General features: G+C 44.8%; 1 long non-coding RNA gene across 1 annotated transcript; it reads left to right on the top strand.

The window, feature by feature from the left end:
- Positions 1-18,233: 18,233 nt before the first annotated feature.
- Positions 18,234-30,136, top strand: LOC123365822. The gene is made up of 3 exons (XR_006577773.1): positions 18,234-18,353; positions 25,755-25,879; positions 30,019-30,136. It is a non-coding gene; the product is annotated as an uncharacterized LOC123365822 (long non-coding RNA).
- The last annotated feature ends 41,953 nt before the right edge of the window (positions 30,137-72,089 follow it).

Genomic DNA, 72,089 nt, shown 5'->3' on the forward strand with positions numbered 1-72,089 from the left:
TTCTGGATTGTCCTGGGGCTGGATTGGCCCTTGTGTATATTAGAGCAACCTTATTGACCTCTCTTGCTTAGAGCTGCCTTACTCAAGCTACCAATGGCCAGCCCCCAGCTTGGAGAATCCATAGTGCTCGGTGCTATAGAGCTGGCCCCTCTGAGGCCTTATAACACTCAGTATCATCTCCAGCACCACCCTTAGGACAGTGCTTGCAAAGGGGGCAGCATACAGCCAATTAAGTCAGCACTAAACTCTCTCACAGCAGCTATATTTTCCAGAGTATCATAATACGGGTAGGGGCTGAGGCCAGACTCACCCCTGTGTTCTACATTGTTGTTTCATTTTAGAGTAGAGAAAAGAACATGGAAGAACAAAAATTAAGTGTCCAGGAGAGAGAGTGGAGGATGTGTCCTCTTTTTACCAGTCTGCAGTAACTCTACAACCAAAATGGCTGCTCTCCACAGACAGGCCGCATCCTTAGAACTTTAAAGCTTAATTGACAAAAAAGAAATGCCTACAAGTTTCCGGCTATTTTACACTCTGCCTCTGTGTGGGTGGGTGTGTGTGGGTGGGTGTCCAACTAGAATAACTAACCACATGTAGGCTTCTGATCAAGGCTTATACTTCTAAATGTTTCAGGATTTATGTGTGTCCGTTCCCAGCTCTCTGATGGAAAGATCCCATTTTCAATCATTAGCTCAGGACAAATTCAGCCACAGCATTTTCTTGGTAGTGTTCATAATAAAAGACAGCTGCCAATCTGTTTCCATAATAACTCCATCTTCTTACATCTTTGTCCATCTTTGGAAATGTATAATGTTGGCCATACTTACCTGGGGGCGGAGCTCTGTCTCGGGAAGCAATGATGATGAAAAAAATGTGGGTGAATGGTAGATAATCAGCTGAGCATGAGCTCCCAGTGCAACTCTATGACCAAAAGGGTTGATATGATCCTTGGATGCATAAACAGGGGAATCTCTAAATTTGTTGCTGGTGCAACCGCTGCTGGAATATTGTTTCCACTCCTGGTTCCCACAACTCAAGAAGGATGTTGGTAAATTTGGAAGAGTTCAGAAAATAAGCCATGAGAATGTTTAAACAATTAGAAAGCATGCCTTATAATAACTCAAAGAACTCAATGTAGTTAGCTAAATAAAGAGAAAGCTAAAGGGTAACTTGATTAAATTTACAAGTACTGTACCTAAATGGGGAAATTGATAATGGGCTCTTCAATCTAGCAGACAAAAGTACAGTATATTCCATTGGTTGCAAGTTGAAACCAGGGTGTAAATCAGATGTAAATTTTTAATGGAAATAGAAAAGGAGTCTGAGGGCAGAAAAAGGCTATGTAGATTATTGGGTTGAGGTTGGCGCCTGGGCTCTGTGACCTTCCCCCCTTGAGGGGGCTCAGAGCTCAGAGCCCAAATGTCTAAACAGCTATTTTAAAGCCCTACTACCCCGACCACGATCATAAGTCAGCTGACCTGGGTCACCCATGGGTGTTTCATTGCTGTATAGAATTACCTGGGGGACAGCTTGAGGATAGCGAATGTAAAGCTGGGAGCTACATGCTGGCAACTGCAGTGCTTCTATCTTGAATGATTAAATGAGCATGTATAGAGATCTCTGTTAGCATCAGGCAGGGCTGTAGCATGGAACTGCCACCAGGAAGTGTCAGGCTTTAGGCTTATGTGAGCTAGGAAGGCAGAATTGGAATTTCCAGGCATTCTTTAAGAATAACTTATTAATCATGTAATTAAGTATTTGTTGTTTTTACTGTTTTAGTTTTAGCTACGGACAAAGGTGTGTCGGATAGAAAAACTGTACATGGATATGAATCACAGTGTTCTACATTTTATGGGGGGGGGTTGTTTTGTTTTTCTATATGTCAAAGACTTAGTCAACATTTTTAACATTCACAATTTTCATAAAATTCCTCAGTGGAATTTGAAATTTCAACATTAAAAAAAAATTGATGAACATTTAAATTTAAATTTTGTATCATATTTCCAGCACTTCTTATATTTAATTGTCTGTATGTTTTTTAATGTCACAGAATAATTTATTGTTTGTGATTGTTGGTTTAATTTTCTCTCATGTTTATAGGAAGGAATTTAAAACAAACAAACAAATAAAAAAACAATCTGCCTTCTTTCATAGAAAGACAGATGTTAAAGGAGAGGAAATCCATACTCAGAAGTCTGGTATATTTACCCATTAGGCCTTGTAGGCAGCTAGTTCATAATCATCAAATCAAAGAAACGTAGGGCTGCACTGAGTCAGGATGAAGTAAAATTGGACCATCCCTGGCAGGTATTTGTCCAACCTGCTCTTAAAAATCTCTAATATGGGGATAGAATCATAGAATCATAGAACTGGAAGGCACCTCAAGAGATCATCTAGTCTAGTCCCCTGCACTCAACGCAGGATTAAGTATTATCTAGACCATCCCTGACAGGTGTTTGTCCAACCTGCTCTTAAAAATCCCCGGTGATGGAGGCTCCACAACCTCCCTAGGTAATTTATTCCATTGCTTAACCACCCTGACTGTTAGGGGATTCCACAGTCTTCCTTGGAAGACTATTCCAGAGTTGAATTACCTTTTAGTTAGAAATACCTTTTCCTAGTATTTATCCTAAATATCTCTTGCTGCAGAATAAGCCCATTACTCTTGTCCTACCTTCAGTGATCATGGAGAACAATTGATCATAGTCATCTTTATAACGGTCCTGAATAAATTTAAAGGCTGTTCTCAAGTCCCCCTTCAGTCTTTAAAACTTTGTTTCTCAGGACAAAACATTCCCAGTTTTTTAACCTTTCGTCATAGGTCAGGTTTTCTAAATCTTTCTTCATTTTTGTTCCTCTCCTCTGGCCTCCCTCCTTTTTGTCCATGTCTCTCCTAAAGTGTGGATCCCAGAAGTTGACAAAATACTTCAACTGAGGCCATACCTGTGCAAACTACAGTGGGACAGGTATCAGAGGGGTAGCCGTGTTAGTCTGGATCTGTAAAAGCAACAAAGAATCCAAGTCAGACTTGCATCTGAAGAAGTGGGTATTCACCCACGAAAGCTCATGCTGCAAAACGTCTGTTAGTCTATAAGGTGCCACAGGATTCTTTGTTGCTTTTACAGTGGGACAATTACCACCCGTGCCTGACCAGCAACACTCCTGCTAACACACCCCAGAATATTAGCCTTTTTTGCAGCTGCATTACATTGTTGCCTCATCTTCACTTTGTGATCCGCTCTAACCCTATAGCACTACAAGCTAGCCAATTTTTCCACAGTTTGTAGCTTTGCATTTGATTTTCTCCTTTTCTATATGTAGCACTTCTCACTTAATTTTGTTGAGATTCATCCTGTTGAATTCAGACCAGTTCTTCAGTTTGCCTTTTGCAGTCTAATCCTATCCTCCAAAGTGCTTGCAACCCCTCCCAGCCTGGTTGCATCTGCACATTTTATAAGCATGCTCTAACTATATTATCCAACTTATTAATGAACATATGAAATCATACTGGACCCAGGATGGACCACTGTGCAGCCCCACCATATACACTCTCCCAGTTTGAAAGTAAACCATGGATAACTACTCTTTGAATATGGTCTTTCAACCAGTTGTGCCTCCACCTTATAGGAATATAACCTAGACTACCTTTCCCTAGTTTGCTTGTGAAAATGTCATTTGGAACTTGTCAAATACCTTACTGAGATGTGTCATGTCTCTGTCTTCCCCCATCCACTAGGCCAGTCATCCTGTTAAAGAAGGACAATCAGCTGGTTTGACATGATTTATTCTAGACAAGTCTATGCTGGCTATTATCCTATAGGTGCCTACATGTTGATTGTTTCATAATTTGTTTCAGTATATTTCCAAGTATTGAAGTTAGGCTGACTGGTTTATAATTCCTTGGGAACTCTTTGTTCCCCTTTTTAAAGACATGTACTGTCCTTGCCCTTCCCCAGTTCTCTGTGACCTTACTTGTCCTCCATGAGCTCTTGCACATATATGACCATTTTTATTAAAACTCTGTGGCGCAATGTTTCATAGGGACCATGAATCCTCTGCTCTGGAGCTAACCAGGAATATCTTCACTTACTATTCAGCGAGGGGGAAATTCCTGCTCTGCCTTTGATTTGTAATGTAATATCATATTATTCTTGTTTTAATGGATATAAACACAGTTCCTGGAAGAGTGACAGCATCAGAGATCATCAATGCAGAATTTCTGGAAATCTGGGAGATGATGTCTTGCTTCGAAAATCCTTGGAGAAAATCCACAAGGGAGCCATTCTATCACCAATGCAGCATTTATGGGAACATGGGAGATGACATATTGCTTCGAAAATCATTGGATAAAATCCACAAGGGAACCTTTCTATCATCCATAATGTCTTCTTACTCTTCTTTTAATAAAAGCAACTGGTTGAGATGGTGTAATTCAAACACATGTGTGAGCGTTTTGATTGGCACACAGTGGTGGTTTTCATATTTCTTTTCCATCAAACTCCCTTTCTTCTTTCTCCTGTGCATTTTGATATAGCACAGTGGGGATGATGGCCATGCTTTGAAATGTTTGCAATGCGGAGTTGCTAAAAGGGCCTGTGACAGAAATCTCATCCATATTCTGTGTCCTTGACATGGTTCTTACATGGCTGTCACAGTAACTTTAAGCATGTGAGAGAAGACTGGTGTGCCTCTCTCCTACTCTCCCACCCGCCCCATCATTCCCCATAACATATAGACCCCTTAGCACTCCAATCTCCCCTTCCCTTCCCATCAGTTAAGCAATTAGTTGGGAGTGTAGAATCCATTTACATGTAAGAAGTTGCTCTCTTCTGTCTGTCTTCTCCTGCTGAGTTCACATATCACAGGCAGAAGCTTACACACTATGCTAGCCAAAGATGAACACTGATCTCGGCCCCTCAATCCCACCACCCACCTCCAGCTGGGACTCCTGCCTCTGCTTCAGATTGGTTTCCCCAGCCATGTCATCCCAATCCACCCCTCATCCAAAGCAGAATCCTGCCCCACACACAGCCTACACCACCCCCCAGGTGTGATATGCATCTTAACTATCCATTTTCTGGATTTCAGATGTTTAAATTTAAATTACTTACAATCCCACCACCCCATCCCACAGCCCAGCTCACATGGAGAGACAGGGAGAGGGGCTCCGACAGCCCACAAGAGGCAGGACTCCTGCAGACCCAAGGACACACAGCAGGCAGGGAGAATGGCTTGGAGCCCTGCAGAGAGGTTGTGTTCCCGTAGATCCCAGCATGCCCACAGGAGGAGAGAATTCAAGGCTGACATTCCCCCACCCATCCTAAACCCTCAACTTCCTCTGCTACCCCTGCAATTCTCCAACCCCTAACCCCTTCTCCCCTCTCCTGTACCCAAGCCCCCCAACTCCTCTTCCCCCCTCATTCCCACTCATCCCTCTCCTCATAATACCCCCATTCCTCTGTGCAGACCCAACCCCCTATTCCCATCTGCTCTTGCTCCCTTAGTCAATCACCTTGCCTGAATTCTCAAGTGGACTGTTTTTTTCAAAAATAGTTTCAGTGCTTTCTGAATAGTCTGCTGAGCTCGGATTCCATTTCTTAATAACATAATTGATAATAATAATCAATAATTACATCAGTGACTGAAGTATTTTTCCCAAAATGTTTAAAGTTCATTCTCAGATTTCTGCCCAAGGTGAGTTTCACACTCCAAAGTTCCAGGCTCAGAGGGGTGATAAGAGGTCCATTAATCGCAGTGAGATGGTCTCAGTGGAATGAGAACATCATGCCCTGGAGATGATGACAGCCTGGACCAACAGCTCTGTGACCTGTGAACTGCTCCATTCATGTCCCTGGGTGTTTCCTTCCCCCTTCTCCAGTGCTGCAGAGTTTCTGACGTGTGTCAAACACACCCTTCCGCAGCTCTTCACATCACACTCAGGGGTGTGTTCTTAGTGCAGGCTCCAAACATGCCTGTTCTAAGTTCCAAACCCAGACAGGCAGGGACCCTCAGATCCCAGCTCACGTGGAGGGATTACAGGGAGAGAATTCAGATGCCCGAGATCCTGGCTCACACAAAGAAAGGAATTTTCCCCCTGCCTCTGACCCATATGTCTCTCCCTCTCCCCATTACCTGAGTCCCCATTACATCTCATTTCCCCTACCACCCACAGGGCTGGTGCAACCATTTAGGCGACCTAGGCAGTCACCTAGGGCTCTGGGATTTAGGGGGCACCATTTTCTTCAGCAGTGACCCCAGCGGCCGGATCTTTGGCCACCCCGGTCGCCGCCGGCATTTAGGTGGAGGGAGCTGGGGCAGGGGAGCACAGGGAGGGCTGCCTGCAGCAAGTAAGGGGGGGGCAGCACTCCGGTGAACTCCCCACCCCAGCTCACCCCTGCCCTGCTCCCTCCCTGAGCACGCCGAGGCTGCTTCACTTCTCCCGCCTTTCAGGCTTGTGGCGCCAATCAGCTTAGAAGCCGCAAGCCTGGGAGGCGGGAGAAGTGAAGCAGTGACGGCGTGCTCGGGGTGCTCGTGTACGGAGCAGTGGTGAGCTGGGGCGGGGAGGGTGCCTCAGGGCAGAAAGAGGGAGCTGCCGCGAGGGGGGCTCAGGGTGGGGGCACCGGGGGGCACAAGGTGGAAGTTTCTCCTAGGGCACGAAACATCCTTGCACCAGCCCAGACCACCCGTCCCTATTTGCCTCCCTCCCAGCTATGAAGCCCCAGGCCCTCTCACCTCATTTCCCCTCCATTTCTCCACTCCCTAAAGGTCTCCTCCCCTGCCCGCAAGTATTGGCATATTTAATTTGTTATTGACCTTCCTTAAATTCTCCCCAAATAAAAATAGCCTCTGACAGATTTTAGCAATATACCATCCAGACTTTTCCAAATCACTGTCCCAGGTGGGACATATACCAAGCTCAGACAAGTTATTTCCAGAGCACTTTAAATTACACCTCCATCCGAAACAAGAGGTGTCAGGGTTTCCCACCCTGTGTATGGACAGGGAAGAACAGAACCAATACATCAATGATTTCTATAAGAAGGAAGACACTCTTTTATGCAGAGATGAGATTACTGTGAACCTGGCTAAAATGTAAATTGCTAAATTGGTTCTGATCTCCTAACACCAGTCTTGTGAGAACTTGACAAATATGTTGTGTGTCTTTTCCCCCATTTTATGAGGTTTCTTCCAATGAATTTATCAACAATGAAACAACTTGTGTGTGCTGGAGATATGTAAAAAAGCATTGTACATCCTCTGCAGATGCCAGCATTTCCATTGCTGCTTTCAGATCTGCTTGCACAGACCTACAGCTCTACAAGCTGTTAGTCAAGTTACAGAAGCACTGCCTGTACCTTGACACAGACTGTGAGCTTTGTGAGTCACAAGAAGCAGGGGAAACCTTCTCTGGGTGATTACTTAAGGTTGCTGACAAGAAAGAATCTGACTGATCAGCACAGGGTTTTTTGTAAGCAGGACCAAAAACGTATGGGTACAAACTCTCCAGGGGAAGCTCTTCATGAAAATTAAAGGGATTAGACAAACGTGGAGAACAGTGAAGAGATCAGCTTTGAGAGTTTAGACCCCACACCGGAAGTTAAGAACAATGAGAAGGAGTTTTTAAAGTATATTAAGACCAAAAAGAATCCTGCCAATGGTATTGGTCCATTGCTTGATGGAAATGGTAGAATTATCAGTAAAATGCAGAAAAGGCAGAAATGTTCAATAAATATTTCTGTTCTATATTTTGGGGGAGAATATGATGTAGTCATCTCATATTATAACACTCTTTACATTCCATTAGTATCTAATGGAACTGATGCTATTAGCTACCAAATTGATATGATTCATATCCCAGTTCTTGATTGCATGAGCCTGCAGTGAAAACACTTGGTGGAGTGATGTGGGACAGTGGGCTCTTATCCCTTCTGATATCTTCAGGTAAACAAGTATCAGAGGGGTAGCCATGTTAGTCTGGATCTATAAAAGCAGCAGAGTCCTGTGGTACCTTATAGACTAACAGATGCATCTGACAAAGTGGGTATTTACCCACGAAAGCTCATGCTCCAATACGTCTGTTAGTCTATAATGTGCCACAGGACTCTTTGCTGCTTTTTCAGGTAAACAGACATTCTTCTGCAATGGGACCAGAGAGGGAGACCTTATAAGGCCAGGACATGAGAGATATTAAGGAATATTTAAAATTCTTTGTTTATTGATTTTATTTTTAACAAGTATGTCATTCAAATGCTTTTTAAGCCATACAGAGAAAAAATGTTCCTTGTTAAAGGTTCAAGAATTGCATACCTTCAATTCTGGGTTGATGAACCTCACAAACATTTCTCTGGGGCTCCACAGAGATCTGCAGGAAATGAGAGAAAACTAAACTTGTCTTTCCCGATATTTCTAAGATAAATAACAAACAGGGGAAAAACATTTAAAGAACAAACAAACCAAAAAACCCACCAAACACATCAGGTGTCTTAAAACCTTATAGAGAGGCAAAAAAGAGCACAGGCCCAGAGGTATTTTCTTCTTTGCAACTACCCAGCAATAATGTGGGTTAAATATTGACAGTGAATTAGAGCGTTAGGACATATTTGACCTTGTATATGAAGAATTGACATGTCCCGCTACTAAAGGATGAAGACGCCTGTTCCTCAGAAGATATCAGTAGCTTCAGTCTGTGAGGGGGGCTGGACACGACATTTACCCAGAACCACCCGCGACAATGATTTTTGCCCCATCAGGCACTGGGATCTGAACCCGGAAATTCCAAGGGGCGGGGGAGGCTGCAGGAACTATGGGATAGCTACGGAATAGCTACCCACAGTGCAACGCTCCAGAAATCGACGCTAGCCTCGGTCCGTGGACGCACACCACCGATGTAATGTGTTTAGTGTGGCCGGGCACACTCGATTTTATACAATCTGTTTTGCTAAACCGGTTTATGTAAATTCGGAATAATCCCGTAGTGTAGATGTACCCTGAGTTTGTCTTTTTTTCTTCCATATTACAAGCTCTGTGCCCAGAAGTTCATAAAAGAGATACAGCACATCAAACTCTTACTTGATATGACAGTATAATTTATCATTTTATTAAAGGGGAAAAGAGATGTAAATGTCATCAAATAAAATTTAAGAAACTTTATAGGCATTTATAAATATGCTGAGGGTTCTGTAAAAAAGGCCTGCAATCTGAGGAAGCCTGAGATTTACCAAAGTGGCCAGACGTCCCAGAGTATTGCAAACACTGAGGACAGTTCTGTCTCTTTAAAATACAATTGTGATTAATTAAAAATATATATGTCTGGTTGATAATTAATAAAAGTAGAAAAAGGCCTTTGTTTTATATTGGGGACGGCGATACACTCAGCTGGTATGTTGAGAAGCCAATGAGAAATGATAATCTGTACGATGAATCCAACTGAAATGTTAGGAGGTCTAAAGGACCACAAGGCCTGATCATTGCCAATTGCACAGAGACAGCTAAACATATGAGTTGAACCTACTAATTTACAATGAAAGTGTAGAGAATTACCAGGTACTAGTAGAGAAGAACATACAGTTGTTTTGCTTTCGTACTCCATTAATTGTTACCCACATTACTGAAGGTGAACCAAGTCAATGAATCAAATGACTTTATGTTGCTGCCTGATGAGTTGTGGAAAAACATGACACAATCATCAAGGAATGTGAAAAGACTTCACCTAAAGTTTCCCTCCTGCCTTCAGAATGGATGTTTTTCAAACACAGCTCAAAATGCTGACAGAGAAACTCCCCACTCGGGGAAGGACAAGGGTGCAGGTCTCTAAAGCTACGGGTCTCGCTTTCATTTTGGTTTATGTTCCTAAAAGCTCATGCTTCAGAGTTTCACCCAGCCATGGGCAGGGGTCAGGAAGGGGTTTCCCCCCAGTGTACAGTGTGGGGGGGGAGGTTGGTCTCTTTCCTCTGAAGCATCAGGGTTGGCCACAGCTGGAGATGGGACATTGGGTGGGTGGGCCAGAGCTCCGAGGTGGCACTGCTCATTCTCTTGCTCAGATGCTTAGCAGGCTGGTTCTTGCTCACATGCTCAGGGTCTAATTGTTTGCCATAATTTGGGTCAGGAAGGAATTTTCACACAGGTCAGATTGGCAGTGACATTGGGGGGGTTTCACATTCCTCTGCAGTGTGGGTGCGGGTCACTTGCCAAGATTAAATGGATATTCCTCACTTAACCATTTCCCTGCCATTGCGTGGACCTCAGGCATTGGTGCACTTGTGTCCCACCTATACTCTCCCAGTGGCACATAATAGTCTAATCTGCTGTGGGTTGCAATACTTTGATCTGATTTCAGTTGTTAGGGTTAGCTTGCAGGTGCTGGGTTGTGCTGGTGGCCTGTGATATACAGCAGATCAGACTAGATGATGTAGTGGTCCCTTCTAGCCTTAAACTCTGTGAAGCTTTGATTATTATGCTAGTCCAGGGTTTGTTTGTTTGTTTTATAATCAAACCCTATTTTCACCTATTATTATTATGAGAGATTCAATGCGGCGGTGACATAATATCTTTTTCTGGACTAACTTCTGTTGGAAGGGACAAGCCTTTGAGCATCATACAGCTCTTCCTCAGGTCTAGAGATAAACTCACACCCCACCACCACCACTGTACAATGCTTCTGGGCCCAGCCCCCGCAAGGAGAAATAGCCTGGATTTTCCCTAAATCTTTGTTCTCCCAGACGCTAACTATTCCTCAAGACCATCTTCTGCTCACTCAGTAGGTTGTTTTGATTATTCCAGACACATGGAACTGGGTGACAACCTCTCATGCTGCCGTAGAGAGCCAATCTCCCATTGCACCATGCCAGGGGGTGGAAGAACTCCATGGCTAGTAGGGTTGGAGGTCTGGGTCTTGCCAGAAGGTGGGGAGTCTGCATCACTTACCCCTACTGATCCTGGTGCTCTGTGCATTGGGGGCCCCAGAGACTGCAGAGGGGGGGTCATCCAGGGGCTAAGTGGGAGAGGGAGGCTACTGAGGCCTCTGCTAAAAAATTAAGGTAAGAGGGGAATGAAGCCTAAGAGTTTGGTGTCCAGGGATGGGAGGAAGTGTCCCAGCGACATGGAGGGATGGAGACAGGTGGGTAAGCTGAGGACAGAGTCACATGTAAGGGACAAGGGATTGGGATCCCCTGGCAGCCGTCATCTTGGGGGATTGAGGATGCTACGGGCCCCGACCTCAGGCAATAAACAGGGTCCTCCTGGAGGTTGGAACAGGGAGCTGCTGCCTGAGGGAGCTAGGAATGTGGGAGGAGGGTGCTAGAGATCTGGAGGAACTAGGCTGAGCTGACCCCTTAGTGTGGGGATAAAGTGGGGAGCTGGGGCTTTGAAGGCGGAGGCATGTGATTGTCTGACAAGGGAAATAGGAGTGAGGTGTTAGAACTGGGCAGGTCTGTTGCCGACAGGCCTGTTGCCGACAGCAATTCTGGGCCCCAGGGCCAAACAGTGAATGGCTCCCCTAGAAAGAAAGGGATGTCTGAGGTTTACCACACTACTTTTTAGCCTCTTGATAACATATTACAAACGACTGTGCATAAGTTGTGGCATTGCTTGATCTAGTTATCGTAGATACTCGTTCATAAGCCAAATATTTTTGGTAAAAAAGTGACGCATCAAAGAGTGGGAGTCGGCTTATAAACGGGTCTACACCAAAATTTGATGATTTTAAACTCTATGTATTCATTGAGTTGAATATCTAATACACTGTCGTTTTGTTTACCTGGAGCGTCTGCAGGCACAGAGCCCCTCAGCTCCCAATGTCCGCAGTTTGCCATTCCCAGCCAATGGGAGCTGTGGAAAGTGGTGCACTGGGAGTTGAGGGGCTCCGTGCCTGTAAACACTCCAGGTAAACAAAACGTCCCAACCCGCCAGCGGCTTACCCTCATGGGCTGGGAGCCAAAGTTTGCCAAGCCCTGAAATATAGGGTCGGCTTATGAAAGGGTCATACAGCTTTTGCTCTTTTTACCTAACCATCTTGGGGAGTCAGCTTATAAACAAACAGGCTAATGAACGAGTATATACGGGTAACTTTTTTTTACTGGAAAAAAACGATATTAAACAAATTGTGAGCCTCAATATAAGATGTTGCATTTGTTACTTTGAATTATATTTAAATTAAATAAATACATTATGGAATGAAATGAAATAATATATAAAACATTTAAAGAAGCACAAAGTAAGAAAACAATTAAAGTATCAAGAAGGCTAATTAAACACCTAATCATGATTCATGTGTAATCTAAAATCAAGGAAAAAAAATGATATACAAGATGTAACTGAATATGATCAACCAAGTTAAAATATACAATACTTGTGCTGCTGGTGCTGTGGGACATTAACACGCAGAGCAATGAGGAGACAGTAGGCATGTGCACCACATCTACCAGGAGATCTCCGAGGAGGTGGTCAGTTGCAAAGGGAGAGGGAAAACTCATGCCTCATTCTCTGGCTGAGCAGTGGAGGTGCTAGTGGCACTTGTCAGCCAGTGCTAGTGGCAGCAAAGCAGGGCGGCTAGCCCCGGCTGCCTCTCTGCAAACTTAAAGAGGCTCGATTCTTGCTGGCTTGTGTTTGATGAGGAGCTGCAGCACTGGAGGGAGGAAATCTGGTAGTGCAGAGGGAGCTTGTTCCTCTTTATAGTCTCTCTGTCCTCAGCCCCGCAGCCAGGGAGCCAGCACCACAGGCACAGTGGCTCCGGAGCAGCCAGAGAAGGAAGCAAGATCCACGGTTCCCAGGCTGCTGTTGCTTATGCTCTGCCACACCAGCAGGGTCCAGCTGCACGCTGGCAAACTGTTACTGACACAATGAGGGACGGCGCTGTGTACAGAGCAGCAGGAGGAAACCGAATTTCTTTTTTTAAAAAAATCTTAATTTTTATTGAAAAAAATGTGTATCTAGCCCATCCGCCTGGCCCTTTTACATTGCCGGGCCCCTGGGAAATTGCCCCCTTTACGCCCACCCTACATCGATAAGCCTCGAACTGGGAGACCAGACCCTGAAGAGAGTCTGTTTCATAACGACCTGCGCTGTTCCAAAGAAACCAAAGACAGAGATAAGGGTGGAGGGGGATGGGCCAGGGATGTTTCACTAGGAGAGATGGGCCTTCCACTGAACACATAAAAAACCCATCCTTCTTTAGGCTTGGCTATAAATGCTAAAGACCATGACTGTTCTCTTCCTGCCCTTATATAGGTTGGATGCTCCTGGCGGGGATGGCATGGGTTCTCAGAACGAGTGGGCATGACATGTAGAAGGGTTAAATGTGCAAAATGATTGTGTAAAGTAAGCTGGTGGGTATGGAGAGGGAGGATGGTTGTGCACAAGCGTGTATCTATATTCATGTGGGGCATATGTAGAAAGAGTGGATAGGAAAGTGTGGGATTCATAGGGGTAGGTGATGCAGTAAGTTGTCTCTTGAGGAGTAGGGTGTAACGCCTGTGGGTGGAAAGAAAGATTGAAGTGAGAGTGGGTGCGGAAAGATAATGGAGATGTATGAAATATTTGCGCTGAAGTTGGGTTAGGTTCCATACAGTAATGTTGTGTCTGCACCCAGCCAATAACACAAGCCAAATAGGTAAGGAATATATCAGTATGAGCTCACTGATGCATAAACAGATGTACAGAGGTTGGTGACCTAAAAACCGATGTGCAGATTAACATTCCCTTGGGATTTAGTATGTTATTTACTTCCCATTTTAAAAAGGAAAAAGTGGAATTTGGTGGAGAAAACTGATAGAAACAGACCCTTTACCCACCAGAACACACACACACCTTTCAGTGCTGTGATTTCACAACTTGCTTTATTAAAAGGGAAGATAGTCTTTTAACAATGATAGCTGCTCTTCTTTTTTGGATTTCTCCAGCACACGTGGTTGCATACAGCCCAAAGGAACAATGCTTCAGGCTTTCCTTGAAGCAGGATCCAATGATTTTAGAAGCAAGGGGACATCTCCCAGATTCCTAGACTATCAGCAGAACCATGAGGGCTGCCTTCTGCATAAAGAAAAGAGACTTTCGGATTGCTTGATGATATCCATAAAAATAGGAAGATGTGACGTTTGATTTCAGATGCAAAAGCACAGGAGGAATTTCCCTCTCACTGGATGGTGATTGTGACATCTAGGATAAGTCACTTAGGGTACTTCTACACAGTACGCAGGATCTCACAGCAGGGAGTCTCAGAATTCAGGTCTCCAGACTTGGCCTTGCGAGTCTCATGTATGGCATTAAAAATAGCTGTGTAGATATTTGGGCTCGGGGTGTTCCTCTGAAGCTTACCCTTCCACCTCCTGCCCAAGTCTTCAGAGCCCGAGCTCCAGCCTAAGCCTGAATGCCTCCACAGTCTCAGATACTCTCTGCTGCAGGATCCTGCTTGCTGTGTAGACATACCAGGAGTTTCTTTTGGCCTTAGTTTCCCTTCTGTAAAATGATGATAATAGCACTGCTCTGCTCCACAGGGGTTTTGAGTCATTCAATACTTAAAGATTTTGAAGCGCTAAGATGCTTCAATAATGAGGAGTACAAAAGTACAATAGACACATAGATATTGGTGATTAAATGCAGAAATGGGAATTCTTTTTGCCCATTGCAATACTCCGCTAGAGTGTTTTAATGAGGATGGTCATAAATATTTGAACTGGATGCCTACCTGGCTTAACCGGTAAATACCAAACTTCTTAACATTGATCTCACCTGTTATTCTCTAGTATGGAAGGCAAGTTCTCTCTCTTTGATTTTGATGTCCTTCCTATTATCATTTTGCAAAGTTAAAATGACAATGACAAAAAATAAGTCCAGATGTGCCACAACACAAAACAGAACCACAGCAAATAAAATATCAGAGCAGCCTGAGAACAAAAGGGGTAGGGAATTGTGAACATGTTAATGAAATTTGCATCAATTTTTAATTATTGACATTAGAAACATATAATTTTTCATCAGAGTCTGAAGTGTTGGTGAAAAGTTTCAACAGCTTTTAATTACAAGAAATTTCAGACCAGATTTAGAGTGCGTCAAAACAGCAAGAAAACATTTACATCAGAATGGCATCCTTTTCTTTTGTTGAAATCTTTCAGCTTCAGTAATTCAACATGCATTTCTCTGTACAGAACCGAGTGCCTTGGCTACTGATGTCAATATTTTGAACAAGCCTCTTCAGACCAGTATTTATTATCTTCTGAAAATACGTGTATGGGGGGGGGGGATTTCTTTTTCACCTTTTTAAACAAATTGTCTAATAGTATAAATATGCTGAATTTCCCCTCACTTTCCCAGCCTCCTCCCTGCATTGGTCCCCATTGGGAAAAAGATAGCTATTTGTAAAAAGGGAGAGGAAAGACAACAAAATCTGAAAAATGAAAATGCAAAACAAATTTTTCTGTTTCCAAAACTCAAAATGAAATGAAATTTCATCACATTGAAATGCTGATTTGAAACAGAACTAGTTCATTTAATGACAGGTTTCAGAGTGATAGCTGTGTTAGTCTGTACCAGCAAAAACAACAAGGAGTCAATTAAGTGAATTGGTCTCATTAGCACTGACCCCCCACTTGGTAAGGCAATTCCCATATTTTCATGTGCCGTAATATATATTCTGCTTACTCCATTTTTCACTCCATGCATCTGACAAAGTGGGTTTTAACTGACAAAAGCTTATGCCCAAATAAATGTGTTAGTCCCTAAGGTGCCACAAGGACTCCTCATTGTTTTAGTTCATTTAGAAATTTCTCACTGAAAGCCAAACATTTCTAATTAGAATTTTTCCCAGGGAAAAAAATCAGTTTCCTGACCAGCTCCATGTGGGGATATTTGTACCAGTTTAGGTCCCCCAGTGCTACAGTTGTTCAAACCTCCTGAGTTACAAAACTGCACTAGTGGAGCTTCATCCCTATAGAAACACTGAGAAAAGAAAGATCAATGCAAACATGCTCTTAGGCTATGTCTATATTCAAATGCTACAGCAGCACAGCTGCAGCTGCACCTCTGTAGCACATCAGTGTAGACATGTCAGTATAGCAATAGGAGGAGTTCTCCTGTTGGTGTAGTATGTCCTCCCTCCACAGAGGCAGTAGCAAGGGTGATAGAAAAATACTTCCAATGACCTAGCATTATCTATACAGTGACCTAGGTTGGCGTAACCACGTTACTCGGGAGTGGGGACTTTTCACATACCCAAGCGATGTAACTGGGTCGATCTAATTTTCTAGTGTAGACCGGCCATTAGTCTTGTCTCCTCGAAACACTTCTCTCTGAAGACATCCAGGTTACGTCTATGCTACATCTGGCAGCAAGAGTCCCAGCCAGGGTAGACAAACCCACACTCACTGGGCTCAAGCTAGAGTGCTACAAATAACAGTGTGGATGTTGCCTCTAAGGTAGCAGCTCAGGGCAGGTCTACATGTAAAACGCTGCGTCGGCACAGCTGCTCCAATGCAGCCGCACCGCTGTAGCGGTTTAATGAAGATGCTCTACACCGATGAGAGAGAGATCGAGATCTCCCACTCGCATAGTTAATCTATCTCCCCAAACAAAAATAAGGTCTCTAATCTCTAAATTCAGTCTGATCAGTTGGTCAAATGGTATCTAGGACTCTTTAAACAGGCTCCCCAACATCAGGGAGAAACATATGTCCCCACTCCCTCTGACTTTCCCTTGGATTTGGCATCACTATCCCCACTTAGCGAGTGAGGTTCCATTTGGTGACAGCCCCCGCCCCACTTAGAGTGTATTAATTAACAATTCTTCTACTCTTTAGTTATATTATAATGATAACTACATTATATTACCCCTGGGTTTAAGAGCTAAGTGAATTTTAACCCCAAACAAGCAGAATCCTTTAGTCTCCTGTACCCAAGGTCTATCCCATTTCTTCTGTGCCTCCAAGAGGCACAGCACAGACACTCTCCCTGAGAGCACATATGTTGCTTTTCTGACTATGGAAACAGGCAATGGCTTCTCTAAACCGTACTCATTCACAGGTTCACCTTCTTCCACCCCCACACTACATCAGTATTTTCTTACTAAACAAATAGGATTAAAAAGACATTGGTATATCAAATGGAGAGCAATTAATATTTCTGGCCATGATGCCATGTCTGACTTGTGCAATTTTGCCTTGTGGTTTACAGCAACTGGCCCAACTACGGCAGGTCCCAGTGTTTTCAGAGAAGTCAGATGATCTCTCAGGTTAGCAGGAACCCCTGTTGTGTCTACATTTCAAGACATTGTTCTGAAATGCTGCACGAAGAAAAAAGTCTTAATTTTTGTTCTCAGAGCAGGGTACATAAGAACTGTGATTCCAGCACGACAGGCATTTCCCTTTGACTGAATTTTCCATTCATTGAGACCCAGCCAAGTCAGTCCAATTATCTTCCAGTGCACAACTTAATCATAGCTTTAATACTACAGAAGTCACTGAACTTCTGTTCAATGCCATATTCAATGGCAGGCTCTATGAAGAGAACAGAGCGAGTTAATTAAACAGAAGCGCTGGCTCCCTGGTTGCAGAGTTCAAGGACCATATTTCTGTGCATGGGTGTCCTTCATAGACTCACAGACCTAAGGTCAGAAAGGATCATTATGGTCATCTAGTCTGGCCTCCTGCACAACGCAGGCTACACTCACTCCCTCACATTTAAGGGATGGCGAGCTGGTAATTCCCTGCCTCACCAACTTCCTTTAGTGGCTGCTGCTGTGGTTGTGACTTTTTACATCTCCTGTAACAGGAACCATCATAAATGCTGACTGGCTGAGTAGAGTTGAAGGAGATCAGAACTTGTTGAATGACTGCAAATTTTAGATTTAGAAAGAGATAAGTTAAGTTCCTTCCACTTGGAAGGTCTGATTTTTTGTGGGACTCTGTGCACGTGTCCTTATGAAAACTCAATGCTTAGGAATAGTTTCCTTATGACCTATAGCCAGCTTTAGGTTATACTAAAAAGGCAGGCTCTTTGGAAATGCAGCCCAAATGTCCACAGCCTTCTCCTGTAGGAGACTTAAGGTTGAATATTTTTAACTGTAGATAGTTTGTGCTTTGGCAAAACTGTTCACTGCGCTCAGATCTGACCCCAAGACATAAACTGATATATCCTCATTTCTGCCACATACTGCCTCACCCCAGGTCATGTCATTTCTATGAACAAAGCCAAGCACAGTGTGTGGCAGATTCTTTCTGAGAAGCAGTGTTGCTAAGATAGTGAAACAAGAGTCTTCTATTTAGAGAGCTGGGTTCTAATCTTCTCTTGAGAAGCTTTCGGTGCCGGAGGCCTGGCCCTATTATAGGGGGTGTGAAGGCACAGAATTACAAACGCTATTCAGCAGAAGTAAGTCTTTAATTCGTGATCTCCTGGTTCCCATCTTAATAAAAATATATATATATTCTGAAGGAGCAAGACGAGAGAGGGCGTATTCATTTTGTTTGTCTCAGCCAGATGCTCAGACCTGTGCACAATGAGGAGGCAAAAGCAAGCTTCATGTAGACAGAATATAGGAGGGCTTAGTAGCAAACCACTAGAAAGCTCTACCAAGGAAAACCTAGAGGGGAAATGGGGATTTTTGGACAAGTCATAATTCAGCCATATCAGAATTGATTTTCAAGGGGCCTCAAAAGCATATCTCTAGATCTAGGAGTGCTTTTGATCCTCTAGGGGAGTCTGAGCCCTCTCCCTTCCCCCCCTTATATGAGTTTGGATTTGGGGGTGCTTGCTCAGGCCCTTGCTTTGACCCCTCTCTTTTTCTCCCATGTGTTTGCTAGCATCGGGGGGGCTCCTCCCTGTTTTTCAGAAGTTTTAGTTTTGCTCAACTCAGTCTCCTGCAAGGGGATTACATAAAACCAAGCAACCTAAATTCTGCTTTAACATAGGTTTTTGATATACTGAATTGCAGGTGTTTTGTTTGATGTAAGTGATATTTATCAGATGTGAGCTGCAATCTGTTAATTATCATGCTCAGTCATTGAACAGCACCATCAAAATTCCTGGCACAGTTCAGAGCAATACAATTAACTAGTCCCTGCAATGAAGAAGTTGCACCCAATAAACATCTACTGCCTGCCTGGTGCAAAGCCAATTCAAATTAGTGATGAGACTTCCACCGAGTTCATTAGCGTTGGGACGATTGCCCTATTGCAGAGAGGAATGCAGGAAACAACAGGTCTATCTGGGAAGAGGTGTGGTAGCAAGGTGTATTTGTTTTGAACAAATTGAATCAATATTTTCTATGCATTTAAGGCATTTTCCTGTTTGTATTCATCCAAACCCAGAGGAGAAAGGCAGAAGCTCACAGCACCTAGGGATGGGGGACGGCACAGGGAGAGCAGGGGAAACCAGTGATAGTTGGTGTGGAGAAGAAAGGAGTTTCTTGTTTTGTTGTAACAGCCTTAGCAATAAGAGGGGAAAGTGCAGACTCAGAATGGTGCTGCATCATACATGTGAGAGCCAATGGCCCCTGCAGATACTAAGGATTTGTCTCATTCACACACTGTGAGGGGAGAGAATGACGTGACTGGGCTATGGTTGTAGCTAGGAAAACTGACGAAAACTTCCGGTGCTTCTGTTTGAGTTTGGCCCCTCAGTGCTCAGTGGGATGGAATCAATGAGCTAGAGCAGCTGTGCCCTGATAACAGTTCATTTTTCACCTAGTGAAGGAGACCTGCTAGCTTTGAAATGCTGGAATCTGTCACTCTGACATCATGTCGTGCTAACTTCACCTACCGCCCTATTGATTTCAGCGTCAACGTTCACAGAGTAAGAAGTACTCACTGTGAGGCAAGGTGGAAGAATCTGGCCCTGTAACTTGTCCTTGTGGATTGTGCATTTCTTGTGCTACTCTTGGAGCTCTGGGAGCAACCCTAGCAAATCCCAGCTTCCCCTGCGCAGAACTGATGCCATTAGCTACCAAACTGATATGATTCATATCCGAGTTCTTGATTGAATGAGCCTGCAGTGACAACACTTGGTGTAGTGATTTGGGCCAGTGGTCTCTTATCCCTTCTGATATCTTCAGGTAAACAAGTATCAGAGGGGTAGCCATGGATCTACAAAAGCAGCAGAGTCCTGTGGTACCTTATAGACTAACAGATGCATCTGACAAAGTGGGTATTCACCCATGAAGGCTCATGCTCCAATATGTCTGTTAATCTATAAGGTGCCACAGGACTCTTTGCTGCTTTTTCAGGTAAACAGACATTCTTCTGCAATGGGACCAGAGAGGGAGACCTGATAAGGCCAGGACATGAGACATATTAAGGAATATTTAAAATACTTTGTTTATTGATTTTATTTTTAACAAGTATGTCATTCAAATGCTTTTTAAGCCATACAGAGAAAAAAAGGTTCAAGAATTGTATACCTTCAATTCTGGGTTGATGAACCTCACAAACATTTCTCTGGGGCTCCACAGAGATCTGCAGGAAATGAGAGAAGACTAAACCTGACTTTCCTGATATTTCTAAGATAAATAACAAGCAGGGGAAAAAACATTTAAAGAACAAACAAACCAAAAAAACCACCAAACACATCAGGTCTCTTAATACCTTATAGAGAGGCAAAAAAGAGCACAGGCCCAGATGTATTTTCTTCTTTGCAACTACCCAGCAATAATGTGGGTTAAATATTGACAGTGAATTAGAGCGTTAGAACATATTTGACCTTGTGTATGAAGAATTGCCATGTCCCGCTACTAAAGAATGAAGATGCCTGTTCCTCAGAAGATATCAGTAGCTTCAGTCTGTGATGGGGGCTGGACAAACCTCTAAGATAGTGAGAGCAGAGATTGGGCCACCAACCACCTTCTGGAAAGTCAAAAGTGTGATAGGTCATCTCCTCATAATGGTGGTGGGGAGGACTAAGAAGTGGATGGGGTCTCCCTGAGGAACAGAGTACAAAGCAAAGTGGGAGCAGAGTGTTGTTGGGCAGGTTCCATCATGAGGGATCCATAAGACATGAGTTTTGAGGGGACAAAAGGAAAATATTTAAACACCTCTCACCCCTGCCCTGTCTCCCAGAGAGCTGGAGATTTGAATGCAGAGCAGGAAGGTTTCACTGGGTAACTGAATCTTCCTTAAATTTCAGCCATAGAATCATGGAAGATTAGGGTTGGAAGAGACCTCAGGAGGTCATTTAGTTCAACCACCTGCTCAATTTGCCCCCCTGTAGTTGAGGCCCCAAAACTGGATGCAATACTCCAGATGTGGCCTCACCAGTGCCGAATAGAGTGCAATAATCACTTCCCTCAATCTGATGGCAGTGCTCCTACTAATGCAGCCCAATAGTGGTTAACCTTCTTGGCAAGAAGGGCACACTGTTGACTCATATCCAGTTTCTCGTCTACTGTAATCCCCATGTCATTTTCTGCAGAGCTTCCACTTTGCCAGTCAGGCCCCAGCCTGTAGCAGTACATGGCATTCTTTCTTCCTAAGTTCAGAACTCTGCACTTGTCCTTGTTGAATCTCATCAGATTTCTTTTGGCCCAATCCTCCAATTTGTCAAGGTCACTCTGAACCCTATCCCTACCCTCCAGCATATCTACCTCTCCTCCCAGATTCATGTCATATGTGAACTTGCTGAGGTTGCAATCCATCACATCATCTAGATCATAAATGAAGATGTTGAACAAAACTGGCCCCAGGACAGACTCCTGGGGCATTCTGCTTGATATGGCTGCCAACTAGACATCGAACCATTGATCACTGCCCGTTGAGCCTGATGATCTAGCCAGCTTTCTATCCACCTTATAGTCCATTCATCCAATCCCTATTTTTTAAACTTGATGGCAAGAATACCATGGGAGACCATATCAAAAGCTTTGCCAAAGTCAAGGTATATCACATCCACCACTTTCCCAATATCCGCAGCATCCGTTATCTCATCATAGAAGGCAATCAAGGTGGTCAGGCATGACTTGCCTTTGGTGAATCCATGTTGACTGCTCCTGATCATCTTCCTCTCCTCCTTAAGTTCTTTAGAATTGATTCCCCCTTGAGGACCTGCTCCATGATTTTGCCGGGGACTGAGCTAAGGCTGACCAGTCTGTAGTTCCCCAGATTCACCTTCTTCCCTTTTTTTAAAGATGAGCACTATATTTGCCTTTTTCTAATCATCCAGAATCTTCCCCAGATGCCACGAGTTTTCAAAGATAATGGCCAATGGCTCTGCAGTCACATCTGCCAACTCCCTCAACATCCTTGGATGCATTGCATCCGGCCCCAGGGACTTGTGCATGTCCAGCTTTTCTAAATAGTCCTTAACCTGTTCTTTCACCACAGTGGGCTGCTCACCTCCTCCCCATACTGTGCTGCCCAATGCAGCAGTCTGTGTGCTAACCTTGTCTGTGAAGACTGAAGCAAAAACAGCATTGAGTACTTCAGATTTTTCCACATCATCTGTCACTAGGTTGCCTCACTCATTCAGTAAAGGTCCCACACTTTCCCTGATCTTCTTCTTGTTGTTAACATACCTTTAGAAAGCCTTCTTGTTACCCTTCAAATCCCTTGCTAGCTGCAATTCCAATTGTGCTTTGACCTTCCTGATTACACCCCTGCATCCTCCAGCAATATTTTTATACTCCTCCCTAGTCATCTGTCCAAGTTTCCACTTCTTGTAAGCTTCCTTTTTGTGTTTAAGTTCACCAAAGATTTCTATGTTAAGCTAAGCTGGTCGCCTGCCATATTTACTATTCTTTCTGCACATCAGGATGGTTTGTTCCTGCGCCCTCAATAAGGCTTCTTTAAAATACAGCCAGCTTTCCTGGACTCCTTTCCCCCTCATATTAGCCTCCCAGGGGACCCTGCCCATCCATTCCCTGAAGGTGTCAAAGTCTGCTTTTCTGAAGTCCAGGGTCTGTATTCTGCTACTCTCCTTTCTTCCTTTTGTCAGAATCCTGAACTCGACCATCTCATGGTCACTGCTGCCCAGGTTGCCACCCACTTCTATTTCCCCTACCAATACTTTCCTGTTTGTGAGCAGCAGGTCAAGAGAAGCATGGTCCCTAGTTCATTTCTCCAGCACTTGCACCAGGAAGTTGCATCATGTTTCGCTCCAGCTTCCAGTTGGAAGTGAAAAGAGGCCAAGGTGGGAATTCCTGGCAGCAGAAGAAGAGGAGGCATTTTTTAATTTTTGTATGGAGGATGGTGTTTATCTGGAGCAATGTGCCCATCCACACCTCTGACACCCACATTCTCCTGCCTCTCCCATACCCAGGTGTGGTCATAAATGCAACAGGCAGGTACCAATTAAGGGCAGATCCTTGGGTTCCAGTCAGCAGTTGGAGGGGACCCAGTTGGAGCAGAGCCAACAGGGGGAAAGTGGTGTGAATTGAACAGGGCTGCCCAGAGGATTCAGGGGGTCTGGGGTCTTCGGCGGCAGGACTCCTTCCGCTCCGAGTCTTCAGGGCAATTTGGCGGAGGGTCCCGGAGCCAGTGAAGGACCCGCCGCCAAATTGCCACTGAAAAATCTCATGGGGTCTCCTGTGGGGCCCGGGACCTGGGGCAAATTGTCCCACTTGCCCCTCCCCCTCTGTCCCCCCAGGCAGCCCTGGAATCGAAAACTATGTTAAAATTGTAAGCTAAAACTAAGCAGCATTTAGTCCAGGTCCTGCTTGCAGGCTTTGTGGCTCTGAAGGGAATTGTGTGTTCTGGGCTTAGCAGTCAGTCACCAGGCAGATAATCTAGTATACGGTGAGATGAGTTGTAGCTCTCTGATTTACAGAGCAGCCTGCTTTCTCTCTCTCTGTTTTTGTGTTTGTGTGTGTTATCAATCTGAATGCCAAGAAATAAAGGAGTTTAATAATTTAACCTGCCTAGTTTTTATGTAAAATGTTTCTGTGTTTACAGCATGAACATAACAGGGAAAGAAGAGTCAGGTGGCCAGCGAGGCTGACGTGCCACCTCCTGGTATCCCAAATGGATAGGGAAGCATAAAGTGCCCCCTGTCCTATCTCTGTGAAGAATGTGATAGGTGAAGAAACCAGCACCTTCCATCCGCAGAGAGATGGTTCAAATAGAGGGCAATAACTGGGAGCTGAGAAGGAAAGGTCCCTTCCAAATCCTGTTGATGTCCCTCTCTGTGCAGCTGCAAGAATCATGGATTCTCATTCTTGAACCCCTCCCTCAACATTTTGTATTTGGCACCTCCAGATGGGTAGAAATGTAGGGAAGACGGAAAGTGATGACTAGAAGGAGATTCTGAATGGCGTTATGATGCATTATGGGCGCTCATATTTTGTCAGCACTGAATCCTGGTTAAAATGAATCCCCCAAGGAATGCTGAGCTGTCAAACTTCTCTATAACACCTTAGACATTTTCCAAACTTTTCCTGGCTTCAGTATAAGCCCAGTCACATCTTGTTCTCTCTGCTTCCTGAGAAAATGAGACTAAGCAAGAGAGGAGCTTACCACCTGTGTGTGCCATTGGTGTTCACATGTTTGATGCATCAATATTTTATGTCTGTGCTTCAGACTGTTATAATGGAAGCTGATGTTTGCTATTGGGGAAAGGGGGGATCATGATTTTCTCCAATCACTAACTGTAAAACTCTTCAGTTTATCTTTACAGAAAACAAAACAAAACAAAACAAAAAAACTTATACATTCTTGTCACTGAGTATTTTCAATGCAATTCAGTTTATATCTCATGTCAAAAACAATTAAAAACACTTTGTAATGGGTATTTGTACATGAAATTAGGAAAATGCCCTATATACACAACAAATATTAATTAAAAATTGTTAAAAGCAAACACAAATGCACACATCCTCCTACAAAACATTTCCCTGGCAAAGTTGTGTTCTGGAATTCCTCTCTGCACTACAGCCCTCTTCCAAAGTCAATGGGACTATTCTGGACAGGCAGTAGATGTTTGCCAGATTTAAATATTCATATTGTAACTTTCTCAAGGCAGGGACTTGTCGATTGTATTTCCCAGATAATTGTCCAGGAATTTGTATGGTGCTGTATAACTAACAATCCCTGTAATTGACTGATTACCACACCCTTTATGAATATCACTTGCATCAAAACAAGATTTCAACAGATCAGGCCATATTCTAATCCTCAACACCCTATAAATAGACAGACTCTCAGTCTCCTGTCTATCTCGGCATCTCTTCTCTACAGTGACATTGAGTTCCCAGCCAAACTTCAGCTATGAAGATCCTTTACCTTCTATTTGCTGTCCTCTTCTTGGTGGTGCAAGTCAGTGCGCAAGGTAGGGAGACTATAGAAGGATGTTCGTGATCATATACTAAGATTGCTTAATATTTTGTGTCAATTTTCTTCCCTAATCTTGTTCTAAAGAGCTCTAGTGTTTACAGGGTTAGCAGCAGATACTCAAAATTTGGCTGTGACATCATCCTGGGATCAGGAAGGTGGTTCTGATGTGCCTATGAAAATCCATTCAGAGTTGGCTGAACTATGACCTGTGAAAATATCCCCAGCATTCAATCAGTGGAGTCCCTCAAGGACTGATTCTCGGCCCTGCACTATTCTACATTTTTATCAATGACCTGGTGATGAAATCATCACTGATAAAGTTTGCTATTGAATGTGCACAGAATTACAGCCATTTAAGTACTGTATTATTAAATATCAAATAAAACGGTGTACAGGAAGATAATTGGGCTGACTTGGCTGGGTCTCGGTGAATGGGAAATGCCTGTCATCCTGCAATCACAGCTCTTGTTTACCCTGCTGTGTAAATTAAATTCCAGACTCTTTTTCCTTTGTGCAGGACCTCACTGTCCTCCTTTACAGCGATGTATACGGAGGGGGGGTAGGTGCGTCCGTCGTGGACGGTGTCCCCCCAAAAGAATCATTGGACGCTGCACTCCCCGGTGTGTTTGCTGTAGACGAAACGTAAGTTCAGTATTCCACAAGGGAGAAATTATTGTATGAACAGAAATATTTGTTTTCCTACTTTCTATATCCCAGCTGTTGTTTAATTGCCTTGGAGGCGTCTCACTCAAAGCACTGCCCAGGCTTCTGTGTTGCCCTGATTCTGGATTGTCTTGGGGCTGGATTGGCCCTTGTGTATATTAGAGCAACCTTATTGACCTCACTTACTTAAAGTCTGCCTTACTCAAGCTACCAATGGCCAGCCCCCAGCTTGGAGAATCCATAGTGCTCGGTGCTATAGAGCTGGCCCCTCTGAGGCCTTATAACACTCAGTATCATCTCCAGCACCACCCTTAGGACAGTGCTTGCAAAGGGGGCAGCATACAGCCAATTAAGTCAGCACTAAACTCTCTCACAGCACCTATATTTTGCCAGAGCATCATAATACGGGTAGGGGCTGAGGCCAGACTCACCCCTGTGTTCTACATTGTTGTTTCATTTCAGAGTAGGGAAAAGAACATGGAAGAACAAAAATTAAGTCTCCAGGAGAGACCGTGGAGGATGTGTACTCTTTTTACCAGTCTGCAGTAACTCTACAACCAAAATGGCTGCTCTCCAAAGACAGGCAGCTTCCTTAGAACTTTAAAGCTTAATTGACAAAAACGAAATGCCTACAAGTTTCCGGCTATTTTACACTCTGTCTGTGTGGGTGTGTGGGTGTCTGTGTGTCCAACTAGAATAACTAACCACATACAGGCTTCTGATCAAGGCTTATACTTCTAAATGTTTCAGGATTTAGGTGTGTCCCTTCCCAGGTCTCTGACGGAAAGATCCCATTTTCAATCATTAGCTCAGGACAAATTCAGCCATAGCATTTTCTTGGTAGTGTTCATAATAAAAGACAGCTGCCAATCTGTTTCCATAATAACTCCATCTTCTTACATCTTTGTCCATCTTTGGAAATGTATAATGTTGGCCATACTTACCTAGGGGGTGGAGCTCTGTCTCGGGAAGCAATGACTATGAAAAAAATGTGGGTGAATGGTAGATAATCAGCTGAGCATGAGCTCCCAGTGCAACTCTATGACCAAAAGGGTTGATGTGATCCTTGGATGCATAAACAGGGGAATCTCTAAATTTGTTGCTGGTGCAACCGCTGCTCGAATATTGTTTCCACTCCTGGTTCCCACAACTCAAGAAGGATGTTGATAAATTTGGAAGAGTTCAGAAAATAAGCCATGAGAATGTTTAAACAATTAGAAAGCATGCCTTATAATAACTCAAAGAACTTAATGTAGTTAGCTAAATAAAGAGAAAGCTAAAGGGTAACTTGATTAAATGTATAAGTACTGTACCTAAATGGGGAAATTGATATGGGCTCTTCAATCTAGCAGACAAAAGTACAGTATATTCCATTGGTTGCAAGTTGAAACCGGGGTGTAAATCAGATGTAAATTTTTAATGGAAATAGAAAAGGAGTCTAAGGGCAGAAAAAGGCTGTGTAGATTATTGGGTTGAGGTTGGCGCCTGGGCTCTGTGACCTTCCCCCCTTGAGGGGGCCCAGAGCTCAGAGCCCAAATGTCTAAACAGCTATTTTAAAGCCCTACTATCCCGACCACGATCATAAGTCAGCTCACCTGGGTCACCCATGGATGTTTCATTGCTGTATAGAATTACCTGGGAAGACAGCTTGAGGATAGCGAATGTAAAGCTGGGAGCTACATGCTGGCAACTGCAGTGCTTCTATCTTGAATGGTTAAATGAGCATGTATAGAGATCTCTGTTAGCATCAGGCAGGGCTGTAGCATGGAACTGCCACCAGGAAGTGTCAGTCTTTAGGCTTATGTGAGCTAGGAAGGCAGAATTGGAATTTCCAGGCATTCTTTAAGAATAACTTATTAATCATGTAATTAAATATTTGTTGTTTTTACTGTTTTAGTTTTAGCTACGGACAAAGGTGTGTTGGATAGAAAAACTGTACATGAATATGAATCACAGTGTTCTACATTTTATGGGGGGGGGGTTGTTTTGTTTTCTATATGTCAAAGAGTTAGTCAACATTTTTAATGTCCACAATTTTCATAAAATTCCTCAGTGGAATTTCAAATTTCAACATTAAAAAAAATTGATGAACATTTCAATTTAAATTTTGTATCATATTTCCAGCAATTCTTATATTTAATTGTCTGTATGTTTTTTAATGTCACAGAATAATTTATTGTTTGTGAATGTTGGTTTAATTTTCTCTCATGTTTATTGGAAGGAATTTAAAACAAACAAACAAATAAAAAAACTATCTGCCTTCTTTCATAGAAAGACAGATGTAAAAGGAGAGGAAATCCATACTCAGAAGTCTGGTATATTTACCCATTAGGCCTTGTAGGCAGCTAGTTCATAATCATAAAATCAAAGGAACGTAGGGCTGCACTGAGTCAGGATGAAGTAAAATTGGACCATCCCTGGCAGGTATTTGTCCAACCTGCTCTTAAAAATCTCTAAGATGGGGATAGAAACATAGAACTGGAAGGGATCTCAAGAGATCATCTAGTCTAGTCCCCTGCACTCAACGCAGGATTAAGTATTATCTAGACCATCCCTGACAGGTGTTTGTCCAACCTGCTCTTAAAAATCCCCAATGATGGAGGCTCCACAACCTCCCTAGGTAATTTATTCCAGTGCTTAACCACCCTGACTGTTAGGGGATTCCACAGTCTTCCTTGGAAGACTATTCCAGAGTTGAATTACCTTTAGGTTAGAAATACCTTTTCCTAGTATTTATCCTAAATCTCTCTTGCTGCAGAATAAGCCCATTACTCTTGTCCTACCTTCAGTGATCATGGAGAACAATTGATCACAGTCATCTTTATAACGGTCCTGAACATATTTAAAGGCTGTTCTCAAGTCCCCCTTCAGTCTTTAAAACTTTGTTTCTCAGGACAAAACATGCCCAGTTTTTTAACCTTTCGTCATAGGTCAGGTTTTCTAAATCTTTCATCATTTTTGTTCCTCTCCTCTGGACTGCCTCCTTTTGTCCATGTCTCTCCTAAAGTGTGGATCCCAGAAGTTGACAAAGTACTTCAACTGAGGCCATACCTGTGCAAACTACAGTGGGACAATTACCACCCGTGCCTGACCAACAACACTCCTGCTAATACACCCCAGAATATTAGCCTTTTTTTGTAGCTGCATTACATTGTTGCCTCATCTTCACTTTCTGATCCGCTCTAACCCTATAGCACTACAAGCTAGCCAATTTTTCCACAGTTTGTAGCTTTGCATTTGATTTTCTCCTTTTTTATATGTAGCACTTCTCACTTAATTTTGTTGAGATTCATCCTGTTGAATTCAGACCAGTTCTTCAGTTTGCCTTTTGCAGTCTAATCCTATCCTCTAAAGTGCTTGCAACCCCTCCCAGCCTGGTTGCATCTGCACATTTTATAAGCATGCTCTAACTATATTATCCAACTTATTAATGAACATATGAAATCATACTGGCCCCAGGATGGACCACTGTGCAGCCCCACCATATACACTCTCCCAGTTTGAAAGTAAACCATGGATAACTACTCTTTGAATATGGTCTTTCAACCAGTTGTGCCTCCACCTTATAGGAATATAACCTAGACCACCTTTCCCTAGTTTGCTTGTGAAAATGTCATGTGGAACTATGTCAAATACCTTAATGAGATATGTCATGTCTCTGTCTTCCCCCGTCCACTAGGCCAGTCATCCTGTTAAAGAAGGAAAATCAGTTGGTTTGGCATGATTTATTCTAGACAAGTCTATGCTGGCTATTATCCTATAGGTGCTTACATGTTGATTGTTTCATAATTTGTTTCAGTATATTTCCAAGTATTGAAGTTAGGCTGACTGGTTTATAATTCCTTGGGAACTCTTTGTTCCCCTTTTTAAAGATATGCACTGTCCTTGCCCTTCCCCAGTTCTCTGTGACCTTACTTGTCCCCCATGAGCTCTTGCACACATATGACCATTTTTATTAAAACTCTGTGGCACAATGTTTCATAGGGACCATGAATCCTCTGCTCTGGAGCTAACCAGGAATATCTTCACTTACTATTCAGCGAGGGGGAAATTCCTGCTCTGCCTTTGATTTGTAATGTAATATCATATTATTCTTCTTTTAATGGATATAAACACAGTTCCTGGAAGAGTGACAGCATCAGAGATCATCAATGCAGAATTTCTGGGAATCTGGGAGATGACGTCCTGCTTCGAAAATCATTGGAGAAAATCCACAAGGGAACCTTTCTATCATCCATAATGTCTTCTTACTCTTCTTTTAATAAAAGCAACTGGTTGAGGTGGTGTAATTCAAACACATGTGTGAGTGTCTTGATTGGCACACAGGGGTTGTTTTCATATTTCTTTTCCATCAAAATCCCTTTCTTCTTTCTCCTGTGCATTTTCGATATAGCACAGTGGGGATGATGGCCAGGCTTTGAAATGTTTGCAATGCGGAGTTGCTAAAAGGGCCTGTGACAGAAATCTCATCCATGTTCTATGTCCCAGCCTTGACATGGTTCTTACATGGCTATCACAGTAACTTTAAGCATGTGAGAGAAGACTGGTTTGTCTCTCTCCTACTCTCCCACCCGCCCCATCATTCCCCATAACATATAGCTCCCTTAGCACTCCAATCTCCCCTTCCCTTCCCATCAGTTAAGCAATTAGTTGGGAGTGTAGAATCCATTTACATGTAAGAAGTTGCTCTCTGCTGTCTATCTTCTCCTGCTGAGCTCACATATCACAGGCAGAAGCTTACACGCTATGCTAGCCAAAGATGCACACTGATCTGGGCCCCTCAATCCCACCACCCACCTCCAGCTGGGACTCCTGCCTCTGCTTCAGATTGGGTTCCCCAGCCATGTCCTCCCAATCCACCCCTCATCCAAAGCAGAACCCTGCCCCACACACCGCCTACCCCACCCGCCAGGTGTGATATGCATCTTAACTATCCATTTTCTGGATTTCAGATGTTTAAATTTACATTACTTACAATCCCACCACCCCATCCCACAGCCCAGCTCACATGGAGAGACAGGGAGAGGGGCTCCGACAGCCCAAGAGAGGCAGGCTCCTGCAGACCCAAGGACACACAGCAGGCAGGGAGAATGGCTTGGAGCCCTGCAGAGAGGTTGTGTTCCCGTCGATCCCAGCATGCCCACAGGAGGAGAGAATTGAAGCCTGAAATTCCCCCACCCATCCTAAACTCTCAGCTTCTTCTGCTACCCCTCCAGTTCTTCAACCCCTAACCCCTTCTCCCCTCTCCTGTACCTGAGCCCCTCAACTCCTCTTCCCCCCTCATTCCCATTCATCCCTTTCCTCATAATACCCCCATTCCTCTGTGCAGATTTCTGCCCAAGGTGGGTTTCAAACTCCAAAGTTCCAGGCTCAGAGGGGTGATAACAGGTCCATTAATCGCAATGAGATGGTCTCAGTGGAATGAGAACATCATGCCCTGGAGATAATTACAGCCTGGAACAACAGCTCTGTGACCTGTGAACTGCTCCATTCATGTCCCTGGCTGTTTCCTTCCCCCCTCTCCAGTGCTGCAGTTTCTGATGTGTGTCAAACACACCCTTTCTCAGCTCTTCACAACACTCTCAGGGGTGTGTTCTTAGTGCATGCTCCAAACATGCCTGTCCTAAGTTCAACACCCAGACAGGCAGGGACCCTCAGATCCCAGCTCACGTGGAGGGATTACAGGGAGAGAACTCAGATGCCCGAGATCTTGGCTCACACAAAGAAAGGAATTTCTCCCCTGCCTCTGACCCATATGTCTCTCCCTCTCCCCCTTACCTGAGTCCCCCAACCATCTCATTTCCCCTACCACCCACAGGGCTGCTGCAACCATTTAGGTGACCTAGGCAGTCACCTAGGGCTCTGGGATTTAGGGGGCACCATTTTCTTCAGCAGTGACCCCAGCGGCCGGATTTTTGGCCACCCCGGTCGCCGTCGGCATTTAGGTGGAGGGAGCTGGGGCAGGGGAGCGCAGGGAGGGCTGCCTGCAGCAAGTAATGGCGGGGGGGTAGCACTCCGGTGAACTCCCCGCCCCAGCTCACCCCTGCCCTGCTCCCTCCCTGAGCACAGCGTGGCTGCTTCACTTCTCCCCCCTCTCAGACTTGTGGCGCCAATCAGCTTAGACGCCGCAAGCCTGGGAGGCAGGAGAAGTGAAGCAGTGATGGCGTGCTCGAGGTGCTCGTTCACGGAGCAGTGGTGAGCTGGGGCGGGGGGGGTGCCTCAGGGAGAAGATGGGGAGCTGCCGCGAGGGGGGATCAGGGTGGGGGCACGGGGGGGGGGCACAAAGTGGAAGTTTCGCCTAGGGTGCGAAACATCCTTGCACCAGCCCTGACCACCCATCCCTATTTGCCACCCTCCCAGCTATGAAGCCCCAGGCCCTCTCACCTCATTTCCCCTCCATTTCTCCACTCCCTAAAGGTCTCCTCCCCTGCCCGCAAGTATTGGCATATTTAATTTGTTATTGACCTTCCTTAAATTCTCCCCAAATAAAAATAGACTCTGACAGATTTTAGCAATATACCATCCAGACTTTTCAAAATCACTGTCCCAGGTGGGACATATACCAAGCTCAGACAAGTTATTTCCAGAGCACTTTAAATTACATCTCCATCCGAAACAAGAGGTGTCAGGGTTTCCCACCCTGTGTATGGACAGGGAAGAACAGAACCAATACATCAATGATTTCTATAAGAAGGAAGACACTCTTTTATGCAGAGATGAGATTACTGTGAACCTGGCTAAAATGTAAATTGCTAAATTGGTTCTGATCTCCTAACACCAGTCTTGTGAGAACTTGACAAATATGTTAAGTGTGTCTTTCCCCCCATTTTATGAGGTTTCTTCCAATGAATTTATCAACAATGAAACAACTTGAGTGCGCTGGAGATATATAAAAAAGCATTATACATCCTCTGCAGATGCCGGGATTTCCATTGCTGCATTCAGAACTGCTTGCACAGACCTACAGCTCTACAAGCTGTTAGTCAAGTTACAGAAGCACTGCCCGTACCTTGACATAGACTGTGAGCTTTGTTAGTCACAAGAAGGAGGGGAAACCTTCTCTGGGTGATTACTTAAGGTTGCTGACAATACAGAATCTGACTGATCAGCACAGCACAGGTTTTTTTGTCAGCAGGACCAAAAACTTATGGGTACAAACTCTCCAGGGGAAGCTCTGCATGAAAATTAAAGGGATTAGACAAACGTGGAGAACAGTGAAGAGATCAGCTTTGAGAGTTTGGACCCCACACCGGAAGTTAAGAACAATGAGAAGGAGTTTTTAAATTATATTAAGACCAAAAAGAATCTTGCCAATGGTACTGGTCCATTTCTTGATGGAAATGGTAGAATTATCAGTAACAATGCAGAAAAGGCAGAAATGTTCAATAAATATTTCTGTTCTATATTTGGGGGGAGGGAATATGATGTAGTCATCTCATATTATAACACTCTTTACATTCCATTAGTATCTAATGGAACTGATGCTATTAACTACCAAATAGATATTATTCATATCCCAGTTCTTGATTGAATGAGCCTGCAGTGACAACACTTGCTGTAGTGATGTGGGACAGTGGGCTCTTATCCCTTCTGATATCTTCAGGTAAACAAGTATCAGAGGGGTAGCCATGTTAGTCTGGATCTATAAAAGCGGCGGAGTCCTGTAGGTACCTTATAGACTAACAGATGCATCCGACAAAGTGGGTATTCACCCACGAAAGCTCATGCTCCAATACGTCTGTTAGTCTATAAGGTGCCACAGGACTCTGCTGCTTTTTCAGGTAACAAGACATTCTTCTGCAATGGGACCAGAGAGGGAGACCTGATAAGGCCAGGACATGAGAGATATTAAGGAATATTTAAAATTCTTTGTTTATTGATTTTATTTTTAACAAGTATGTCATTCAAATGCTTTTTAAGCCATACAGAGAAAAAAATGTTCCTTCTTAAAGGTTCAAGAATTGCATACCTTCAATTTTGGGTTGATGAACATCACAAACATTTCTCTGGGGCTCCACAGAGATCTGCAGGAAATGAGAGAAAACTAAACTTGACTTTCCTGATATTTCTAAGATAAATAACAAGCAGGGGAAAAAAACTTAAAAAACAAACAAAAAAACCCAACCAAACACGTCAGGTCTCTTTATACCTTATAGAGAGGCAAAAAAGAGCACAGGCCCAGAGGTATTCTCTTCTTTGCAACTACCCAGCAATAATGTGGGTTAAATATTGACAGTGAATTAGAGCGTTAGAACATATTTGACCTTGTGTATGAAGAATTGCCATGTCCCGCTACTAAAAGACGAAGATGCCTGTTCCTCAGAAGATATCAGTAGCTTCAGTCTGTGAGGGGGGGATGGACAAACCTCTAAGATAGTGAGAGCAGAGATTGGGCCACCAACCACCTTCTGGAAAGTCAAAAGTGTGATAGGTCATCTCCTCATAATGCTGGTGGGGAGGACTAAGAAGTGGATGGGGTCTCCCTGAGTAATAGAGCACAAAGCAAACGGGGAGCAGAGTGTTGTTGGGCAGGTTCCATCATGAGGGATCCATAAGACATGAGTTTTGAGGGGACAAAAGGAAAATATTTAAACACCTCTCACCCCCGCCCTGTCTCCCAGAGAGATGGAGATTTGAATGCAGAGCAGGAAGGTTTCACTGGGTAACTGAATCTTCCTTAAATTTCAGCCATAGAATCATAGAAGGTTAGGGTTGGAAGAGACCTCAGGAGGTCATTTAGTTCAACCCCCTGCTCAAAGCAGGACCAACTCCAACTAAATCATCCCAGCCAAGGCTTTGTCAGTCCAGGCCTTAAAAACCAATAAGGATGGAGATTCCACCACCTCCCTAGGTAACACATTCCAGTGCTTCATCACTCTCCTAATGAAACAGTGTTTCCTAATATCCAACCTAGACCTCCTCCACTGCAACTTGAGACCATTGCTCCGTGTTATGTCATCTGCCACCACTGAGAACAGCCGAGCTCCATCCTCTTTGGAATCCCCCTTCAGGTAGTTGAAGGCTGCTATCAAATCCCGCCTCACTCTTCTCTTCTGCAGACTAAATAAGCACAGTTCCCTCAGACTCTCCTCGTAAGTCATGTGCCCCAGCCCTCTAATCATTTTTGTTGCCCTCCTCTAGACTCTCTCCAATTTGCCCCCCTGTAGTTGAGGCCCCAAAACTGGATGCAATTCTCCAGATGTGGCCTCACCAGTGCCGAATAGAGGGAAATAATCACTTCCCTCGATCTGCTGGCAATGCTCCTACTAATGCAGCCCAATATGTGGTTAGCCTTCTTGGAAAAAGGGCACACCGTTGACTCATATCCGGGGATTGTCGTCTACTGTAATCCCCATGTCATTTTCTGCAGAGCTGCCACTTAGCCAGTCAGGCCCCAGCCTGTAGCAGTACATGGGATTCTTTCATCCTAAGTTCAGAACTCTGCACTTGTCCTTGTTGAATCTCATCAGATTTCTTTTGGCCCAATCCTCCAATTTGTCTAGGTCACTCTGAACCCTATCCCTACCCTCCAGCATATCTACCTCTCCTCCCAGCTTCATGTCGTATGTGAACTTGCTGAGGTTGCAATCCATCATATCATCTAGATCATTAACGAAGATGTTGAACAAAACCGGCCCCAGGACAGACTCCTGGGGCACTCCGCTTGATATGGCTGCCAACTAGACATCGATCCATTGAGCACTGCTTGTTGAGCCTGGTGATCTAGCCAGCTTTCTATCCACCTTATAGTCCATTCATCCAATCCATACTTTTTTAACTTGATGGCAAGAATACCGTTGGAGACTGTATCAAAAGCTTTGCTAAAGTCAAGGTATATTACGTCCACCACATTCCCAATATCCACAGGATCAGTTATCTCATCATAGAAGGCAATCAAGGTGGTCAGGCATGACTTGCCTTTGGTGAATCCATGTTGACTGCTCCTGATCATCTTCCTCTCCTCCTTAAGTTCTTTAGAATTGATTCCCCCTTGAGGACCTGCTCCATGATTTTGCCGGGGACTGAGCTAAGGCTGACCAGTCTGTAGTTCCCCAGATTCACCTTCTTCCCTTTTTTTAAAGATGAGCACTATATTTGCCTTTTTCTAATCATCCAGAATCTTCCCCAGATGCCACGAGTTTTCAAAGATAATGGCCAATGGCTCTGCAGTCACATCTGCCAACTCCCTCAACATCCTTGGATACATTGCATCCGGCCCCAGGGACCTGTGCATGTCCAGCTTTTCTAAATAGTCCTTAACCTGTTCTTTCACCACAGTGGGCTGCTCACCTCCTCCCCATATTGTGCTGCCCAATGCAGCAGTCTGTGTGCTAACCTTGTCTGTGAAGACTGAAGCAAAAAAAGCATTGAGTACTTCAGATTTTTCCACATCATCTGTCACTAGGTTGCCTCACTCATTCAGTAAAGGTCCCACACTTTCCCTGATCTTCTTCTTGTTGTTAACATACCTTTAGAAAGCCTTCTTGTTACCCTTCAAATCCCTTGCTAGCTGCAATTCCAATTGTGCTTTGACCTTCCTGATTACACCCCTGCATCCTCCAGCAATATTTTTATACTCCTCCCTAGTCATCTGTCCAAGTTTCCACTTCTTGTAAGCTTCCTTTTTGTGTTTAAGTTCACCAAAGATTTCTATGTTAAGCTAAGCTGGTCGCCTGCCATATTTACTATTCTTTCTGCACATCAGGATGGTTTGTTCCTGCGCCCTCAATAAGGCTTCTTTAAAATACAGCCAGCTTTCCTGGACTCCTTTCCCCCTCATATTAGCCTCCCAGGGGACCCTGCCCATCCATTCCCTGAAGGTGTCAAAGTCTGCTTTTCTGAAGTCCAGGGTCTGTATTCTGCTGCTCTCCTTTCTTCCTTTTGTCAGAATCCTGAACTCGACCATCTCATGGTCACTGCTGCCCAGGTTGCCACCCACTTCTATTTCCCCTACCAATTCTTCCCTGTTTATGAGCAGCAGGTCAAGAGAAGCATGGTCCCTAGTTCATTTCTCCAGCACTTGCACCAGGAAGTTGCATCATGTTTCGCTCCAACTTCCAGTTGGAAGTGAAAAGAGGCCAAGGTGGGAATTCCTGGCAGCAGAAGAAGAGGAGGCATTTTTTTAATTTTTGTATGGTGGATGGTGTTTATCTGGAGCAATGTGTCCATCCACACCTCTGACACCCACATTCTCCTGCCTCTCCCATACCCAGGTGTGGTCATAAATGCAACAGGTAGGTACCAATTAAGGGCAGATCCTTGGGTTCCAGTCAGCAGTTGGAGGGGACACAGTTGGAACAGAGCCAACAGGGGGAAAGTGGTGTGAATTGAACAGGGCTGCCCAGAGGATTCAGGGGGTCTGGGGTCTTCGGCGGCAGGACTCCTTCCGCTCCGAGTCTTCAGGGCACTTTGGCGGAGGGTCCCGGAGCCAGTGAAAGACCCGCCGCCAAATTGCCGCTGAAAAGTCTCATGGGGTCTCCTGTGGGGCCCGGGACCTGGGGCAAATTGTCCCACTTGCCCCTCCCCCTCTGTCCCCCCAGGCAGCCCTGGAATAGAAAACTATGTTAAAATTGTAAGCTAAAACTAAGCAGCATTTAGTCCTGGTCCTGCTTGCAGGCTATGTGGCTCTGAAGGGAGTTGTGTATTCTGGGCTTAGCAGTCAGTCACCAGGCAGATAGTCTAGTATATGGTGAGATGAGTTGTATCTCTCTGATTTACAGAGCAGCCTGCTTTCTCTCTCTCTGTTTTTGTGTTTGTGTGTGTTATCAATCTGAATGCCAAGAAATAAAGGAGTTTAATAATTTAACCTGCCTAGTTTTTATGTAAAATATTTCTGTGTTTACAGCATGAACATAACAGGGAAAGAAGAGTCAGGTGGCCAGTGAGGCTGACGTGCCACCTCCTGGTATCCCAAATGGATAGGGAAGCATAAAGTGCCCCCTGTCCTATCTCTGTGAAGAATGTGATAGGTGAAGAAACCAGCACCTTCCATCCGCAGAGAGATGGTTGAAATAGAGGGCAATAACTGGGAGATGAGAAGGAAAGGGCCCTTCCAAATCCTGTTGATTTCCCTCTCCGTGCAGCTGCAAGAATCATGGATACTCATTCTTGATCCCCTCCCTCAACATTTTGTATTTGGCACCTCCAGATGGGTAGAAATGTAGGGAAGAAGGAAAGTGATGACTAGAAGGAGATTCTGAATGGTGTTATGATGCATTATGGGCGCTCATATTTTGTCAGCACTGAATCCTGGTTAAAATGAATCCCCCAAGGAATGCTGAGCTGTCAAACTTCTCTATAGCACCTTAGACATTTTCCAAACTTTTCCTGGCTTCAGTATAAGCCCAGTCACATCTTGTTCTCTCTGCTTCCTGAGAAAATGAGAGTAAGCAAGAGAGGAGCTTACCACCTGTGTGTGCCATTGGTGTTCACATGTTTGATGCATCAATATTTTATGTCTGTGCTTCAGACTGTTATAATGGAAGCTGATGTTTGCTATTGGGGAAAGGGGGGGATCATGATTTTCTCCAATCACTAACTGTAAAACTCTTCAGTTTATCTTTACAGAAAACAAAGCAAAACAAAAAAACCCGTACATTCTTGTCACCGAGTATTTTCAATGCAATTAAGTTTATTTCTCATGTCAAAAACAATTAAAACCCCTTTGTAATGGGTATTTGTACATGAAATTAGGAAAATACCCTATATACACAACAAACGTTAATTAAAAATTGTTAAAAGCGAACACACAAATGCACACATCCTCCTACAAATCATTTTCCTGGCAAAGTTGTGTCCTGGAATTCCTCTCTGCACTACAGCCCTCTTCCAAAGTCAATGGGACTATTCTGGACAGGCAGTAGATGTTTGCCAGATTTAAATATTCATATTGTAACTTTCTCAAGGCAGGGACTTGTCGATTGTATTTCCCAGAGAATTCTCCAGGAATTTGTATGGTGCTGTATAACTAACAATCCCTGTAATTGACTGATTACCACACCCTTTATGCATATCACTTGCATCAAAAGAAGATTTCAACAGATCAGGCCATATTCTAAACCTCAGCACCCTATAAATAGAGAGACTCTCAGTCTCCTGTCTATCTCGGCATCTCTTCTGTACAGTGACGTTGAGTTCCCAGCCAAACTTCAGCTATGAAGATCCTTTACCTTCTATTTGCTGTCCTCTTCTTGGTGGTGCAAGTCAGTGCGCAAGGTAGGGAGACTATAGAAGGATGTTCGTGATCATATACTAAGATTGCTTAATATTTTGTGTCAATTTTCTTCCCTAATCTTATTCTAAAGAGCTCTAGTGTTTACAGGGTTAGCAGCAGATACTCAAAATTTGGCTGTGACATTGTCCTGGGATCAAGAAGGTGGTTATGATGTGCCTATGAAAATCCATTCAGAGGTGGCTGAACTATGACCTGTGAAAAGATCCCCAACATTCAATCTAGTGGAGTCCCTCAAGGACTGATTCTTGGCCCTACATTATTATACATTTTTATCAATGACCTGGTGATGAAATCATCACTGATAAAGTTTGCTATTGAATGTGCACAGAACTACAGCCATTTAAGTACTGTATTATTAAATATCAAATAAAACGGTGTCCAGGAAGATAATTGGGCTGACTTGGCTGGGTCTCCGTGAATGGGAAATGCCTGTCATCCTGCAATCACAGCTCTTGTTTACCCTGCTGTGTAAATTAAATTCCAGACTCTTTTTTCTGTGTGCAGGACCTCGCTGTCCCCCTGGACCTTTAATGCGATGTATACGGAGGGGGGGTAGGTGCGTCCGTAGTGGACGGTGTCCCCCCAGAAGAATCATTGGACGCTGCGGTCCCTGGTGTGTTTGCTGCAGACGAAGGGTAAGTTCAGGATTCCACAAGGAAGAAATTATTGTATGAACAGAAATATTTTTTTTCCTTCTTTCTATATCCCAGCTTTTGTTTAATTGCCTTGGAGGCGTCTCACTCAGAGCACTGCCCAGGCTTCTGTGTGGCCCTGATTCTGGATTGTCTTGGGGCTGGATTGGCCCTTGTGTATATTAGAGCAACCTTATTGACCTCTCTTACTTAGAGCTGCCTTACTCAAGCTACCAATGGCCAGCCCCCAGCTTGGAGAATCTATAGTGCTCGGTGCTATAGAGCTGGCCCCTCTGAGGCTTTACAACACTCAGTATCATCTCCAGCACCACCCTTAGGACAGTGCTTGCAAAGGGGGCAGCATACAGCCAATTAGGTCAACACTTAACTCTCTCACAGCACCTATATTTTGCCAGAGCATCATAATACGGGTAGGGGCTGAGGCCAGACTCACCCCTGTGTTCTACATTGTTGTTTCATTTTAGAGTAGAGAAAAGAACAGGGAAGAACAAAAATTAAGTCTCCAGGAGAGAGCGTGGAGGATGTGTCCTCTTTTTACCAGTCTGCAGTAACTCTACAACCAAAATGGCTGCTCTCCACAGACAGGCAGCATCCTTAGAACTTTAAAGCTTAATTGTCAAAAAAGAAATGCCTACAAGTTTCCGGCTATTTTACACTCTGTCTGTGTGGGTGTGTGGGGGTGGGGGGGTGTGTCAAACTAGAATAACTAACCACATGTAGGCTTCTGATCAAGGCTTATACTTCTAAATGTTTCAGGATTTATGTGCGTCGCTTCCCAGGTCTCTGACGGAAAGATCCCATTTTCAATCATTAGCTCAGGACAAATTCAGCCATAGCATTTTCTTGGTAGTGTTCATAATAAAAGACAGCTGCCAATCTGTTTCCATAATAACTCCATCTTCTTACATCTTTGTCCATCTTTGGAAATGTATAATGTTGGCCATACTTACCTGGGGGCGGAGCTCTGTCTTGGGAAGCAATGACTATGAAAAAAATGTGGGTGAATGGTAGATAATCAGCTGAGCATGAGCTCCCAGTGCAACTCTATGACCAAAAGGGTTGATGTGATCCTTGGATGCATAAACAGGGGAATCTCTAAATTTGTTGCTGGTGCAACCGCTGCTGGAATATTGTTTCCACTCCTGGTTCCCACAACTCAAGAAGGATGTTGGTAAATTTGGAAGAGTTCAGAAAATAAGCCATGAGAATGTTTAAACAATTAGAAAGCATGCCTTATAATAACTCAAAGAACTCAATGTAGTTAGCTAAATAACGAGAAAGCTATAGGGTAACTTGATTAAATTTATAAGTACTGTACCTAAATGGGGAAATTGATAATGGGCTCTTCAATCTAGCAGACAAAAGTACAGTATATTCCATTGGTTGCAAGTTGAAACCAGGGTGTAAATCAGATGTTAATTTTTTAATGGAAATAGAAAAGGAGTCTGAGGGCAGAAAAAGGCTGTGTAGATTATTGGGTTGAGGTTGGCGCCTGGGCTCTGCGACCTTCCCCCCTTGAGGGGGCCCAGAGCTCAGACCCCAAATGTCTAAACAGCTATTTTAAAGCCCTACTACACCAACCACGATCATAAGTCAGCTGACCTGGGTCACCTATGGGTGTTTCATTGCTGTATAGAATTACCTGGGGAGACAGCTTGAGGATAGCGAATGTAAAGCTGGGAGCTATATGCTGGCAACTGCAGTGCTTCTATCTTGAATGGTTAAATGAGCATGTATAGAGATCTCTGTTAGCATCAGGCAGGGCTGTAGCATGGAACTGCCACCAGGAAGTGTCAGGCTTTAGGCTTATGTGAGCTAGGAAGGCAGAATTGGAATTTCCAGGCATTCTTTAAGAATAACTTATTAATCATGTAATTAAGTATTTGTTGTTTTTACTGTTTTAGTTTTAGCTACGGACAAAGGTGTGTTGGATAGAAAAACTGTACATGGATATGCATCACAGTGTTCTACATTTTATGGGGGGGGTGGTTTTGTTTTTCTATATGTCAAAGAGTTAGTCAACATTTTTAACGTTCACAATTTTCATAAAATTCCTCAGTGGAATTTCAAATTTCAACATTAAAAAAAAATTGATGAACATTTAAATTTAAATTTTGTATCATATTTCCAGCAGTTCTTATATTTAATTTTCTGTATGTTTTTTTTAATGTCACAGAGTAATTTATTTTTTGTGATTGTTGGTTTAATTTTCTCTCATGTTTATAGGAATGAATAAGAGATCATCTAGTCTAGCCCCCTGCACTCAAGGCAGGATTAAGTATTATCTAGACCATCCCTGACAGGTGTTTGTCCAACCTGCTCTTAAAAATCCCCAATGATGGAGGCTCCACAACCTCCCTAGGTAATTTATTCCAGTGCTTAACCACCATGACTGTTAGGGGAGTCCACAGTCTTCCTTGGAAGACTATTCCAGAGTTGAATTACTTTTTAGTTAGAAATACTTTTTCCTAGTATTTACCCTAAATCTCTCTTGCTGCAGAATAAGCCCATTACTCTTGTCCTACCTTCAGTGATCATGGAGAACAATTGATCACAGTCATCTTTAGAACGGTCCTGCATGTATTTAAAGGCTGTTCTCAAGTCCCCCTTCAGTCTTTAAAACTTTGTTTCTCAGGACAAAACATTCCCAGTTTTTTAACCTTTTGTCATAGGTCAAGTTGTCTAAATCTTTCATCATTTTTGTTCCTCTCCTCTGGACTCCCTCCTTTTTGTCCATGTCTCTCCTAAAGTGTGGATCCCAGAAGTTGACAAAATACTTCAACTGAGGCCATACCTGTGCCAACTACAGTGGGAAAATTACCACCTGTGCCTGACCAACAACACTCCTGCTAATACACCCCAGAATATTAGCCTTTTTTGCAGCTGCATTACATTGTTGCCTCATCTTCACTTTGTGATCCGCTCTAACCCTATAGCACTACAAGCTAGCCAATTTTTCTGCAGTTTGTAGCTTTGCATTTGATTTTCTCCTTTTTTATATGTAGCACTTCTCACTTAATTTTGTTGAGATTCATCCTGTTGAATTCAGACCAGTTCTTCAGTTTGCCTTTTGCAGTCTAATCCTATCCTCCAAAGTGCTTGCAACCCCTCCCAGCCTGGTTGCATCTGCACATTTTATAAGCATACTCTAACTATATTATCCAACTTATTAATGAACATATGAAATCATACTGGACCCAGGATGGACCACTGTGCAGCCCCACCATATACACTCTCCCAGTTTGAAAGTAAACCATGGATAACTACTCTTTGAATATGGTCTTTCAACCAGTTGTGCCTCCACCTTATAGGAATATAACCTAGAGCACCTTTCCCTAGTTTGCTTGTGAAAATGTCATGTGGAACTTGTCAAATACCTTACTGAGCTATGTCATATCTCTGTCTTCCCCCATCCACTAGGCCAGTCATCCTGTTAAAGAAGGAAAATCAGTTGGTTTGACATGATTTATTCTAGACAAGTCTATGCTGGCTATTATCCTATAGGTGCTTACATGTTGATTGTTTCATAATTTGTTTCAGTATATTTCCAAGTATTGAAGTTAGGCTGACTGGTTTATAATTCCTTGGGAACTCTTTGTTCCCCTTTTTAAAGATATGTACTGTCCTTGCCCTTCCCCAGTTCTCTGTGACCTTACTTGTCCCCCATGAGCTCTTGCACATATATGACCATTTTTATTAAAACTCTGTGGCACAATGTTTCATAGGGACCATGAATCCTCTGCTCTGGAGCTAACCAGGAATATCTTCACTTACTATTCAGCGAGGGGGAAATTCCTGCTCTGCCTTTGATTTGTAATGTAATATCATATTATTCTTCTTTTAATGGATATAAACACAGTTCCTGGAAGAGTGACAGCATCAGAGATCATCAATGCAGAATTTCTGGGAATCTGGGAGATGACGTCCTGCTTCGAAAATCATTGGAGAAAATCCACAAGGGAACCTTTCTATCATCCATAATGTCTTCTTACTCTTCTTTTAATAAAAGCAACTGGTTGAGGTGGTGTAATTCAAACACATGTGTGAGTGTTTTGATTGGCACACAGGAGTTGTTTTCATATTTCTTTTCCATCAAAATCCCTTTCTTCTTTCTCCTGTGCATTTTGATATAGCACAGTGGGGATGATGGCCATGCTTTGAAATGTTTGCAATGTGGAGTTGCTAAAAGGGCCTGTGACAGAAATCTCATCCATGTTCTATGTCCCAGCCTTGACATGGTTCTTACATGACTGTCACAGTAACTTTAAGCATGTGAGAGAAGACTGGTTTGTCTCTCTCCTACTTTCCCACCCACCCCATCATTCCCCATAACATATAGCCCCCTTGGCACTCCAATCTCCCCTTCCCTTCCCATCAGTTAAGCAATTAGTTGGGAGTGTAGAATCCATTTACATGTAAGAAGTTGCTCTCTGCTGTCTATCTTCTCCTGCTGAGCTCACATATCACAGGCAGGAGCTTACACGCTATGCTAGCCAAAGATGCACACTGATCTGGGCCCCTCAATCCCACCACCCACCTCCAGCTGGGACTCCTGCCTCTGCTTCAGATTGGGTACCCCAGCCATGTCCTCCCAATCCACCCCTCATCCAAAGCAGAACCCTGCCCCACACACCGCCTACCCCGCCCCGCCAGGTGTGATATGCATCTTAACTATCCATTTTCTGGATTTCAGATGTTTACATTTACATTACTTACAAACCCACCACCCCATCCCACAGCCCAGCTCACATGGAGAGATAGAGAGAGGGGCTCAGACAGCCCACGAGAGGCAGGCTCCTGCAGATCCAAGGACACACAGCAGGCAGGGAGAATGGCTTGGAGCTCTGCAGAGAGGTTGTGTTCCCGTAGATCCCAGCATGCCCACAGGAGGAGAGAATTCAAGCCTGACATTCCCCCACCCATCCTAAACCCTCAACTTCCTCTGCTACCCCTCCAATTCTCCAACCCATAACCCCTTCTCCCCTCTCCTGTACCCGAGCCCCCCAACTCCTCTTCCCCCCTCATTCCTACTCATCCCTCTCCTCATAATACCCCCATTCCTCTGTGCAGACCCAACCCCCTATTCCCATCTGCTCTTGCTCCCTTAGTCAATCACCTTGCCTGCGTTCTCAAGTGGACTTTTTTTTTAAAAATGGTTCCAGTGCTTTTTGAATAGTCTGCTGAGCACAGATTCCATTTCTTAATAACATAATAATTGATAATAATAATTAATAATTACATAAGTGACTGAAGTATTTTTCCCAAAATGTTTAAAGTTCATTCGCAGATTTCTGCCCAAGGTGGGTTTCAAACTCCAAAGTTCCAGGCTCAGAGGGGTGATAAGAGGTCCATTAATCGCAGTGAGATGGTCTCAGTGGAATGAGAACATGCCCTGGAGATGATTACAGCCTGGAACAACAGCTCTGTGACCTGTGAACTGCTCCATTCATGTCCCTGGGTGTTTCCTTCCTCCCTCTCCAGTGCTGCAGAGTTTCTGATGTGTGTCAAACACACCCTTTCGCAGCTCTTCACATAAGTCTCAGGGGTGTGTTCTTAGTGCATGCTCCAAACATGCCTGTTCTAAGTTCCTCACCCAGAAAGGCAGGGACCCTCAGATCCCAGCTCACGTGGAGGGATTACAGGGAGAGAACTCAGATGCCTGAGATCCTGGCTCACACAAAGAAAGGAATTTTCCCCCTGCCTCTGACCCATATGTCTCTCCCTCTCCCCCTTACCTGAGTCCCCCAACCATCTCATTTCTCCTACCACCCACAGGGCTGGTGCAACCATTTAGGTCACCTAGGCAGTCGCCTAGGTCGCTGGGATTTGGGGGGCACCATTTTCTTCAGCAGCGACCCCAGCGGCTGGATCTTTGGCTGCCCCTGTCGCCACCGGCATTTAGGTGGAGGGAGCTGAGGCAGGGGAGCACAGGGAGGGCCGCCTGCAGCAAGTAAGGTGGGGGGACAGCACTCAGGGGAACTCCCTGCCCCAGCTCACCCCTGCCCTGCTCCCTCCCTGAGCACACCATGGCTGCTTCATTTCTCCCACCTCTCAGGCTTGCGGTGCCAATCAGCTTAGATGCCGCAAGCAGGGAGGTGGGAGAAGTGAAGCAGTGACGGCGTGCTCGGGATGCTCGTGCACGGAGCAGTGGTGAGCTGGGATGGGGGGGTGCCTCAGGGAGAAGGTGGGGAGCTGCCGCGGGGGGGTGCCTCAGGGCAGAGAGAGGGAGCTGCCGTGGAGGGGGGTCCTTAGGGTGGGGGCACGACGGGGGCACAAGGCGGAAGTTTCACCTAGGGCGCGAAACATCCTTGCACCAGTCCTGACCACCCATCCCCATTTGCCTCCCTCCCAGCTATGAAGTCCCAGGCCCTCTCACCTCATTTTCCCTCCATTTCTCCACTCCCTAAAGGTCTCCTCCCCTGCCCGCAAGTATTGGCATATTTAATTTGTTATTGACCTTGCTTAAATTCTCCCGAAATAAAAATAGCCTCTAACAGATTTTAGCAATATACCACGCAGACTTTTCCAAATCACTGTCCCAGGTGGGACATATACCAAGCTCAGACAAGTTATTTCCAGAGCACTTTAAATTACACCTCCATCTGAAACAAGAGGTGTCAGGGTTTCTCACAACTGTGTATGGACATGGAAGAACAGAACCAATACATTAAGATTTCTATAAGAAGGAAGACACTCTTTTATGCAGAGATGAGATTATTGTGAATCTGGCTAAAATGTAAATTGCTAAATATGTTCTGATCTCCTAACACCAGTCTTGTGAGAACTTGACAAATATGTTGTGTGTCTTTTCCCCATTTTATGAGGTTTCTTCCAATGAATTTATCAACAATGAAACAACTTGTGTGTGCTGGAGATATGTAAAAAAGCATTATACATCCTCTGCAGATACCAGCATTTCCATTGCCGCTTTCAGAACTGCTTGCACAGACCTACAGCTCTACAAGCTGTTAGTAAAGTTACAGAAGCACTGCCCATACCTTGACACAGACTGTGAGCTTTGTGAGTCACAAGAAGGAGGGGAAACCTTCTCTGGGTGATTACTTAAGGTTGCTGACAAGAGAGAATCTGACTGATCAGCACAGCACAGGGTTTTTTGTTAGCAGGACCAAAAACTTATGGGTACAAGCTCTCCAGGGGAAGCTCTGCATGAAAATTAAAGGGATTAGACAAACGTGGAGAACAGTGAAGAGATCAGCGTTGAGAGTTTGGACCCCACACCGGAAGTTAAGAACAATGAGAAGGAGTTTTTAAAGTATATTAAGACCAAAAAGAATCCTGCCAATGGTACTGGTCCATTGCTTGATGGAAATGGTAGAATTATCAGTAACAATGCAGAAAAGGCAGAAATGTTCAATAAATATTTCTGTTCTATATTTGGGGGGAGGGAATATGATGTAGTCGTCTCATATTATAACACTCTTTACATTCCATTAGTATCTAAAGGAACTGATGCTATTAGCTACCAAATTGATATGATTCATATCCCAGTTCTTGATTGAATAAGCCTGCAGTGACAACACTTGGTGGAGTGATGTGGGACAGTGGGCTCTTATCCCTTCTGATATCTTCAGGTAAACAAGTATCAGAGGGGTAGCCATGTTAGTCTGGAGCTATAGAAGCAGCAGAGTCCTGTGGTACCTTATAGACTAACAGATGCATCCGACAAAGTGGGTATTCACGCACGAAAGCTCATGCTCCAATACGTCTGTTAGTCTATAAGGTGCCACAGGACTCTGCTGCTTTTTCAGGTAAACAGACATTCTTCTGCAATGGGACCAGAGAGGAAGACCTGATAAGGCCAGGACATGAGAGATATTAAGGAATATTTAAAATTCTTTGTTTATTGATTTTATTTTTAACAAGTATGTCATTCAAATGCTTTTTAAGCCATACAGAGAAAAAAATGTTCCTTGTTAAAGGTTCAAGAATTGCATACCTTCAATTCTGGGTTGATGAACCTCACATACATTTCTCTGGGGCTCCACAGAGATCTGCAGGAAATGAGAGAAAACTAAACTTGACTTTCCCGATATTTCTAAGATAAATAACAAGCAGGGGAAAAAACATTTAAAGAACAAACAACCCAAAAAATCCACCAAACACATCAGGTCTCTTAATACCTTATAGAGAGTGTGATGGAGCGAGGCCGGATGGCTACAGGAAAGTACTCAGGAACAGGTATGTTAGCCCCAGACTAAGCAAATCCCTAGTACCATGGGAACCAAAATGGCAGTTGCTCCAGGATAATTAGGGCACCTGGGGGCAATTAAGAACTTTCTAGAAGGCACCAGAGAGAGCTACATTGATTGGAGCACCTGCAGCCAATCAGGACAGGCTAATCAGGGCACCTGGGGCCAATTAAGAACTTTCTAGAAGGCACCAGAGAGAGTTACATTGATTGGAGCACTTGCAGCCAATCAGGACAGGCTAATCAGGGCACCTGATATAAAAAGGGGAGCTCACTCCAGTCAGGGGTGGAGGAGCCTGAGGAAGGAAGTGCGTATGAGGAGCTGGGAGTCAGAGACACAAGGAACTAAGAACTGAGAGGGTGTACTACTGGAGGATTGAGGAAACACCATACAATCAAGCAGTATCAGACACCAGGAGGATCCTATGGTGAGGATAAAGAAGGTGTTTGAAGGAGGCTATGGGGAAGTAGCCCAGGGAGTTGTAGCAGTCAAGCAGCGGTTACAAGTAGCACTATAGAGACTGCTGCAATTCACAGGGCCCTGGGCTGGAACCCGGAGTAGAGGGTGGGACCGGGTTCCCCCCAAGTCTCGCTACTCCTAAACAGACATAGGAGGAGTTGATCCAGACTGTGGGTTTCATCCAAGGGAAAGACCACTGAGGGGAGGAAATCCGCCAATAAGCACAGGACCTACTAGGGAAGAGGAGGAACTTTGCCACAACTGGTGTCAGGAGTGGGATCTTTGGTGTGCACAGCGTGGCGGAAGAAGGAGTGTGATTTAAAAACACACACACAAAAAAAAAGAAAAAAAAAAAAAGAAAAAAAAGGAAGGGGGTTTACAATTTGTTACCACAATGGATGATGTAGTCTGGGCACTGATACAAGCCACGGCGGCCCAGCAGGAGGCTACCCGTGTCCAGGCAGCTGCCCAGCAAGAAGCAGTGCGGCTGCAGCAAGAAACTAACCGCCTGCTGATGGACCAAGCTGTTCAAGACTGAGCTATGTTGCAGGAACTGGTGAGCCAGGTAAAGACCCTTGCAGAAATGAACCGTGGGCATGATGGGACGCGGCTCATACGGGCTAACCATTGGCTGCAGAAAATGACAAGGGAAGATGACATAGAGGCATACCTTCTGGCCTTTGAGAGGACAGCTCTACGGGAGGCCTGGCCTCGAGATCAGTGGGCTAGCATCCTTGCCCCGTTCCTGTGTGGGGAAGCCCAGAAGGCCTACCATGATCTGCCTGAAGAAGCTGCAGCAGACTACTCCCAGCTGAAGGCAGAAATCTTGGCCAGATCTGGGGTAACATCTGCAGTACGGGCCCAGCGGTATCATGAGTGGAGGTACCGGGAAGACAAAACCCCGCGGTCCCAATTATATGACCTCATCCATCTCGCACGAAAATGGTTGCAAACAGAATCCCGGAGTCCGGAAGAGGTACTGGAGGTTCTGGTCATCGACCGGTACACGAGGGCATTGCCACCAGATCTCCGCAAATGGGTAGGCCAGAACAAGCCGTGCACTTATGATGAGATGATCACGCTGGTAGAAAGACGCATGACAGCCAAAGAATTGACCCAACTACGCAAGGAAAGCCCTTTCCGTAGCAAACACCCAACCCCAACCCGGGAAGGAGGGACAGCCAAACCCCTGGGGAGTCCTAGGTGGAGGAAGTGGGGGGCTGAAAACCCACAGAGACTCCAGAAGGAAGGGATTGGCCTGAGTGGAGGGAACCCTGGGACTAAACCCCCTGGCCCACATGATGGGAGACTGACTAGAAACAGTTATAGTTGTTATGCATGTGGGGAGTGGGGACACATAGCAGCACAGTGTCCCAGCACCGAAGAACCTATGCAATGCAACTTGGGGGACTGGGAGGTCTCATGCTCCCTTATCCACCTTGCGGGCGTTGCATTAACCCCACATAACTACACCAGGCCAGTGAAGATAAATGGAACAGAGACTACAGCACTGGTGGACTCAGGGAGTGCTATCACCCTTATATCGGGTAAGCTGGTAAAAAATAGCCAGCTGTTACAAGCCAAATGTGTAGCAGTGACATGTGTGCATGGGGCCATGAGCCAATACCCCACCATCCCAGTGGAGATAGAGGTTCAGGGGAACCCCATTGAGGTGACAGTGGGCGTTGTTCCTAAACTCCCATATCCTGTAGTTGTTGGGAGAGACTATCCAGGGTTTGATAATTTACTTCCCCCTGAGAGGCTGCAGGGAAGTGGAGACCCTGTTGGCAGCAACTCATCATTGGGGGACTGTCAAACCCCCATGTTTTCTGAGTTTTCTCAGGATCTATTCTCAGCCCCCCAAAAGGGCCGGAAGACAAAAAAAGAAAGGAAGGCCGCGAAGGCTTTGGGAACCCAGATCCTGACCCAGGGCCAGAAGACAGCACTAGTAGGCAGATGTGCACGAGCAGCCAACAGAGACACTACCCACACGGAAGGCGAGCCAGAGGCTGGCCCCAGCCATGATGGCGACAGGCCATTGGAAGAAGCAGAAGCCAGCCCCTGGGAGCTCAGGCAGGGTAGTCCTGGGAGAGAGACATTCGGATGGGACCAGGCAGAGGACCCCAGATATGATAACGCCAGGAAAGAGGTGGCTGAGATAGATGGGATAGCAGTAGAAGGGAAGGTCCGAGGTCCAGTACCCTACTTTATAGTGAAGAAAGATCTCCTGTACCGTGTGGTGCAAATGCAGGAGCAGGAGATACATCAACTTCTGGTGCCCCGAAAACATCAAAAAGCCATATTGAGCCTTGCCCACAGTCACCTGTTTGGAGGACACTTAGGGGTAGAGAAAACCCAGGCCAGGATCCTGCGGAGGTTCTTCTGTCCAGGAATACATGAAGATGTCAGACGGTACTGTACCTCTTGTCCAGAGTGTCAGCTACATAGCCCTCGCCCACACTTACGGGCCCCTTTGATACCTCTTCCAATAATAGAGGTACCATTTGAGCGCATAGCCATGGATCTGATTGGGCCCCTAGAGAAGACAGCTCGGGGCCACCAACATGTACTGGTTGTACTAGACTATGCAACCCGATACCCGGAAGCTGTTCCCCTACGCAACACAGCTTCCAAGACAATAGCTAAGGAGCTAGTACAGATATTTTCCCGGGTTGGGCTACCCAAGGAGATGCTGACTGATCAAGGGACACCTTTCGTGTCTAAGTTGATGAAAGATCTCTGTTCATTGCTCCATGTACAAGCCCTACGGACCTCTGTATACCACCCACAAACAGATGACCTTGTGGAAAGGTTCAACAGGACCCTCAAGGCCATGATCAGAAAAGTGGTGAGCCGGGATGGGAAAGACTGGGATACCCTATTGCCTTACCTCATGTTCGCCATCCGGGAAGTTCCACAAGCCTCCACAGGCTTCTCTCCATTCGAACTACTATATGGGCGCCACCCCCGAGGCATATTGGATATAGCCAGAGAAGCCTGGGAAGAGGAGCCAAATCCTGGAAGGAACATAGTCGAGCATGTACTGCAGATGAGGGATCGGATAGACCAAGTTACACCCATTGTACGAGAATACTTAGAAAAAGCACAGGAGACCCAACGGACCCATTATAACCACCAAGCAAAGCTTCAACGGTTCCAACCAGGGGATCGAGTAATGGTCCTTGTGCCCACAGCAGAAAGCAAGCTGTTGGCCCAATGGCAGGGACCCTATGAAGTGATTGAAGCCGAGGGAGAGGTAAACTATAAGGTACGGCAGCCAGGCCGCAGGAAACCGGAGCAAATTTACCACATCAATCTTCTAAAACCGTGGCATGATCGAGAGGCATGCTTAGTCACCCGGGAGACTCTTCCTCAGGAAGATAACGTACATGAGCAAGTGAAGATATCACCCGACTTGACGCCAATCCAAAAGATCGAGGCAGCCGACATGATTAATCGCAACCGAGATGTATTCTCTACAAAACCGGGGCGGACGACTGAGACCTATCACCATATCCGCACGATCCCTGGAGCCAAAATAACACTGAGACCCTACCGAATCCCAGCAGCCAAAAGAGAAGAAATCAAGGCCGAAGTAAAGAAAATGTTAGAATTAGGCATTATCGAAGAATCCTACAGTCAGTGGTGCAGTCCAATTGTTCTAGTGCCCAAACCTGATGGTACCATGAGATTCTGTAATGACTTTCGCCGACTGAATGAAGTATCCCAGTTTGATGCATACCCCATACCACGCATCGACGAACTGGTTGACCGACTGGGTGCCGCCCGTTTCTTGACTACACTGGATCTGACAAAAGGGTATTAGCAGATTCCCCTGACCAAAGAAGCGAAAGAAAAGACAGCGTTCTCCACCCCTGATGGGCTATTCCAGTACACTGTCCTCCCTTTTGGGTTAAATGGGACCCCAGCCACATTCCAGCGCCTCATGGATAAGCTGCTGCTCCCCCATACTAGTTATGCAGCTGCATACCTAGATGATGTCATCATCCATACGCCAGACTGGGGAACCCACTTGGAGAAAGTTGAGGCAGTATTACGCACCTTAAGGCGGGCTGGCCTCACCGCTAATCCTGCTAAGTGTGCCATAGGACTAGCAGAGGCTAGGTACCTGGGATATATTGTAGGAAGGGGTATAGTGAGGTCCCAAACTAATAAACTAGAAGCGATTCAAAACTGGCCCCGGCCGACCCGAAAGAAGCAGGTCCGTGCATTCCTAGGCGTGGTAGGCTACTACCGACGGTTTATTCCCCAATTCGCCAGTAGGGCAAGTCCTCTAACAGATTTGGTGAAGGCTAGAGGTCCGGACATGGTGAAATGGACCGACGCTGCAGAAGGGGCGTTCGTAGACCTTCGGACAGCCCTCTGTAATGACCCCGTACTCATAGCCCTGGACTTTACCAAGGAGTTTATTTTACAGACAGATGCCTCTGAGGTGGGGTTGGGGGCAGTTCTGTCCCAAATGATTGGAGATGAAGAACACCCGATTCTCTACCTAAGCAGAAAGCTGCTCCCACGAGAACAGAAGTATGCAGTAGTCGAGAGAGAATGCCTTGCTGTCAAATGGGCCATGGAGACGCTGCGTTATTACCACTTAGGCCGACGGTTTACTCTTGTGACGGACCATGCATCCCTTCAATGGATGCAGAGGAATAAGGAAAAGAATGCGAGGGTCACCAGGTGGTTCTTATCCCTCCAATCGTTCCAGTTCCGCATACGGCATAGGGCTGGATGCCACCACGGCAACGCTGATGGTCTTTCCCGAGCACACTGCCTGGCGTCCCAAGTTGCCCAACCCTATGGTGTTGAGCAGAGGGGGGGGATATGTGATGGAGTGAGGCCGGATGGCTACAGGAAAGTACTCAGGAACAGGTATGTTAGCCCCAGGCTAAGCAAATCCCTAGTGCCATGGGAACCAAAATGGCAGTTGCTCCAGGATAATTAAGGCACCTGGGGGCAATTAAGAACTTTCTAGAAGGCACCAGAGAGAGCTACATTGATTGGAGCACCTGCAGCCAATCAGGACAGGCTAATCAGGGCACCTGGGGGCAATTAAGAACTTTCTAGAAGGTACCAGAGAGAGCTACATTGATTGGAGCACTTGCAGCCAATCAGGACAGGCTAATCAGGGCACCTGGGGCCAATTAAGAACTTTCTAGAAGGCACCAGAGAGAGCTACATTGATTGGAGCACCTGCAGCCAATCAGGACAGGCTAATCAGGGCACCTGATATAAAAAGGGGAGCTCACTCCAGTCAGGGGTGGAGGAGCCAGAGGAAGGAAGTGCGTATGAGGAGCTGGGAGTCAGAGACACAAGGAACTAAGAACTGAGAGGGTGTACTACTGGAGGATTGAGGAAACACCATACAATCAAGCAGTATCAGACACCAGGAGGATCCTATGGTGAGGATAAAGAAGGTGTTTGAAGGAGGCTATGGGGAAGTAGCCCAGGGAGTTGTAGCAGTCAAGCAGCGGTTACAAGTAGCACTATAGAGACTGCTGCAATTCACAGGGCCCTGGGCTGGAACCCGGAGTAGAGGGTGGGACCGGGTTCCCCCCAAGTCTCGCTACTCCTAAACAGACATAGGAGGAGTTGATCCAGACCGTGGGTTTCATCTAAGGGGAAGACCACTGAGGGGAGGAAAATCCGCCAATAAGCGCAGGACCTACTAGGGAAGAGGAGGAACTTTGCCACAAGAGGCAAAAAAGAGCACAGGCCCAGATATATTTTCTTCTTTGCAACTACCCAGCAATAATGTGGGTTAAATATTGACAGTGAATTAGAGCGTTAGAACATATTTGACCTTGTGTATGAAGAATTGCCATGTCCCGCTACTAAAGGATGAAGATGCCTGTTCCTCAGAAGATATCAGTAGCTTCAGTCTGTGATGGGGGCTGGACAGACCTCTAAGATAGAGAGAGCAGAGATTGGGCCACCAACCATCTTCTGGAAAGTCAAAAATGTAATAGATCATCTCCTCATAATGCTGGTGGGGAGGACTAAGAAGTGGATGGGGTCTCTCTGAGTAATAGAGCACAAAGCAAAGGGGGAGCAGAGTGTTGTTGGGCAGGTTCCATCATGAGGGATCCATAAGACATGAGTTTTGAGGGGACAAAAGGAAAATATTTAAACACCTCTCACCCCCGCCCTGTCTCTCAGAGAGATGGAGATTTGAATGCAGAGAAGGAGGGTTTCACTGCGTAACTGAATCTTCCTTAAATTTCAGCCATAGAATCATAGAAGATTAGGGTTGGAAGAGACCTCAGGAGGTCATTTAGTTCAACCACCTGCTCAATTTGTCCCCCTGTAGTTGAGGCCCCAAAACTGTATGCAATACTCCAGATGTGGCCTCACCAGTGCCGAATAGAGGGCAATAATCACTTCCCTCAATCTGATGGCAGTGCTCCTACTAATGCAGCCCAATATGTGGTTAACCTTGTACACTGTTGACTCACATCCAGCTTCTCGTCTACTGTAATCCCCATGTCATTTTCTGCAGAGCTAACACTTAGCCAGTCAGGCCCCAGCCTGTAGCAGTACATGGGATTCTTTCTTCCTAAGTTCAGAACTCTGCACTTGTCCTTGCTGAATCTCATCAGATTTCTTTTGGCCCAATCCTCCAATTTGTCTAGGTCACTCTGAACCCTATCCCTACCCTCCAGCATATCTACCGCTCCTCAGAGCTTCATGTCGTATGTGAACTTGCTGAGGTTGCAATCCATCACATCATCTAGATCATTAATAAAGATGTTGAACAAAACCGGCCCCAGGACAGACTCCTGGGGCACTCCGTTTGATATGGCTGCCAACTAGACATCGAGCATTGATCACTGCCCATTGAGCCTGATGATCTAGCCAGCTTTCTATCCACCTTATAGTCCATTCATCCAATCCATATTTTTTAAACTTGATGGCAAAAATACCATGGGAGTCCGTATCAAAAGCTTTGCCATATCAAGGTATATCACGTCCACCACTTTCCCCATATCCACAGGATCAGTTATCTCAACATAGAAGGCAATCAAGTTGATTAGGCATGACTTGCCTTTGGTGAATCCATGTTGACTGTTCCTGATCTTCTTCCTCTCCTCCTTAAGTTCTTCAGAATTGATTCCTTGAGGACCTGCTCCATGATTTTGCTCGGGACTGAGCTAAGGCTGACCGGTCTGTAGTTCCCCAGATTCTCCTTCTTCCCTTTTTTTAAAGATGAGCACTATATTTGCCTTTTTCTAATCATCCAGAATCTTCCCCAGATGCCACGAGTTTTCAAAGATAATGGCCAATGGCTCTGCAGTCACATCTGCCAACTCCTTCAACATCCTTGGATACATTGCATCCGGCCCCAGGGACTTGTGCATGTTCAGCTTTTCTAAATAGTCCTTAACCTGTTCTTTCACCACTGTGGGCTGCTCACCTCCTCCCCATACTGTGCTGCCCAATGCATCAATCTGTGTGCTAACCTTGTCTGTGAAGACTGAAGCAAAAAAAGCATTGAGTACTTCAGATTTTTCCACATCATCTGTCACTAGGTTGCCTCACTCATTCAGTAAAGGTCCTACACTTTCCCTGATATTCTTTTTGTTGTTAACATACCTTTAGAAAGCCTTCTTGTTACCCTTCAAATCCCTTGCTAGCTGCAATTCCAATTGTGCTTTGACCTTCCTGATTACACCTCTGCATCCTCCAGCAATATTTTTATACTTCTGCCTAGTCATCTGTCCAAGTTTCCACTTCTTGTAAGCTTCCTTTTTATGTTTAAGTTCACCAAAGATTTCTATGTTAAGCTAAGCTGGTTGCCTGCCATATTTGCTATTCTTTCTGCACATCAGGATGGTTTGTTCCTTAGCCCTCAATAAGGCTTCTTTAAAATACAGCCAGCTTTCCTGGACTCCTTTCCCCCTCATATTAGCCTCTCAGGGGACCCTGCCCATCCGTTCCCTGAAGGTGTCACAGTCTGCTTTTCTGAGGTCGAGGGTCTGTATTCTGCTGCTCTCCTTTCTTCCTTTTGTCATGATCCTGAACTCTACCATCTCATGGTCACTGCTGCCCAGGTTGCCACCCACTTCTATTTCCCCTACCACTTCTTCCCTGTTTGTGAGCAGCAGGTCAAGAGAAGCATGGTCCCTAGTTCATTTCTTCAGCACTTGCACCAGGAAGTTGCATCATGTTTCGCTCCAGCTTCCAGTTGGAAGTGAAAAGAGGCCAAGGTGGGAATTCCTGGCAGCAGAAGAAGAGGAGGCATTTTTTAATTTTTGTATGGAGGATGGTGTTTATCTGGAGCAATGTGCCCATCCACACCTCTGACACCCACATTCTCCTGCCTCTCCCATACCCAGGTGTGGTCATAAATGCAACAGGTAGGTACCAATTAAGGGCAGATCCTTGGGTTCCAGTCAGCAGTTGGAGGGGACCCAGTTGGAGCAGAGCCAACAGGTGGAAAGTGGTGTGAATTGAACAGGGCTGCCCAGAGGATTCAGGGGGTCTCGGGTCTTTGGTGGCGGGACTCCTTCCCCTCCGAGTCTTCGGGGCACTTTGGCGGTGGGTCCCGGAGCCAGTGAAGGTCCCGCCGCCAAATTGCCACTGAAAACTCTCATGGGGGCCCCTGTGGGGCCCGGGACCTGGGGCAAATTGTCCCACTTGCCCCTCCCCCTCTCTTCCCACCCGGGCAGCCCTGAAATCGAAAACTATGTTAAAATTGTAAGCTAAAACTAAGCAGCATTTAGTCCGGGTCCTGCTTGCAGGCTATGTGGCTCTGAAGGGAGTTGGGTATTCTGGGCTTAGCAGTCAGTCATCAGGCAGATAGTCTAGTATATGGTGAGATGAGTTGTATCTCTCTGATTTACAGAGCAGCCTGCTTTCTCTCTCTCTGTTTTTGTGTTTGTGTGTGTTATCAATCTGAATGCCAAGAAATAAAGGAGATTAATAATTTAATATGCCTAGTTTTTATGTAAAATGTTTCTGTGTTTACAGCATGAACATAACAGGGAAAGAAGAGTGAGGTGGCCAGCGAGGCTGACGTGCCACCTCCTGGTATCCCAAATGGATAGGGAAGCATAAAGTGCCCCCTGTCCTATCTCTGTGAAGAATGTGATAGGTGAAGAAACCAGCACCTTCCATCCGCAGAGAGATGGTTCAAATAGAGGGCAATAACTGGGAGATGAGAAGGAAAGGTCCCTTCCAAATCCTGTTGATGTCCCTCTCCGTGCAGCTGCAAGAATCATGGATTCTCTTTCTTGATCCCCTCCCTCAACATTTTGTATTTGGCACCTCCAGACGGGTAGAAATGTAGGGAAGAAGGAAAGTGATGACTAGAAGGAGATTCTGAATGGTGTTATGATGCATTATGGGCGCTCATATTTTGTCAGCACTGAATCCTGGTTAAAATGAATCCCCCAAGGAATGCTGAGCTGTCAAACATCTCTATAGCACCTTAGACATTTTCCAAACTTTTCCTGGCTTCAGTATAAGCCCAGTCACCTCTTGTTCTCTCTGCTTCCTGAGAAAATGAGACTAAGCAGGAGAGGAGCTTACCACCTGTGTGTGCCATTGGTGTTCACATGTTTGATGCATCAATATTTTATGTCTGTGCTTCAGACTGTTATAATGGAAGCTGATGTTTTCTTTTGGGGAAAGGGGGGATCATGATTTTCTCCAATCACTAACTGTAAAACTCTTCAGCTTATCTTTACAGAAAACAAAACAAAACAAAAAAACCCGTACATTCTTGTCACCGAGTATTTTCAATGCAATTAAGTTTATTTCTCATGTCAAAAACAATTAAAAACCCTTGGTAATGGGTATTTGTACATGAAATTAGGAATATGCCCTATATACACAACAAATATTAATTTAAAATTGTTAAAAGCGAACACACAAATGCACATATCCTCCTACAAAGCATTTCCCTGGCAAAGTTGTGTTCTGGAATTCCTCTCTGCACTACAGCCCTCTTCCAAAGTCAATGGGACTATTTTGGACAGGCAGTAGATGTTTGCCACATTTAAATATTCAAATTGTAACTTTCTCAAGGCAGGGACTTGTCGTTTGTATTTCCCAGAAAATTGTCCAGGAATTTGTATGGTGCTGTATAACTAACAATCCCTGTCATTGACTGATTACCACACCCTTTATGAATATCACTTGCATCAAAACAAGATTTCAACTGATCAGGCCATATTCTAATCCTCAGCACCCTATAAATAGAGAGACTCTCAGTCTCCTGTCTATCTCGGCATCTCTTCTCTACAGTGACATTGAGTTCCCAGCCAAACTTCAACTATGAAGATCCTTTACCTTCTATTTGCTGTCCTCTTCTTGGTGGTGCAAGTCAGTGCTCGAGGTAGGCAGATTATAGAAGGATGTTCGTGAGCATATACTAAGATTGCTTAATATTTTATGTCAATTTTCTTCCCTAATCTTGTTCTAAAGAGCTCTAGTGTTTACAGGGTTAGCAGCAGATACTCAAAATTTGGCTGTGACATCGTCCTGGGATCAAGAAGGTGGTTCTGATGTGCCTATGAAAATCCATTCAGAGTTGGCTGAACTATGACCTGTGAAAATATCCCCAACATTCAATCTAGTGGAGTCCCTCAAGGACTGATTCTTGGCCCTACATTATTCTACATTTTTATCAATGACCTGGTGATGAAATCATCACCGATAAAGTTTGCTATTGAATGTGCACAGAATTACAGCCATTTAAGTACTGTATTATTAAATATCAAATAAAACGCTGTACAGGAAGATAATTGTGCTGACTTGGCTGGGTCTCGGTGAATGGGAAATGCCTGTCATCCTGCAATCACAGCTCTTGTTTACCCTGCTATGTCAATTAAATTCCAGACTCTTTTTTCTTTGTGCAGGCTGTCCTCTTGGACCTTCACAGATATGTAGACGGATGGGGGGTAGGTGCTTCCGTAGTGGAAGTTGTCCCCCTGGATATTTCCGAATTCGACGCTGCGGTCCCGTCTGTGTTTGCTGTAGACGAAGGGTAAGTTCAGGATTCCACAAGGGAGAAATTATTGTATGAACAGAAATATTTGTTTTCCTACTTTCTATATCCCAGCTGTTGTTTAATTGCCTTGGAGGCGTCTCACTCAGAGCACTGCCCAGGCTTCTGTGTGGTCCTGATTCTGGATTGTCTTGGGGCTGGACTGGCCCTTGTGTATATTAGAGCAACCTTATTGACCTCTCTTACGTAGAGCTGCCTTACTCAAGCTACCAATGGCCAGCCCCCAGCTTGGAGAAACCATAGTGCTCGGTGCTATAGAGCTAGCCCCTCTGAGGCCTTATAACACTCAGTATCATCTCCAGCACCACCCTTAGGACAGTGCTTGCAAAGGGGGCAGCATACAGCCAATTAGGTCAGCACTAAACTCTCTCACAGCACCTATATTTTGCCAGAGCATCATAATACGGGTAGGGGCTGAGGCCAGACTCACCCCTGTGTTCTACATTGTTGTTTCATTTTAGAGTAGAGAAAAGAACAGGGAAGAACAAAAATTAAGTCTCCAGGAGAGAGCGTGGAGGATGTGTCCTCTTTTTACCAGTCTGCAGTAACTCTACAACCAAAATGACTGCTCTCCACAGACAGGCAGCATCCTTAGAACTTTAAAGCTTAATTGACAAAAAAGAAATGCCTACAAGTTTCCGGCTATTTTACGCTCTGTCTGTCTAGGTGTGGGTGTGTGTGTGTCCAACTAGAATAACTAACCACATGCAGGCTTCTGATCAAGGCTTATACTTCTAAATGTTTCAGGATTTATGAGCGTCCCTTCCCAGGTCTCTGATGGAAACATCCCATTTTCAATCATTAGCTCAGGACAAATTCAGCCATAGCATTTTCTTGGTAGTACTCATAATAAAAGACAGCTGCCAATCTGTTTCCATAATAACTCCATCTTCCTACATCTTTGTCCATCTTTGGAAATGTATAATGTTGGCCATTATACATGTATAATGTTGGCCATAATAACTCAAAGAACTCAATGTAGTTAGCTAAATAAAGAGAAAGCTAAATAAAGAGAAAGCTAAAGGGTAACTTGATTAAATTTATAAGTACTGTACCTAAATGGGGAAATTGATAATGGGCTCTTCCATCTAGCAGACAAAAGTACAGTATATTCCATTGGTTGCAAGTTGAAACCAGGGTGTAAATCAGATGTAAATTTTCAATGGAAATAGAAAAGGAGTCTAAGGGCAGAAAAAGGCTGTGTAGATTATTGGGTTGAGGTTGGCGCCTGGGCTCTGCGACCTTCCCCCCTTTGAAGGGGCCCAGAGCTCAGAGACCAAATGTCTAAACAGCTATTTTAAAGCCCTACTACTCCGACCACGATCATAAGTCAGCTGACCTGGGTCACCCATGGATGTTTCATTGCTGTATAAAATTACCTGGGGAGACAGCTTTGAGGATAGCGAATGTAAAGCTGGGAGCTACATGCTGGCAACTGCAGTGCTTCTATCTTGAATAGTGAAATGAGCATGTATAGAGATCTCTGTTAGCATCAGGCAGGGCTGTAGCATGGAACTGCCACCAGGAAGTGTCAGGCTTTAGGCTTATGTGAGCTAGGAAGGCAGAATTGGAATTTCCAGGCATTCTTTAAGAATAAATTATTAATCATGTAATTAAGTATTTGTTGTTTTTACTGTTTTAGTTTTAGCTACGGACAAAGGTGTGTTGGATAGAAAAACTGTACATGGATATGAATCACAGTGTTCTACATTTTATGGGGGGGGGGTTGTTTTTCTATATGTCAAAGAGTTAATCAACATTTTTAACGTTCACAATTTTCATAAAATTCCTCAGTGGAACTTCAAATTTCAACATTAAAAAAAAATTGATGAACATTTAAATTTAAATTTTGTATCATATTTCCAGCAGTTCATATATTTAATTTTCTGTATGTTTTTTTAATGTCACAGAGTAATTTATTGTTTGTGATTGTTGGTTTAATTTTCTTTCATGTTTATAGGAAGGAATTTAAAACAAACAAACAAACAAATACAAAAACAATCTGCCTTCTTTCATAGAAAGACAGATGTAAAAAGAGGAAATCCATACTCAGAGTCTGGTATATTTACCCATGAGGCCTTGTAGGCAGCTAGTTCATAATCATAAAATCAAAGAAACGTAGGGCTGCACTGAGTCAGGACGAAGTAAAATTGGACCATCCCTGGCAGGTATTTGTCTAACCTGCTCTTAAAAATCTCTAAGATGGGGATAGTATCATAGAACTGGAAGGGACCTCAAGAGATCATCTAGCCTAATCCCCTGCACTCAACGCAGGATTAAGTATTATCTAGACCATCCCTGACAGGTGTTTGTCCAACCTGCTCTTAAAAATCCCCAATGATGGAGGCTCCACAACCTCCCTAGGTAATTTATTCCAGTGCTTAACCACCCTGACTGTTAGGGGATTCTACAGTCTTCCTTGGAAGACTATTCCAGAGTTGAATTACCTTTTAGTTAGAAATACTTTTTCCTAGTATTTATCCTAAATCTCCCTTGCTGCAGAATAAGCCCATTACTTCTTGTCCTACCTTCAGTGATCATGGAGAACAATTGATCACAGTCATCTTTATAACGGTCCTGAACATATTTAAAGGCTGTTCTCAAGTCCCCCTTCAGTCTTTAAAACTTTGTTTCTCAGGACAAAACATTCCCAGTTTTTTAACCTTTCGTCATAGGTCAGGTTTTCTAAATCTTTCATCATTTTTGTTCCTCTCCTCTGGACTCCCTCCTTTTTGTCCATGTCTCTCCTAAAGTGTGGATCCCAGAAGTCGACAAAGTACTTCAACTGAGGCCATACCTGTGCCAACTACAGTGGGACAATTACCACCCGTGCCTTGCCAACAACAATCCTGCTAATACACACCAGAATATTGGCCTTTTCTGCAGCTGCATTACATTGTTGCCTCATCTTCACTTTGTGATCCGCTCTAACCCTATAGCACTACAAGCTAGCCAATTTTTCCGCAGTTTGTTGCTTTGCATTTGATTGTCTCCTTTTTTATATGTAGCACTTCTCACTTAATTTTGTTGAGATTCATCCTGTTGAATTCAGACCAGTTCTTCAGTTTGCCTTTTGCAGTCTAATCCTATCCTCCAAAGTGCTTGCAACTCCTCCCAGCCTGGTTGCATCTGCACATTTTATAAGCATGCTCTAACTATATTATCTAACTTATTAATGAACATATGAAATCATACTGGACCCAGGATGGACCACTGTGCAGCCCCACCATATACACTCTCCCAGTTTGAAAGTAAACCATGGATAACTACTCTTTGAATATGGTCTTTCAACCAGTTGTGCCTCCACCTTATAGGAATATAACCTAGAGCACCTTTCCCTAGTTTGCTTGTGAAAATGTCATGTGGAACTATGTCAAATACCTTACTGAGATGTGTCATGTCTCTGTCTTCCCCCATCCACTAGGCCAGTCATCCTGTTAAAGAAGGAAAATCAGTTGGTTTGACATGATTTATTCTAGACAAGTCTGTGCTGGCTATTATCCTTTAGGTGCTTACATATTGATTGTTTCATAATTTGTTTCAGTATATTTCCAAGTATTGAAGTTAGGCTGACTGGTTTATAATTCCTTGGGAACTCTTTGTTCCCCTTTTTAAAGATATGTACTATCCTTGCCCTTCCCCAGTTCTCTGTGACCTTACTTGTCCCCCATGAGCTCTTGCACACATATGACCATTTTTATTAAATCTCTGTGGCACAATGTTTCATAGGGACCATGAATCCTCTGCTCTGGAGCTAACCAGGAATATCTTCACTTACTATTCAGCGAGGGGGAAATTCCTGCTCTCCTTTGATTTGTAATGTAATATCATATTATTCTTGTTTTAATGGATATAAACACAGTTCCTGGAAGAGTGACAGCATCAGAGATCATCAATGCAGAATTTCTGGGAATCTGGGAGATGACGTCTTGCTTCAAAAATCCTTGGAGAAAATCCACAAGGGAGCCTTACTACCACCAATGCAGCATTTATGGGAATCTGGGAGATGACGTCTTGCTTCGAAAATCGTTGGATAAAATCCACAAGGGAACCTTTCTATCATCCATAATGTCTTCTTACTCTTCTTTTAATAAAAGCAACTGGTTGAGATGGTGTAATTCAAACATGTGTGTGAGTGTTTTGATTGGCACACAGGGGTTGTTTTCATATTTCTTTTCCATCAAAATCCCTTTCTTCTTTCTCCTGTGCATTTTGATATAGCACAGTGGGGATGACGGCCATGCTTTGAAATGTTTTCAATGCGGAGTTGCTAAAAGGGCCTGTGACAGAAATCTCATCCATGTTCTATGTCCCAGCCTTGACATGGTTCTTACATGGCTGTCACAGTAACTTTAAGCATGTGAGAGAAGACTGGTGTGCCTCTCTCCTACTCTCCCACCCGCCCCATCATTCCCCATAACATATAGCCCCCTTAGCACTCCAATCTCCCCTTCCCTTCAGTTAAGCAATTAGCTGGGAATGTAGAATCCATTTACATGTAAGAAGTTGCTCTCTGCTGTCTATCTTCTCCTGCTGAGCTCACATATCACAGGCAGAAGCTTACACGCTATGCTAGCCAAAGATGCACACTGATCTGGGCCCCTCAATCCCACCATCCACCTCCAGCTGGGACACCTGCTTCTGCTTCAGATTGGGTTCCCCAGCCATGTCCTCCCAATCCACCCCTCATCCAAAGCAGAACCTTGCCCCACACACCGCCTACCCCACCCCCCAGGTGTGATATGCATCTTAACTATCCATTTTCTGGATTTCAGATGTTTAAATTTACATTACTTACAATCCCACCACCCCATCCCACAGCCCAGCTCACATGGAGAGACAGGGAGAGGGTCTCTGACAGCCCACGAGAGGCAGGCTCCTGCAGATCCAAGGACACACAGCAGGCCGGGAGAATGGCTTGGAGCCCTGCAGAGAGGTTGTGTTCCCGTAGATCCCAGCATGCCCACAGGGGGAGAGAATTCAAGCCTGACATTCCCCCACCCATCCTAAACCCTCAACTTCCTCTGCTACCCCTGCAATTCTCCAACCCCTAACCCCTTCTCCCCTCTCCTGTACCCGAGCCCCCCAACTCCTCTTCCCCCCTCATTCCCACTCATCCCTCTCCTCATAATACCCCCATTCCTCTGTGCAGACCCAACCCCCTATTCCCATCTGCTCTTGCTCCCTTAGTCAATCACCTTGCCTGCGTTCTCAAGTGGACTGTTTTTTTCAAAAATAGTTTCAGTGCTTTCTGAATAGTCTGCTGAGCTCAGATTCCATTTCTTAATAACATAATAATTGATAATAATAATTAATAATTACATCAGTGACTGAAGTATTTTTCCCAAAATGTTTAAAGTTCATTCTCAGATTTCTGCCTAAGGTGGGTTTCACACTCCAAAGTTCCAGGCTCAGAGGGGTGATAAAAGATCCATTAATCACAATGAGATGGTCTCAGTGGAATGAGAACATCATGCCCTGGAGATGATGACAGCCTGGAACAACAGCTCTGTGACCTGTGAACTGCGCCATTCATGTCCCTGGCTGTTTCCTTCCCCCCTCTCCAGTGCTGCAGAGTTTCTGACGTGTGTCAAACACACCCTTCCGCAGCTCTTCACATCACTCTCAGGGGTGTGTTCTCAGTGCATGCTCCAAACATGCCTGTTCTAAGTTCCACACCCCAGACAGACAGGGACCCTCAGATCCCAGCTCACGTGGGATCTTGGCTCACACAAAGAAAGGAATTTTCCCCCTGCCTCTGACCCATATGTCTCTCCCTCTCCCCCTTACCTGAGTCCCCCAACCATCTCATTTCCCCTACCACCCACAGGGCTGGTGCAACCATTTAGGCGAACTAGGCAGTTGCCTAGGGCTCTGGGATTTGGGGGGCACCATTTTCTTCAGCAGCGACCCCAGCGGCCGGATCTTTGGCCGCCCTGGTCGCCGCCGGCATTTAGGTGGAGGGAGATGGGGCAGGGGAGTGCAGGGAGAGCTTCCTGCAGCAAGTAATGGTGGGGGGGGCAACACTCCGGTGAACTCCCCACCCCAGCTCACCCCTGCCCTGCTCCCTCCCTGAGCACGCCATGGCTGCTTCACTTCTCCCGCCTCTCAGGCTTGTGGCGCCAATCAGCTTAGACGCCGCAAGCCTGGGAGGCGGTAGAAGTGAAGCAGTGACGGCATGCTCGGGTGCTCGTGCATGGAGCAGTGGTGAGCTGGGGCGGGGAGGGTGCCTCAGGCTGGAAGTGGGGAGCTGCCGCGAGGGGGGCTCAGGGTCGGGGCACGGGGGGCACAAGGTGGAAGTTTCGCTTAGGGTGCGAAACATCCTTGCACCTGCCCTGACCACCCATACCTATTTGCCTCCCTCCCAGCTATGAAGCACCAGGCCCTCTCACCTCATTTCCCCTCCATTTCTCCACTCCCTAAAGGTCTCCTCCCCTGCCCGCAAATATTGGCATATTTAATTTGTTATTGACCTTCCTTAAATTCTCCCCAAATAAAAATAGCCTCTGACAGATTTTAGCAATATACCATCCAGACTTTTCCAAATCACTGTCCCAGGTGGGACATAAACCAAGCTCAGACAAGTTATTTCCAGAGCACTTTAAATTACACCTCCATCCGAAACAAGAGGTGTCAGGGTTTCCCACCCTGTGTATGGACAGGGAAGAACAGAACCAATACATCAACGATTTCTATAAGAAGGAAGACACTCTTTTATGCAGAGATGAGATTACTGTGAACCTGGCTAAAATGTAAATTGCTAAATTGGTTCTGATCTCCTAACTCAAGTCTTGTGAGAACTTGACAAATATGTTAAGTGTGTCTTTTCCCCATTTTATGAGGTTTCTTCCAATGAATTTATCAACAATGAAACAACTTGTGTGTGCTGGAGATATGTAAAAAAGCATTATACATCCTCTGCAGATGCCGGCATTTCCATTGCTGCTTTCAGAACTGCTTGCACAGACCTACAGCTCTACAAGCTGTTAGTAAAGTTACAGAAGCACTGCCCATACCTTGACACAGACTGTGAGCTTTGTGAGTCACAAGAAGGAGGGGAAACCTTCTCTGGGTGATTACTTAAGGTTGCTGACAAGAGAGAATCTGACTGATCAGCACAGCACAGGGTTTTTTGTTAGCAGGACCAAAAACGTATGGGTACAAGCTCTCCAGGGGAAGCTCTGCATGAAAATTAAAGGGACTAGACAAACGTGGAGAACAGTGAAGAGATCAGCTTTGAGAGTTTAGACCCCACACCGGAAATTAAGAACAATGAGAAGGAGTTTTTAAAGTATATTAGGACCAAAAAGAATCCTGCCAATGGTACTGGTCCATTGCTTGATGGAAATGGTAGAATTATCAGTAACAATGCAGAAAAGGCAGAAATGTTCAATAAATATTTCTGTTCTGTATTTGGGGTGAGGGAATATGATGTAGTCGTCTCATATTATAACACTCTTTACATTCCATTAGTATCTAATGGAACTGATGCTATTAGCTACCAAATTGATATGATTCATATCCCAGTTCTTGATTGAATGAGCCTGCAGTGCAACACTTGGTGTAGTGATGTGGGACAGTGGGTTCTTATCCCTTCTGATATCTTCAGGTAAACAAGTATCAGAGGGGTAGCCATGTTAGTATGGATCTATAAAAGCAGCAGAGTCCTGTGGTACCTTATAGACTAACAGATGCATCCGACAAAGTGGGTATTCACCCATGAAAGCTCATGCTCCAATACGTCTGTTAGTCTATAAGGTGCCACAGGACTCTTTGCTGCTTTTTCAGGTAAACAGACATTCTTCTGCAATGGGACCAGAGAGGGAGACCTTATCAGGCCAGGACATGAGAGATATTAAGGAATATTTAAAATTCTTTGTTTTTTTATTTTATTTTTAACAAGTATGTCATTCAAATGCTTTTTAAGCCATACAGAGAAAAAAATGTTCCTTGTTAAAGGTTCAAGAATTGCATACCTTCAATTCTGGGTTGTTGAACCTCACATACATTTCTCTGGGGATCCACAGAGATCTGCAGGAAATGAGAGAACACTAAACTTGACTTTCCCGATATTTCTAAGATAAATAAGAAGCAGGGGAAAAAACATTTAAAGAACAAACAAACCAAAAAAACCACCAAACACATCAGGTTTCTTAATACCTCATAGAGAGGCAAAAAAGAACACAGGCCCAGAGGTATTTTCTTCTTTGCAATTACCCAGCAATAATGTGGGTTAAATATTGACAGTGAATTACAGCGTTAGAACATATTTGACCTTGTGTATGAAGAATTGCCATGTCCCGCTACTAAAGGATGAAGATGCCTATTCCTCAGAAGATATCAGTAGCTTCAGTCTGTGAGGGGGGCTGGACAGACCTCTAAGATAGTGAGAGCAGAGATTGGGCCACCAACCACCTTCTGGAAAGTCAAAAGTGTGATAGGTCATCTCCTCATAATGCTGGAGGGGAGGACTAAGAAGTGGATGGGGTCTCCCTGAGTAAAAGAGCACAAAGCAAAGGGGGAGCAGAGTGTTGTTGGGCAGGTTCCATCATGAGGGATCCATAAGACATGAGTTTTGAGGGGACAAAAGGAAAATATTTAAACACCTCTCACCCGCGCCCTGTCTCCCAGAGAGATGGAGATTTGAATGCAGAGCAGGAAGGTTTCACTGGGTAACTGAATCTTCCTTAAATTTCAGCTATAGAATCATAGAAGGTTAGGGTTGGAAGAGACCTCAGGAGGTCATTTAGTTCAACCCCCTGGTCAAAGCAAGACCAACTCCAACTAAATCATCCCAGCCAAGGTTTTGTCAGTCCAGGCCTTAAAAACCAATAAGGATGGAGATTCCACCACCTCCCTAAGTAACACATTCCAGTGCTTCATCACTCTCCTAGTGAAACAGCGTTTCCTAATATCCAACCTAGACCTCCTCCACAGCAACTTGAGACCATTGCTCCATGTTATGTCATCTGCCACCACTGAGAACAGCCGAGCTCCATTCTCTTTGGAATCCCCCTTCAGGTAGTTGAAGGCTGCTATCAAATCCCGCCTCACTCTTCTCTTCTGCAGACTAAATAAGCACAGTTCCCTCAGCCTCTCCTCGTAAGTCATGTGCCCCAGCCCTCTAATCATTTTTATTGCCCTCCGTTAGACTCTCTCCAATTTGCCCCCTTGTAGTTGAGGCCCCAAAACTGGATGCAATTCTCCAGATGTGGCCTCACCAGTGTCGAATAGAGGGAAATAATCAATTCCCTCGATCTGCTGGCAATGCTCCTACTAATGCAGCCCAATATGTGGTTAGCCTTCTTGGCAACAAGGGCACATTGTTGACTCATATCCAGCTTCTCATCTACTGTAATCCCCATGTCATTTTCTGCAGAGCTGCCACTTAGCCAGTCAGGCCCCAGCCTGTAGCAGTACATGGCATTCTTTCTTCCTAAGTTCAGAACTCTGCACTTGTCCTTGTTGAATCTCATCAGATTTCTTTTTGCCCTATCCTCCAATTTGTCTAGGTCACTCTGAACCCTATCCCTACCCTCCAGAATATCTACCTCTCCTCCCAGATTCATGTCGTATGTGAACTTGCTGAGGTTGCAATCCATCATATCATCTAGATCATTAACGAAGATGAACAAAACCGGCCCCAGGACAGACTCCTGGGGCACTCCACTTGATACGGCTGCCAACTAGACATCGAGCCATTGAGCACTGCCCGTTGAGTCTGGTGATCTAGCCAGCTTTCTCTCCACCTTATAGCCCATTCATCCAATCCATACTTTTTAAACTTGATGGCAAGAATACCGTGGGAGACTGTATCAAAAGCTTTGCTAAAGTCAAGGTATATTACGTCCACCACTTTCCCAATATCCACAGGACTAGTTATCTCATCATAGAAGGCAATCAAGTTGGTCAGGCATGACTTGCCTTTGATGAATCCATGTTGACTGTTCCTGATCTCCTTCCTCTCCTCCTTAAGTTCTTCAGAATTGATTCCTTGAGGACCTGCTCCATGATTTTGCCGGGGACTGAGGTAAGGCTGACCGGTCTGTACTTCCCCAGATTCTCCTTCTTCCCTTTTTTTAAAGATGAGCATTATATTTGCCTTTTTCTAATCATCCAGAACTTCCCCAGATACCACGACTTTTCAAAGATAATGGCCAATGGCTCTGCAGTCACATCTGCCAACTCCCTCAACATCCTTCGATACATTGCATCCGGCCCCAGGGACTTGTGCATGTCCAGCTTTTCTAAATAGTCCTTAACCTGTTCTTTCACCACTGTGGGCTGCTCACCTCCTCCCCATATTGTGCTGCCCAATGCAGCAGTCTGTGTGCTAACCTTGTCTGTGAAGACTGAAGCAAAAAAAGCATTGAGTACTTCAGATTTTCCCACATCATCTGTCACTAGGTTGCCTCACTCATTCAGTAAAGGTCCCACACTTTCCCTGATCTTCTTCTTGTTGTTAACATACCTTTAGAAAGCCTTCTTGTTACCCTTCAAATCCCTTGCTAGCTGCAATTCCAATTGTGCTTTGACCTTCCTGATTACACCCCTGCATCCTCCAGCAATATTTTTAAATTTCTCCCTATTCATCTGTCCAAATTTCCACTTCTTGTAAGCTTCCTTTTTGTGTTTAAGTTCACCAAAGATTTCTATGTTAAACTAAGCTGGTCGCCTGCCATATTTGCTATTCTTTCTGCACATCAGGATGGTTTGTTCCTGTGCCATCAATAAGGCTTCTTTAAAATACAGCCAGCTTTCCTGGACTCCTTTCCCCCTCATATTAGCCTCCCAGGGGACCCTGCCCATCCATTCCCTGAAGGTGTCAAAGTCTGCTTTTCTGAAGTCCAGGGTCTGTATTCTACTGCTCTCCTTTCTTCCTTTTGTCATGATCCTGAACTCTACCATCTCATGGTCACTGCTGCCCAGGTTGCCACCCACTTCTACTTCCCCTACCAATTCTTCCCTGTTTGTGATCAGCAGGTCAAGAGAAGCATGGTCCCTAGTTCATTTCTCCAGCACTTGCACCAGGAAGTTGCACCATGTTTTGCTCCAGCTTCCAGTTGGAAGTGAAAAGAGTCCAAGGTGGGAATTCCTGGCAGCAGAAGAAGAGGAGGCTTTTTTTTATTTTTGTATGGAGGATAGTGTTTATCTGGAGAAATCTGCCCATCCACACCTCTGACACCCACATTCTCCTGCCTCTCCCATACCAAGGTGTAGTCATAAATGCAACAGGCAGGTACCAATTAAGGGCAGATCCTTGGGTTCCAGTCAGCAGTTGGAGGGACCCAGTTGGAGTAGAGCCAACAGGGGGAAAGTGGTGTGTATTGAACAGGGCTGCCCAGAGGATTCAGGGGGTCTGGGGTCTTCGGCGGCAGGACTCCTTCCCCTCCGAGTCTTCGGGGCACTTTGGCGGTGGGTCCCAGAGCCAGTGAAGGACCCACCGCCAAATTGCCGCTGAAAACTCTCATGGGGGCCCCTGTTGGGCCCGGGACCTGGGGCAAATTGTCCCACTTGCCCCTCCCCCTCTCTCCCCCCAGGCAGCCCTGGAATAGAAAACTATGTTAAAATTGTAAGCTAAAACTAAGCAGCATTGAGTTCGGGTCCTGCTTGCAGGCTATGTGGCTCTCAAGGGAGTTGTGTATTCTGGGCTTAGCAGTCAGACACCAGGGAGATAGTCTAGTATATGGTGATATGAGTTGTATCTCTCTGATTTACAGAGCAGCCTGCTTTCTCTCTCTCTGTTTTTGTGTTTGTGTATGTTATCAATCTGAATGCCAAGAAATAAAGGAGTTTAATAATTTAACCTGCCTAGTTTTTATGTAAAATGTTTCTGTGTTTACAGAATGAACATAACAGGGAAAGAAGAGTGAGGTGGCCAGCGTGGCTGATGTGCCACTTCCTGGTATCCCAAATGGATAGGGAAGCATAAAGTGCCCCCTGTCCTATCTCTGTGAAGAATGTGATAGGTGAAGAAACCAGCACCTTCCATCCGCAGAGATATGGTTGAAATAGAGAGCAATAACTGGGAGATGAGTAGGAAAGGTCCCTTCCAAATCCTGTTGATCTCCCTCTCCGTGCAGATGCAAGAATCATGGATTCTCATTTTTGATCCCCTCCCTCAACATTTTGTATTTGGCACCTCCAGACGGGTAGAAATGTAGGGAAGAAGGAAAGTGATGACTAGAAGGAGATTCTGAATGGTGTTATGATGCATTATGGGCGCTCATATTTTGTCAGCACTGAATCCTGGTTAAAATGAATCCCCCAAGGAATGCTGAGCTGTCAAACTTCTCTACAGCACCTTAGACATTTTCCAAACTTTTCCTGGCTTCAGTATAAGCCCAGTCACATCTTGTTCTCTCTGCTTCCTGAGAAAATGAGTCTAAGCAGGAGAAGAGCTTACCACCTGTGTGTGCCATTGGTGTTCACATGTTTGATGCATCAATATTTTATGTCTGTGCTTCAGACTGTTATAATGGAAGCTGTTGTTTTCTTTTGGGGAAAGGGGGGATCATGATTTTCTCCAATCACTAACTGTAAAACTCTTCAGTTTATCTTTACAGAAAACAAAACAAAACAAAAAAACCCGTACATTCTTGTC

The sequence above is a fragment of the Mauremys mutica genome, chromosome 3 (genome assembly GCF_020497125.1).
Source record: "Mauremys mutica isolate MM-2020 ecotype Southern chromosome 3, ASM2049712v1, whole genome shotgun sequence".
NCBI classification, from domain to species: domain Eukaryota; kingdom Metazoa; phylum Chordata; order Testudines; family Geoemydidae; genus Mauremys; species Mauremys mutica.